At 47.0% G+C, this 71,779-nt stretch overlaps 2 protein-coding genes across 2 annotated transcripts; both read left to right on the top strand.

Annotated features, from left to right (window-relative positions):
• Positions 1-9,367: 9,367 nt before the first annotated feature.
• Positions 9,368-17,029, top strand: LOC144773534 (uncharacterized). The gene is made up of 4 exons (XM_078658617.1): positions 9,368-9,479; positions 15,119-15,252; positions 15,977-16,202; positions 16,728-17,029. Exons 1-3 carry the CDS (start codon positions 9,404-9,406, stop codon positions 16,160-16,162), a joined length of 396 nt encoding a protein of 131 aa, XP_078514743.1. The 5' UTR covers positions 9,368-9,403; the 3' UTR covers positions 16,163-16,202; positions 16,728-17,029.
• A 15,302-nt stretch (positions 17,030-32,331) lies between these two features.
• On the top strand, positions 32,332-36,935 carry RGS2 (regulator of G protein signaling 2). The gene is made up of 5 exons (XM_078687135.1): positions 32,332-32,502; positions 33,999-34,109; positions 34,283-34,344; positions 35,208-35,374; positions 36,096-36,935. Exons 1-5 carry the CDS (start codon positions 32,384-32,386, stop codon positions 36,288-36,290), a joined length of 654 nt encoding a protein of 217 aa, XP_078543261.1. The 5' UTR covers positions 32,332-32,383; the 3' UTR covers positions 36,291-36,935.
• Positions 36,936-71,779: the final 34,844 nt, after the last annotated feature.

The raw sequence follows: 71,779 nt of genomic DNA on the forward strand, positions 1-71,779 counted from the left end.
AACCTTGGCAAAACCTGAATCAATAACTCTGGCAATTCTTTACATTTCTCCCCAAGACCGGTACCTGGTACTCGTATTTTATCTTCAGCTTCTAGAGCTGTCCAATCTATCTTTTTCTCTCCCACCTCCCATTCTTTTTCCTTGAGTTTCTCGTATACCCCTGCGGGCAACAGGACCTTTAGCATTTTAATAATATCTGGATAAGTGTATTCTCCCATTCGGAGCATGTCTTTTAATTCTCGATGGAACCCTGCTGGATCTTTGTCGTGACAGGGAATTAATTTCTTCATCTCTAAGAGTTCCATCTTTGTGATAGGGGTGTAAACAAATACTCGTTGCATTTCACCATCCGGTGTCCTAACTGGGTGTACTTCTCGTAACGGATTCTGTCTATCTATGTAGAATGGTTTACTTTCTGGGGGTGAGACGTGAACAAAATGTGGATTCAGAAACGTTCTATATTTGTGGCGCTGTTCTAGAATGACACTAATTAAATCGGTACCTAAACCTTTCCATTTATACTGGAGTAACTCGTTCAGGACATCATGTAACGGACCTGGATCAACATGCTGACCCTCATACAGTGTAATGAGGTGCTGGATCATATACATACCCACCAGTCGCTGCTCGGCTGGGGGCAGTTTCAGAAACATTTGTGCCACTATTTTGTCTGGAAAAGTGGTAGAATCAGTAATCCATCGGACTGCTGATCGGGCTAGTTCTTGTTCATGCATGGTACTAAGTTCACTATAACCGATACGTGATTTCAGAATGTGATCGGTAGCTTGAAATACTTGTTCCAGAGAACCTTGTTCTGGTGCTGGAAGATGAAAGACTTTCTTGTGTTCTAGGCGTAAATGTCGGTCTGGAAATCTAGATTTACCTACATACGCTATTCTGGCGGTATTCTCGTCGTCTACCTCTTCAGTAGAAGAGTCGTTTTCCTTCTCGCTTACTTGTGCTGTTTTGCGTTGCACGTGTATCCTTATTATTTCCTTACGAATTTTCTTGTACATACTCTCTATACTACTGAGTGTCTTGTGTCTACCCTCGGCTATATTATCACTCCACCTTGTCAGGACTTTCATTTCGGTCGGATCTTTAGTCGGACAATCTTGTTCCCTTACTAAACAATTGATTAAAAACTTTAATAACATGAGCTGGGTCTCAGCTTTCCTTAGAGACATGATTTCGCCAATACTTTCTGGATCATCCCCTGTACGGATGAAACGATACATTCTGTCTAGATCTTCTTTCATATTCGGTAGGGTGTCCAAATACTCGGTCACCCGTCTTACACGCAATGAATATAAAACCATATTATCATCGCCTGGGACTGGATCATAACGGCATTCGGTAAGAGCTCGCCTGATATCTGCAACGGACTGATATTTGGGCGTACGCTGTAACGCACGTTCATATAACTCGACTAATGTTACACGTTTGTGTGGCGGCGGGGTACCAGGAGGACCTCCTCCCGCGGCCCCTAAACTGGAATCGTCGACTGATACTCTTCGTGCTGGCAGAGTGACCGATGTAGCGGGAACTTGTACTATGGGCTGGACCGGGGGTACCGTAACAGGTGCCCCGGTAGCTGGAAGAACAGGAATTACATTATTTACAGGAGCTGGCGGAACTGGATTCACATATTCTGGGACTGTGTCGTCCAAATAGGACGAGAGAAAAATATCAGCTGCGGTCGGTTTGTGACGTAGCTTAATCGGAACTAATGGCGGCGGAAAATTACATGGTGCTTCCGGGGTTGCTTTTGGCAAGCCCTCGGCAAGAAGAGGATACATACCCTTAATAAGGGCATTTCTCTGTCTGTCTGACGGTTCGGCTTTAACTCGTTCACCTACTTCGATCAATTCCCTTTCTTGGGCTCTTTCAGAGGATTCTCTACTTAATTCTGACTTTCTGATTTCTTTCTCTGTTCTTTTATGAGATTCTTTGCGCCATAACTCGATGGCATCTTTCTGGGACTGTCTGGCTTTCTTTTTCCATAACACTTCTTCTACTCGCATGATGCACTCGGCATCCCACGTACCTGATACGGGCCATCTATACTTTTCCTCTAATTGTTTGGTGTACTCCACCCATAAATCTAGATATAATATGGCACTTATGCCATGTTTTTGATACATAAAATGACCTGGACTGTCCCTAGGCGGGACAGGAACTGCTTCTTCGAGCAGACATTTTCTAGTTTTTAACTGACGTAACTTTGAAAACAAAGGCATAACTAGGCTGGAGTCTGGACACAATACAATACACAAGGAACACAATAATAACTCGAAAGAACAATTCATTCATACCACGACATTGAAAACACATGGAATAACATTTAAAATAACAGTTCGGACAAGATACTACCTGGAATACTGAGCACAGAACACATGAATTTCTCGAGAACAGAACTTACTGGAACAGAAACTTACTAGAATGACTAGATGTACTGCTAAAACAGTACGAAACTTACCGGTCTCATAAAGAGACACGTCAGGACCCGCATCCACCTAGGTGGACACTTCGTGTTGGATCTGTGTACCCAAACCCACGGACCAGAGACAAATTAATTGACCCTGTCTAGATACTACCCCAGCAACGGTACTCACCGGGCAGCAAGAACGGAAGGCCTCGGACTGGACTGGACTGCTACGACGACGGACGGACGAACTTCGGACTTCAGTTACAGGTGGGCCTCCGGATACCTCGGACCTTGGACTCTCGGCTTGGGCTCTGGTCGGGACTCGCCGCGTTCCTCCACCGCCTCGTCTGGATGCTGGACCGCAACCTCCGTCTCCTCCGTGGACCTGAGGGATACTTAAAGCAGAAATATCTGCCGGTGCACAGGATGGTTCCGTCACGGCTGCAGAGGATCAGGGGGCCTGCGTGGCTTCTCCGGCGCGTGGGGAAAGGGCAAGTTCCTGTTCGGGCGCCATTATGTGGTAAATAAATAATTAATTACCGGTACTATTTTTCAGGATACTCATACAAATAGATAGCTCAATAAATAAGAGTCAAGATACGAGGTAGCTAGAGTTGACAGGCTTTAATTAAGCATAAAGGACTGGAACAGGACAGCCTGTACGGGGATGGGATGGCAGCTGCCTGGGGCAGGGACAAAGGAGCGCGCTTTTAATAACAGTGCACAAGTATATATATAGTTAAAAAATGTTCATGGCATTCAATACAATAGGCGTAGCAGTAGGCGGAGTTTGTAGCAGTCGCGAAAGATAAGGGCAGAAATGATGTAACAAGAAGGCGTGGACAGGGCGTATACATAGACATGTGATGTAAACGTAACAGAATATGTCATAAAAAGGGGCGGAAACATGGAGGGGGCTACCTGAGCAGCTGGGACCTCTAACCTAGTGGTGCGCACAAACTGGCAATGACGTGTTACCAGGAGGACTGGGGCTATGACTTCTGTGCTAGAAGAGGAGACGAAAAGTCTGGAGTGTCAGGGCGACATGTACCTAAAGCCTATCTAGTATCTAGTGTTTAGGGAACATGTTGACAGAATCCAAAAGTTATCAGGGCAAAGGCTAACAGACATTAAGACTGGTGCATGCATAATCCTATATGTAGTGTGTGTGCGAGGAATATTCTATGAATATTAATACAGTATTTCTCTTACATGGAGACATAAAGGCTAGACCATGACGGAAACTATTGATGCGATTCAGTAGCTTAGGAATGCAGAGAAGGAGGGCTGGACTGATAACTAGAATCATAACATACTCTTGGCAGACTGAGAGGCAGAGCCAGGCCGAGCCGGGCACTGCGAGGCATGAAGTAAGCTAAGGGTCAGGGATACAGGTGGGGGCTATATTGCTCCTCGGAGAGGGTTCAGGAAACAGGAGCTGAATCTGAGTCCGGGCCCTTTTGAGGCCTAGAAACGGGGACTTTTCAGTGAATTAACGTGCACACTGTGAAACGTGGCAACGTAGCTTTACATAGGCCTGATATTCGTTGTATTCACGAAGACTGGAAACTGGCATACTAGAGATGGACACAACTGTAATTGCGTCTTTAATCGATCAGAAGGGGAATACATGCATATCGATCATGCACATATGACATAACAGGGGGAACACGTAGGCACATACAACATGGCAAAATTTACTTTTCCACATTAGAGCCACTCCTTACCATGATAAGGACCAACAAAAACATTACAGGCATACCGATAGGCGACGACACAGTCAAACTAGCGGCCTATGCAGATGACATCCTCATCACCACGGAAAACCCGGCCAGATCAATAACAGCACTTATGTCAACAATAGACCAATATGCAGCCGCCTCAGGCTACAAACTGAACAGAGATAAGTCAGAGTGCAAACCCCTGACTGTACATACAATGCAAGGGGTGCTGGGAGACTCGGGGCTCACATGGCAGAAAAAGTCACTGAAATACCTGGGTCTACTCTTTGAAAGGGATCTTAAGACAACGCTCGACCAAAACGAAAAGTCACTACTAAACAAGGTGAAAGCCAAAGTGGAAACATGGTCACCCAAGTTCCCCACCTGGTAGGGTAGAGTGGAGACTGTCAAAATGATGCTGACACCTATGGTGAACTACACGCTTGACATGCTTCCACTAGGCAACACAGAGGACTTCCACAAAAGGCTGGACAAGATAATAAATAATTTCCTATGGAGAGACAAGAAGCCCAGAATCAGCCTACAAAAACTCAGACTCAACAAAAGCCTGGGGGGACTAAACCTATCAAACTTCAAAAACGTCCACAAGGCTTGCATAGCTAAACAGGAACTGTACTGGCTAACACCAGAACAGGAATACATACCAGCCTGGCTAGCACTGGAGAAAAGATCCTAAAAGGACTAGACCCCATAGCCCTCTTGACTGCACCCAAGCACCCGGAGATCGCCAACAATCCCATACTCAAGAACACCAGAATTGCCCTCCTTAAGATTGATAAGAAGATGGACGTCAGCATCCAAAATACGGAATGGGAATCAATATGGTTCAACCCCAAGATCAAATACTGGGGGAAAACACTCAACATGCACACATGGTATAACCACGGCATCTCTACAACAAACCATATGACCACCCTAGATGCACAGCAGACTTTTGACACACTGAAGAACAAACACAAACTAGACAACATCGAACTAGGGCTCCCGGTTTTATGGTATCTATTTTTTTGCCATTTCCGTCTGTATTTATCCATATTTATTTTTTGGGCATTTTTTCTGTATTTATCCACATTTATTTTTGCCACAAGCAAAAGTCGAAGCTACGGCTAGTATTTTTCCACATTTATTTAAATTGACAATGCACACCTGCGCCCAGTTGTTATTGGTCAACACAATACATTAATTTGAAAACTTTGCCATTGTAGTACAAGCACATGTGCATTTCAAGAGACTTTGCAGACATTGAGGCTCTTTCTGGTTTGTTAATTAAATGAAGACCACTGAAAATCCGTTCAATATTTGCTGAGGATACTGGAATGGCCAAGAGATGCAAAACCTGACGGTGGCAGTAAGGTGTCTTCATACCGGGCAGGGAAAGAAGAAATAGAGTCAGGTGAGCCCCCAAATAAAGGGAAAAAGTTATGAGGGCGAGGCCGTAGCTGTGTTAAGGCAGGTGGGGGACAGAATCATGGCTCTCGAGTCAGTCTGACCTCTCCCATCCCGAGTTTGAGAGAGTAGGTACTGTTGATTCCCCAGGTCAAACAGGATTACTTTAGAAGCCATCCCAGAGTCATTGGATAATCATTCAACTACCTTAGAAGTCATTTACATGTCATCAGACATCATCAAGCTCTTGAAGTCATCAGCAAAGCTGGAGAAGCTCAGCCTGATGATTTGAGGATGACTTGAAAATGAGTATCTGATGACTTTAGTAGGTGTCATTATTCGTGATGATTTAAGGATGACTTGAAAAGGAGTACCTGATGACTTTAGTAGGTGTCATTATTCGTGATGATTTAAGGATGACTTGAAAATGAGTATCTGCTGACGTCAGAAGGTGTCATTATTCCTGATGATCTGAGGATGACTTGTAAATGACTCTCCGATAACTTTACAAGATGAAATTGTTCCTGATGACTTTGGGGTGATTTGAAAATAAGCTTCTGAATACTTCAAAGGTACTATTGTGTTTTCAATAGGATGTTTTTGCGTCTGGTGATTTTAACAGGAATTGCTTGTCTATTTAAAGAGCACATCCACCATTTTAGTTTGTTTTTCAGAAAAATTCAAACTGTTGGATGATTGCACAATGAATTGCAGATAAACGCAAAATGTCATATAGGTTTTCTATTATACACAACAGAGCATACAATGTGCTTTAGCAAACTGTGTATAAGTCAGCGGTTATTTTTTTAACACATTTATTTATTTTTTGTCACTTTCTTTTTGTACAAACCAGGTAAGATAAGCATCCACTGTAACTGAAATGGACTCCATGTACCTTAGGTACATCTCCAGTTGGATACTGGGTCACACTTATAAGCCCCTGTACTGTGTACTATAGGTACCCAGGGCATATGTGCACCCAAGGCCTACCAGGGGCTACAGCTTGTATTATGCCACCCCTGGCTGACCCTACTAAATTGACACAACTGGCTGATCACTCAGCTGGGGCAGAGTGGTGTAATCACCCTTTGCTTAGATATAGTATACCTATATCTAAACCTATATAGACACATATATACCTATAAGTCACTCCTATGGCAGGCCTTAACAATCCCGAAGGCAGAGAGTGCTTGGTATTATGGGCCATATGTATCATCAAACTATTTTGCATTTCCTAAATAGCGAATTTTAAGGAATCGCTATTTAGGAATTGCAAAATGGTATGTATGAAAAAAATCACTTTTTATTTGCGATTCCTTAAGCTTCCTTATTTGCGAATTCGCATTTTGCGAATTCGCAATTAAGGAATAATTTCCAATGCATTCCTATGGGCCAGGAGGCCCATAGGAATGAATGCAAAATAATTCTCAAATTGCGAATTCGCAATTTGCTAATCGCAATTTGAGAATTATTGCAAGGGTGCAGGGGGGTCTCAAAGACACCCTGCTGCACCCCTGAAAAGAACATGTGTGTGCATATGGCGCACATACATGCCCTATGGGCATGTGTGTGCATCACATGCCACCTTTAAAAATGCCAAATTGTGCATTTCTGGAAGAATTCGCAAGTTACCATCAACTAAAAGTTGGTGGTAATTTGCGAATTCTTAAACAAAATTCGCAAGCCAAAATTGCTACATACATAGCATTTAAGGAATCGCAAATTTGCGATTCCCTAAATGCTATGGAAAAATAAGGAATTTTGCAAGTTTGCAATTCCTTATTTTGGGAAAGTTTCATACATTCCAAAACATGCGAAACGGCCGTTTGCGATTCAAAAACGGCTTGATACATATGGCCCTATGTGAGATGGTGCTCTAGCATGAGCTGAGCCTGTCTGCAGCTTTCAGAACCATGGGCCATATGTATCAGAGTTCCGTTTTGCGAATTCCAAATAGCGAATTTTAAGGAATCGCTATTTGGAATTCGCAAAACGGTATGTATGTACAAAATCGCTTTTTAATAGCGATTCCTTACCATTCCTAATTTGCGATTAGCAAATTGCTAATCGCAAATTACCCATTCATTTCTATGGGCCAGGAGGCCCATAGGAATGAAGGGGCAATTTGCGATTAGCAATTTGCTAATCGCAAATTAGGAATTTTTCAAGGGGGCAGGGGTGTCTCAAGAACACCCTGCTGCACCCCTGAAAATGACATTTGGGGGCATATGGCGCACATACATGCCCTAAGGGCATGTATGGGCGTCATATGGCACCTTTGGTTTTTTGGAAAAAAGCTTTTTGAAAAGAATTCGCAATTTACCACCAACTAGAAGTTGGTGGTAATTTGCGAATCTTTAATGGCATTTTTTGAATAATTTTTGTTTGATACATTGCATTTAAGGAATCGCAAACTTTGCGATTCCTTACGTGCAATCGCAAAATAAGGAATAGCAAATTTTGCTATTCCTTATTTTGCATCAAACATGTTCGATACATACCATTTATCACATTAGCATTCGCAAAGGCCGAAATTCGCAGAATTTCGGCCTTTGCGAATGCTAATTAGCTTGATACATATGGCCCCATGTCCTTATAGCTGTTCTATGATATAGCCATACCATATACTTTTAAGTGTATTATAATCCTCGCGGTCATTGCTAACTTTGGTTTGGCTTTATCAAAACATGTTGTGTAAGGTGTCATACGCTTTGTAATACTACCCCCTCACCAAACCCAAACACACCCTAAACCCTAAAATTAACCATGGCACCCCAAAACCAAAACACACCCTGAACCCCCAAATTAACCCTTGCACCCCAAAACCCAAACACACCCTAAACCCTAAAATTAACCGTGGCACCCCAAAACCCAAACACACCCTGAACCCCCAAATTAACCCTTGCACGCCAAACCCAAACACACCCTAAACCCTAATATTAACCCTTGTACCCTAAAACCCAAACACACCCTAAACCCTAAAATTAACCATGGCACCCCAAAACCCAAACACACCCTGAACCACCAAATTAACCCTTGCACCCCAAAACCCAAACACACCCTGAACCCCAAAATTAACCCTTGCACACCAAACCCAAACACACCCTAAACCCTAATACTAACCCTTGTTCCCTAAAACCCAAACACACCCTAAAATTAACACTGGCACCCCAAAACCCAAAACACCCTGAACCCCCAAATTAACCCTTGCACGCCAAACACACCCTAAACCCTAATATTAACCTTTGTACCCTAAAACCCCAAAATACCCTAAACCCTAAAATTAACCCTGGCCCCCCAAAACCCAAACATGCTCTAAACCCTTAAATTACACCTGGCCCCCCAAAACACAAACCCACCCTCAACCCTAAAATGACCCTGTACACCCTAAAATCCAAAAGCCCTACAAACCCCCAAACTGTTTATGAATGCGGAATGCCGGGAGGCGCTGCTGTGATTGCAAATGATACTTTCTGTACCCCCAGGATGCACTTCCTTCATACTGCCTTCATAGAGTATTTCCATGGAATCCGATTGTTAGACTTATTAAACAACTGCGGACAGACCTGCTCATGGCCCTAAAGAGGAATGGACTTGCAAAGGAAAACAAGCTTTGTAGAAGTCCTTGGGACTGCCGAATTCACTCCATCACAATACTAAAATACATTTGTAAAAATCACAGTTGCCTCGAACACCATGCCAATGGAGCAGCTCTCTATCACTCTTGCATATCCTGAAGCCGGTGGATTCCTCTTGCAAAAGCCTACGCACATCCGGAAGCGCCGGATGTGACGTCATTGGTCTGCGGCAAGAAGGAATACCGTGAGTGCAATGGCCATAATGGACGATGGATCGGTCTTTTTATTTTTCCAACTCCACTTCCAAAGCATCACACGTTCATCGATTCCAGCGTGTATACTCCGGTAAGTGCTGCAGCTGCTAGGTAGATGTTAGTCCATCGGGGCAAGTTCCACGGATCTGCACGCGCCCATATCCTGGGTCGGCCCCCCGATTCTAGCGCAGCTGCCTTCCTTAAAAAAAGAGCAGCAGTCCTCCGCTCTCGGTCCCAGCTGCTCAGTTTCCGTCCCAGACGAGCTTCCTCATTTTTCGGAAAGCACAAGTTTTCATTAAGTGGGCCAGACGCAGGTTCTAGCAGATAAAGAAAACAAGACAATTTCTTTGGTTGATGTGGCACCCGATGCGTTGGCTGCACACTTTTTCAAGCCGAGCCGAGGGTGTACACCTGACCGGTGACCGGGCGGAATACTAAGGTGTGTGCTTCGTGTTAGTGTAATGAATGCCTGCGTTGCAAGGTGTGTGCGTGCGTGATTGCGTGTGTGTTTGATGTTTGTCTGTATCAGCATGCCTGCTTGTTTGTGCACCTTTTGTGTTTGAGCATGTGTATTTTGTGTATGTGTGGTAGTGCGTGCCTGTGTAAATTGTGGAAAATTGCAAAAAGCCTAAAAAATGTTATACAGCAAGTTCTTCGCCTTAAGGAACAATAAATTACTGCCCGTGTATTAGGTAGCTAAAGTTTTTGCCTAGTGTTAGTTCGGAAATTAACGCTGGGTACAATGTTGAGATGATTTCTTCTAAAGCATGTGACATTCTGCATTTCATCTGAAATGTATCCGTGTCACAAGCACTTGAGATTCTTCAAGAGAGATAGGGACACGAAGTACAGCATAAGGTCTTGTGATAATCTGGGACAGTTCCCTCTAAAACTGCAAAGGACAGACTCTGGCCAAAGCGGTATAAATAGAGATGTAGTAGAAACACGACTTGTGGTATTAGAGTGTGTGATAATATTGATAATAACACAAGTTAAAACAAATGAGCACCTTTTAGCAGGTGAAGTCGCGGTTCAAAAGTGAATATTTCCTAGGGTACAGCCACTGCGGTTGACAAAAGACTTTCCTCCTGCCAAAGATGCTAGTCAGTTCTCGGCACTAAATTCAGGAACTGCTGCCACGTACTTCCGTTATCTGGCTTTCGCCAAGTCTCTAGAATAAGGCCTATGTAAACGTGAAAATGTATGCCTTCTTAAAATTAGTTAAAATTATATGAAATTTAATGAAATCCACTTATGTTGGTATCTTGCATGAAAATTGAATGTGTGGGTGGGCATAGCTCACGTTCAAAAGTCACGAGATACACTCAAGCTGCACACAAGAAAATGTCTCCTACGATAAGTTTTCTGCTTCAGTCAGTATAAACTGCGAGATTTTGTAGCCACAAAAATTGATAGAATTTTGCAAATGTCATATAGCACGAAATTTCACGAGCATTATAAAAAGTTCTCATGTGCCTTCCAGCCAACAGAAGAGTACTGGAGCAGCTTAAAATTGGCTCTTCCCTCATTAATATTGACGAGGCCATATATGTATATCATGGTCTTATGCATTCATGAGATACAATGTAACCTGTAAGAGAAAAAAAGCCTTTGCCGCCATCTCTGTCGTAGGTTGTAACTAGCTACATGATTTGATGCAGTTTCCAGATTTCGAAAGACACTACACCAGTGGCATAACAAAGGCCTCTGGAGTACAGGGGGTCCCGAACTCCAGGGAGCCGCTCAGCACAGTAACGTGGCCTCAGAGCTCCTGAGAAAGTCTGGAGGGCAGCCTCTCTATGTGATCTGCAGGGATCTCACCAAGTTTCATTACGCTACTGCTCCACACTATATACAAACATTATTCCTTCATTTAAACTTCTTCGTGGCAGGAAAGGTAAGGGATGTCTCATGTTATATTTTAAATGACTCATTTATAGCACTGCAGATGTTTATATTAGGTGGAAGTCTGCGCTTGTAGGCAGAGAACAGTCATTATGTAACTTCACCTTAGTGTGTCATTTCAACTGTTAATTTTACACCCTCCTTGATCCAGGGCATTGCCATATCATGAATCCACATCCCAATAACAAAGCCGTGTGCATCAGAAGGAGAAAAGCACCCCTTGTGTCATTACAGCGCTGCTCACTGAGCAGCATGGTGCCAAGGCACAAATAAGTCTGCTTTTCCCTTTTTCCGATGCAGGCTTTTTCTCACAAGTTGATTTTTCACCCCTACTTGCCACAGTCACTCATTTATGCTTGCTGGATGACTTTCCATTTGATAACAAAGTGCAAAATGCCCCCAAAGATGACCACGTCTGCCCACTACCACACATAATTTACCCATCACATCAACATCTTTAATGCATCCTCTGTCACTTGAGGTTGTGCCTCGTTAATGTTCATCTCAATGGAAAAGGAAGTCCCTTAGCCTCTTATGGGTCCAGAAGTGCAGTGACTCTGGAAAATTGTGTGAATAGAAGCTTCCTCAAGCCCCAACACTCTTTACAACGAACCTATGTGAAAAACCCTTTTTGTGAAGAAGGGGTTTTAGGACATTACAAATATTCTCCAGTTCACTTTTTTTTCTTAGCTGAGCATCTTTCATGAAGTCAAAGAAGCCTACTGTGACAGAGAGAAAAGTTATTTTAAGTTAAGCAGGATGGAAGGTCTGCACTCATCCCCTGTGTCTATGACCACCACAACTTGCGGGGCAACCGCCAGGTCCTCTTCAAGTCAGCCGCTTCCCTGCGCTCTCTCCTTCCCTGCGCTCTCTCCTTCCCTCCCCTCTCTCCTTCCCTCCCCTCTCTCCTTCCCTCCCCTCTCTCCTTTGCCCCTCTCTCCTTCGCCCCCTCCTTCGCTCTCTCCTTCGCTCGCTCTCTCTCTCTCCTTCGCTCGCTCTCTCTCTCTCCTTCGCTCGCTCTCTCTCTCTCCTTCGCTCGCTCTCTCTCTCTCCTTCGCTCGCGCTCTCTCTCTCTCCTTCGCTCGCGCTCTCTCTCTCCTTCGCTCGCGCTCTCTCTCTCCTTCGCTCGCGCTCTCTCTCTCCTTCGCTCGCGCTCTCTCTCTCCTTCGCTCGCGTTCTCTCTCTCCTTCGCTCGCGCTCTCTCTCTCTCCTTCGCTCGCTCTCTCTCTCTCCTTCTCTCGCTCTCTCTCTCCGCTCGCTCTCTCTCTCTCCTTCGCTCGCTCTCTCTCCTTCGCTCTCTCCCTCTCTCTCTCTCTCCTTCGCTCGCTCTCTCTCTCCCTCTCTCCTTCGCTCTGTTTATTTAAAAAATGATCATTTTGTTTAGAGCTCAGGAAAAATCGCTTATTTTAGAAATCAGTTAAAGTTTAGCAAAGAACGGAATTCCAAATTCATTCTCTCCTAACATCCCTAACTAGCACCCTCATCTTATCCTTCAATCCTGCAAAGCAAACAAATAAATCATAAGAGTCTTACATCCAGGAATCGGTCATCAGTCGGGCAGCACTTCCAGTAGAAATTCTAAAAGCGACCCCTTCTAGACAAAACCAGGGGTTTTTATACCTTAATTCCCTAACTTAATCTATCCAAAAAGTAACTATCACTACTTATTCAAACTCTGATTAAACAAATTCAGGGTGGGTGAGCATCATCTCACCATTACAACATCATTTTCTCGTTGGTTCAGGAGAAAAATAAAGGGTCTTTGTTTTAGGACAGTCCATAGCTTAGCTATTTCTTTAAGTTGAAACATCGCCTCCCATTCCCACGATCACAACATTCAAGCGTGCATGTTTGGCACCCATCCTAGGTTCCGGGCCACAGCAGCCTTGAACCTCCTCGAGCACAGGCAGTTCATTCTGACTTGCAGGTTTTGGCGCGCCTGCGCTGTCCAGGTCTTGCTCACTGTTTACCTGAGCGTCCATTTTTTTTATCTAGGCCTCAGAAGCCACTTTTGGAACTATCATAGAAACAAACACAAATTCATGTTAATTATTGAATTTAAACCCATTCTGTTTACCTCCCACCATACTAAAGTTTCTCATTAGTTGTTACCTAGCAAATAAGCCACACATGCGTTTTATACTTACATAATCGGCCACTTCTTAGCACAAAAACGTGTACAATAAGCATATTTAGTCTGCATTTGTTTATATTTAAGCTGCTCATTAATTCGCAACACACTAACACATATTAATTATATGGCAACATGCAAGCAAAATTAGTACTCCCGTGTATAATAAAATGTGTGCATCTTATTCTATGGTTGATTAATTTCACAAAACACCTTTAGTAAATGTTATCGTTATGGGACATTGACTTCAAGAGGGGTGCACAAAATTTTGCGTTTGCCACCTCGCTCCATCAGTAGCAGGCATCTGACTCTCTATGCATCTGTGGGGATAGGTAACTTGATTTCCTGTCACAAACCCCAGTGTGAAAGTTTACTTATTGATAGTTCTTCTATTTCTCTCATAATGCCTCTACTTTGCTTTCCTGAGCAGCAAGACCTAAGCATACACTCTGGCTCTCCAAAAATAAAGTTGATTATTAGGTAATTTCCTCAATGGCCTTCAGTGCATGCCCTAACACTTCTTTGTAGTCCAAAATCTAGGCATATTAGATAGAAATTGCACCAGGTCAGTGTACTTTTTGAGGTGCTTTTCTCCAATTGTTATTATTTGTTATGTTATGTTATTATCATTTATTTTGCGCACAGATGCTCCAGCTAAGGAGCGTCCTGGCGCAAGTAAAAGGTGAACATAACACAACGCAAAAGGAAACAGAGAAGTACAAACTCCGTGTGAAGAAATTAAAACAAGTAAGTTTTCACGGCCCTACGGAATGCTAATCGATCCTCTAGCAGGCGGATTTCCAAAGGGAGGGAGTTCCAGAGAGCCGCAGCTCTCACACGAAAAGAACGACCGCCCATCCGGCTAAGCCTGAAACGCGGGATAACCGCAAGAGATTGCCCAAGAGATCTAAGAGAGCGAGTCGGGACATAGGCGGATAAAAGATTATTGAGGATCTCGGGTGCCGATCCTTTTAAGATTTTAAAAGCAAGGCTAAGGGCCTTAAAGTGGATTCGACTTTTAATCGGTAACCAGTGTAGGGACCGCAGGGTATTGGAAGTGGGACAGGACCTCGGCAGACCCACCACTGCTCTCGCAGCAGCATTCTGTACTCGCTGCAAGCGAACGATCTCAGATTGGTTAACTCCCAGCAGGAGCAAGCTGGCATAGTCCAGCCGGGAGATAATCGTCGCTTGGATAACCAGCTGTCTCGTCGGGGCATCAAAAAATTTGAAACCTGGGGGCATCCTGTTCGGCATCCCCACTGATCGTGACCGCTAGCTGCGTGTCGTCGGCATACGAGACCATGGTTAGGTCCCATTGCCTGGGGACATCAGCCAGCGGCCGCACGTACAAGTTGAAAAGCGTGGGACTCAGCGAGGAGCCCTGAAGGACCCCCAGGTCCAGCTGATGGAATTTGGACTGAAAAGGAGGGGTGGCAACGCAGAAGGAGCGATCGCTAAGGAAGGAACGGAACCACTGCAGAGCAGAGCCACAGATGCCAATGTCCTCCAGGCGGTGCAGAAGGATGCAATGGGACACAAATCTGTAAATCACTTTGATATGCTTTGTATTTTACCTCTGAAACTTAAACCACACAAACTAATTCCTGATTTTTATATCTAGCAGGACATAAGCATGGTTTCATTCATCGTCCTGTTTTTCATTTGCGATCATTCTGTGTGTGTTTGAAAAGATGGTGACTTCCTGCTTTTGGACAATCCTGTGGAAGTTCTTTGTAAATGGCTGGTCGAAAATCTAGATGAAGCTGGTCGGACAATCACCGAAGAGAGAGAGATTTTAAAGCTACGTTTCGGTCCCAATCATCTGGTAAGCACAATAAGTAAACCTTTATAATAAGTTTGCAACTGCAGGATAATGGTACAAATTACCAACCTGTTTCAGTAAAAACCTAGATTTGTGATGAATTAATCCAATAATGGACAGTAAAAATGAACATGCATATCCTCACATATGCCTTGGATTGCTCTCCAGAGACAAATGTAACACTTATGAAAAGGGCTGAAACGTTTAGCTCGTGGTACTACTATAAGGCAGCCATTTTTGGATAAACCATTTTATTAAGGCAACTTTTTTCAGGAGGTTCAAGTTCAGGCTTACAATGTATACTGTCTATTAAGGAAAACTTACTTTGTTATGGATAGATTGTACATTTGTCCTTTATTATCAATACCTCTTTATATATTATGGCTAGTGTGTGAAGATATATTGCAAGTGGTCAATGTGTTCTTATCTGTTTTGAAGTTTATATGTTAATATATATTTTTTCTCTTGCTTTTTTTAGTGAAGAAACAGTGTCTAATGATTCAGGATATTTTTCAAGAGATAATTGCAAGCTATTCTGGCACTTTGAAATCTTTCTGCATTCAATGTTTTTAAATATGGCTGCTTTATACTGTTGGAGGGAACCTAGCAAATATTACATTGTTAGCCATGTATAGATGCCAACTCAAAAAAACACTCTTCCTATATATATTTTTTAATATGTAACCTAACATGATGGCAAATAGTTAATAGTTGTGTTATTTTGCAGACTGATATGCAGCAGTTGGTGAAGGACTCAAATGATCCTTCACGGTTCAAAGATATTCTCGTTCCAAAGCGGAAATTGCACAGGCTCTTGGAGGAAGCCAAGGCAGCTCAGGACAGTGCAGGTTTTCTTCTCAATGGTATCAGCGAAATACTTTCTGCAAAAGGTTTAACGGAGGCTCGTGCTTGAACAGCTGTCCTTGATGAGGAGAAGGTCGATGCATTATTTGGTAAGATATTACAAATGTTCAAAGTAACATTCATTCAATCTTGGATTGCGAAAATTCATTACTATACATGGTGTTAAAGGTTTGCATGTGTGGTCTGGTATCATATAATGGTAAGATGACTCCATCATTACTCAACAGATGTCTGCAAAAGAGCAAGAAGAGCAATGGGGGCTTGTAATTATTAACAATTTGTGCTGAGTTTGTGCTTCAAATCTGGCACAAAGCCGTGAGTTGTGATTTTATTTCTAAATCTGTGGTCCAGGTGAGGGGCTCAAACTGGATGAATGAGTGATGGCAAACTGAACTTATAAAATACTGTGCTTGCAGCTTTTATTTAGCCACATGTGCCTCTTTGACCAAGTGCCCTTAATGTTAGACTTATGAACCCTTGTAACCCTAACAATATCTCATCTGGCACTCTATATGAAATAATGGAACAAACTTTTTAAAGGAAGCTCAGCCCTATTAAAATCTAAAAATAGTTGTGGTAACATGATACTGATGTATGTTATTTTATTTTTCCAGAGTTTATGAAGTCTGTGTGCAGTACCAACGGCTGGCCATCACTGGACTACAGAAGTATGAGAAGGAAGCTTGCGATAAAGATTTGCAATGCTTGGAGAGGATCAAAGAAAACTCAGAATCTAGCATCAAACGACTAAGTTGCTGGTTTCCGTTAAGCAATTTGTTCTGGTTGCAGTAGCCTGGCCTTTATTCCCTCCTTTTTTTCCTGGACTATTTTCTGGATTTTTCCTCTTGTTCGGTATCCTGGCCCCCATGGGGCTAAATATGTGCTTGCGATAAATAAAATTACTTGTTGACACATACCTTTTGAACATTTTTCATTTCATCACTGTTTGGTTTAGTCTTTTGCCACTGGTCACCATGTCAAACAGCTTCAGATAATGCTCTGTACCTCAAAATAAGGCAAGTCCCAGTGAGTCAGGAGTATGGGAGTAGCAGCACGCGTAAACAGTAGCGGCTCGTATAGGGCGTGCTGTGGGGAGGGGAAGGGTAGCAAACATGGACATACGCGGAACGGAGGAATGTAATTACTTTCCTTCATTCTGTTGTATGTCCGTGTTTGCTACCCTGCCCCTCTCCGCCCGTGCCACCGCCCTATGTAAGCCGCTATTGGTTGTAACTCTTATCTGAATGCAAAGTATAACATTCTTGCAGACCTCTACTTTTGTATGAAGGTGCTTGTGGTATTTCTGCAGCAGAAACCCAGCTAAAATTGCATTTTTCAGATTTATTTTAAACATGTATCTACCTCTCACTGTAGAATTAAAAAGTAATCTTTCCAAAGCAGGAGAAAATTATCTGTTAATTAGGACCAGGTTTAGAGAAGTTTTGTGTTTGGTTTGCTTGTTTTATAATGCAGACCTGAATCAAAATCCTTTTCAGGATTTACAAATCGAAGCAAATTGGTATTTGGAACAACACTCATCAAAAATGGGAAAGGTTCCACGTTTGTCTAGACATAGTATTTTTGGGGTACCAGAACGGTACCCTTCAGTACAAAACCCAGGCTAGACTCTCAGACAACATTGCATTCTAGTGCAGTGGTGTTAGAGAGAGGGATAGACATGCCACTTCCCTGCTCTCTCCCTGTTATGCAACACAGCCAATTAGGGTGCTGCACTGCGTTCAGTGACAGTTTTATAAATCCGTGCCTTACTTTATAACTTGTGGCATTTCAAACTATTCTTGGTATTGTGTAAAAAAGGCATATCACATCAAAGTGGCCTGTTTTTTTTTTTACAGGAAAGTACATCTAACAGGTGGTCTGCAAAATGTTTTCCTACCAGCAAATCCATAGTCCTAAACTAGCAGGGAATACTGGCAGTCGGGTAACATGGTCCTAACATGGAATTGTCAAGGTGTAACTCAACTGTAATGATTTATTAATGATTCTAAATTATTAATTAGATCTGGGAGTAATCCACTCTTAGCCTTCAGTTGGTTTAAAATATTCCAAGAGTATTTAAAGTAATCCATGCTCATTTTTGCGTTGGCATTAAATCATCCTAGCGTAATCAACACTGAAAATATAATGGGGCCATTCTGATGTAATCAATAGCCATCCTGAAGCTGTCATAGGATAATCCACACCCATCCAGAAATTGCCATGGGATCATTCCAGTGTAATCCACTTTCATCCTGGAGCGGTTATAGGATCATCCTGGAATAATTGACGGTCATCCTTAAATTGTCTAGAGCCCATCCTGGAGTCATTATCACTCATCCTGATGTTGTCAATTAGTATTCGTGGAGTTGTAAAAGGTAATCACTCCCTGCCAGTGGAAGTCATCAGAACACCATCCTAGCGTAGTTTTTGTGATTACAGTAAGAGTCATCCCATTTAAATAATCGGCCCTGTGGGCAGACTTCAGGATGGCTTGGGATGACGTCCCCAGGAATAGCTGGCTGAAGTCATCGAATGACGACAGAATCACTCCAGGATGATCTTCCTTTTTGACTAGGGTCCCTTCCTTAGCTCTTCCTTTCTTGTGGCATTGGCACTCTGGGCGGAGGGCAGGTCATTACAGGCGAGCGTGGGATCGCTTCAGCAGCCCCCAGTAAAAGAAAATTGTTTCAATGAGGCTCTATTAGGGGGCCGGTATGTGACATACTGCAGCATGAAAACTGCAATTACGTTCTAATCGCGCCATTCGAAGGGGGCCTATCTCCATCAATCAATTCACAGTGACAAACACAGTATGAATGCGAGACCTGCTGAAGGGTGAGGATTGAGCACATGTTCAAACACTTAACTATACAGTCGATTCACAAAAAAGCAATTGCATTGTACACACAAGAAGGCAAACATCGCCAGTGCTGCTGACGTCATCTTGTAAGAATGTTATGACCGAATTATCAGGCTAATAATTTCAGCTGCTCTTTCTGTCACCCCAGCTGTCTTTTTGTTGTGCGTGTGCTGAATTCCACAGGGTGCCTTACTTTATCGCGGTGGTGGAGGGACAGGGCCCGCGCCATTCCACGATTGATGGCCTACTTAGCATGAGGTTAATCCTAAATAGGCCATCAATCGTGGAATGGCGCCTCGGCGGGCCTTTCCCTCCACCACCGCGATAAATTAAGGCACCCTGTGGCATGTGCACACAAGAAGGCAAACATCGCCAGCGCTGCTAAGTTTCATTTATCCAAGGCCCCCACGCTATTGCAAGAATACAATTAGTGCACATCTATGATCTTGCCATCTTTCGGTTTGTACCTTTGCGGTGACTCGTGTGCTCAGTCCGAGTAAATATCGCGCATATGAAACTGCTTTGACAAAATCAAGTGAACACACACATGGATTGCTCTTTGTCGTCCCCCCCCCCCCCCAGCCCCAGACAATTGTGCGATCTGCATAGCCACAATGCTCCGTCTGTTGTGTGTGCTCATTGCCACAGGGTGCCTTAGTTTATCGCGGTGGTGGAGGGACAGGGCCCGCGCGCCATTCCACGATTGATGGCCAACTTAGCATGGTAATGCTAAGTAGGCCATCAATCGTGTAATGGCGCGCGGGTCCTGTCCCTCCACCACCGCGATAAACTAAGGCACCCTGTGGCATTCAGCACAAACAGGGATTTCAAAATAAATAAAAGTCCCCACCTCTCCCTCATGATAACGGAAGACGATCTCTGCTGATGCTGGGGCATGGGGGGGCAGGGGAAAGCCTCTTACCGAGGCCGTAGGTGTTGTCACGCCCACACACATAGGCTTTATTCCCACGAGGATTGGCTCAGGTGAACGGCTGCCCTTTAAAGACCCTGTGCCAATGTGCCGATTTGTCCACACGAGGGCGCCAAAAGACTGATTTGAAGGGATTTAAAAATGAATGCAGGCAGCGGCAGCGCGGCAACATTTGCCAGTGTTTTGCCGTTTATATATATAAATACAGACAAAGGAAATATAGATTTCCGTCTGTATTTATATGTATTTATCCGTAAAAACGGAAAACCGGGAGCCCTATATATAACTTCCTCAAGATCAAAGTGGCAATCACCAAGGCAGAACTTAACAAACTGACCCCGTCAATATTACAATATGCCGCCAATATAAACAAAGTAGGACACCAAACCTCTCACCTCTACAAGCTACTGAGCCCAGGAACGTCCAAAATAAATGATAAAGCAATAGAGTACTGGGAATCCCTCCTAGATAGGTGCCTAACGGAGAGGGAGAGATCCAACCTATGGACCTCAACAACACGTAAAAAAGTAACTACCACCCTAGCACAAACCAAATTCTGGCTCATACATAAAGCATACTGGACCCCTCACGACTGGCGGCAATAGGAGTAAGGGAAAGCGACACATGCTGGAACTGTAATAAACAGAAAGGAGACCTAGCCCACCTAATATTCCACTGCCCCCGAGTTAAGCTATTCTGGAACAGAATAAGTGACTTCATAAACAGGACTCTAGACATCCCCTTACAACTAGACTTCCACAGCCTAGCCACGGCCTTCATGACACCAACAATCCAGACTAGAGAAGACAGGGACCTCATAGACCTCCTACTCACTGCGGCGGTCAAGACGGTCCTGAACAACTGGAAAGACACAGGGAAAGCCTCTTTCAAAGCCTGGTTTAATTGGGTGACCTTCCTGCGAGGAGCTGACACGATAACGTCCAACCATTTGCCCAGAACGCACACAAAGAGCGAAATGTGGCTCAAGCTAGACAACTACCTGTCCTCACACAAACCACCCTAGAAGGGCAAGCACGAGGCCAACCACACCCTCCCGAGCAGCAGGCGGAAAAGACCTAGACCTGATCAACCGACCCGAAACTCATGCAAATAGTGTGACCGTCCCAGCACAAGACCCTCTTCTTCCTCCTTTCTATCTTTCCTTTCTCACCGTCGAGGGGGACACAGAAAGCAGCCGCCATGTTTACAGAAAAGGCCGCATGTAACCTAACCGGCCCACGAGTTCTTGTTGTAATTCGCTAGGCCAGACATCCCCCCCCGGGGGCTTTGATAACTGTACCCCTGTACGCTGTGCCTTGTACATATAAATTTCTTTCTTCAATAAAAAATTACTGAAATAAAAAAAAATTAAAAAAGAGACTGGGTGAAAGTCACAAGTTCAGTCCGATCATGATGGAGTGCAGGCCGGATACAGGGATGAGGTTAGTCCTGCTGAAAGACTTACCTTCAAAAGTCCAGCACGCATTGTTCCATTTGCTTTGGAAGGGGCTGCGATGGGTAGGGAGAGTATTATGGATGTTCACAAATGCAGCGCGAAGTGCCGGCCAGGCATTGTGGAAGGTCATTGCTGTATCACAAAGATACTGTCAGGTATCATGAACAGTTGTTACTGGAGATTCGCTTTGGCGGTCACCATAGGCTGTTGATGTTGTATTGCGAAGTGAAAATCTCACGTTGCAGGTTGTCATTGGCGGTCGCTTTGGTGCAAAGAGTCGGGTTCACTGTAACTTCACATTGGCAGACGGCAACATTTTGCCGTGAACTGCCTTTGTTTGCAGTCACACAAGTTCACAAAAATTCAAGCTTTCCCTTTTTCTTTGAGACGGAGCTCACTGATGCCACACCAAGGCACCAAGGAGCATATTATCAATAGACGGCGATAAATATCGCAAAGCGCGCTTAATGCTTTTTTATTTATCGATGTTTATCGCTGGAATTTATCACCCGGTTAGCACGTTATTAACAAAGTGTATCACAGAGGTGATAAAAATTCCAGCGATAGCGGGGATATCGCCGTTTTCTATGGAACAACACTGGTTTTCCAGCGATGTTCCATGGAAAACGGTGAAATGGTTGATGATAGGGCCCTGTGGTCTTAGCCCCACAATCCACCTCCCATGTTATGTATGCCTAAGTCAGGAATTTAACAGACGTTAAATTCCTGCGTTAAGGCCGAGTTAACACAAAATAGATTAGTGCAACACTGGACGGGGCCTCGTTGAAAATATCGCGAAGCCCCGTTAGCGATATTTTACACTGATGTTTTACAAGGCACGCCTACCTTGCATCTCATTAGCGATGCAAAGCGTGGCAGCGAGAAACCGGGCGCTAAGGCAAGGAAATGCACTAGCGTGTCCTTGTTAATAAAGCAGTAACATTATCGCCGCATTTTGCCCGAAAACGGACGCTAAAGCGGCGATAATGTTATCGCCAGCCCTTGATAATATGCCCCAAGGGTCCTAAAGATACCTTTTGGGGATCAGGAATTCACTCAGGCAGAGGCCAACAGGGCTCAGGCAGGTTCAGTTGCAGTTCCAATTGCAGGTCCAGGCATTAAATTAGCTGGGAAGATGCAGGGAGCCTCTGGAGCTTGTTATGTCCCTGTACCTCAGAACAGGAAGTCAGTTAGCCAACTCTTAGGGTAATTTCAGCCTGGGATGGAGGGTTCAGGTCCAGTCTTACTTTTCAGCAAGCAGGGCAGCAGGGTAGCAGAGCAGCAGGGTAGCAGTCCCTCTGGCAGCAAAGTAGCACATCAGTCCTTCTTCTGTAATATCCACAGGTCAAGATGCATACCGAAGAGTTGGGTCTGAGGGTCCAATGTTTATGCTTGGTGCCAGCTTTGAAGAAAAAGGAGGTTCTGGAGGTTTCCAACAACCACCCCCCCCCCCTGTCTAGAATTTCCTGCCTCCCTGTCCTGGCCCCAGCTTGTCTGGAACACACAAAAAAGTGTCACCTCCTTTGTGAGTCTACTCAGGCAGAGCCTTTGTAATGCGTAAGTGTGGTAGGTGAAAGCCCCAGCTTGTCTGGAACACACAAAAAAGTGTCACCTCCTTTGTGAGTCTACTCAGGCAGAGCCTTTGTGATGCGTAAGTGTGGTAGGTGAAAGCCCCCCCCATCAAGTCAGAGATGGCCCATTCTAGCAACGCTTTATCGCCTTTTGTCTCACTGTCTGGGAGCAATACACAAAAACCAACTGCCAGCTACACCTAGTCATGTGGCCCATGAAACAGACTGCAGGCCCCAAATGGTTAGAACAAGAAAATGCAAATTTCTAAAAGTTCCATTTTCAGAATTATGACTTAAAATCAGACCTCACTATTAAAAAGGGTTTTAAATTACAATTTTTAGACACCACCCTTGATATATCTACTTGCTCCCAATTGAAAGTTATCACTTATTAATTGTAATAAGGTAACCCAATGTTATCCTATGTGAGAGGTGGGCCTTGCAGGGGTGAAAAATGAATTTAAAAGTTTGTCACTACCAGGACATGTAAAAAGCTAAAAACACATGTCCCACTTTTTAAATACACTGCACCCTGTCCTATTGGCTTTTTAGGGCCTAACTGAGGAGGGGTGATGTTAAAAGGGAAGGCTTAGGCCTGGTGTAAAGAGGGATCCGTACACCAAAGAGGTGAGTTTAAGAAGATTTTATTTTGAATAAAGAGAGCCCACGTCCTGCATGCATCCAGTAAAGCTGAGTCTCCAACTGCCACAGACAATTGTTAAAACCCAACTCTACTGGGTGATCAGGAACATACAATCCCACACAAACCAAAACAGACTCAAGATGCAGCTCAAGGACACAACACAAAAAATTGATAAGCATAATTTAAACACTTAAGGTGCACCTGGCAAAAGGTTTATTTTGCCAGGTTAAAATGACAGCTAAAAAGGTACCATTTTACCAGGGATTCACAAGTAAATTAAATGTGGCAAAATTGGTGTAAGCCAATTTTACCATGTTTAAAGAGAAAGAACACACACTTTAGCGCAGGTTAAAAAAGTCAACAAAAACAGGTTCAGAAAACAGGAGAGCGAAAGTGAAAAAGATTGGAGATGGCTCTGAAGAAAGGGCCAAGTCCAACACAAACCATATCTCTATTAGTAGAGGACATCTTCTCTTCTAATTATTGAGTGGCTTGACATTCAGGTGATTTTAACACAATGGTCTCCTTCCGAACGTTACAATGCCTTTGTAGTGCTTGGTATATGTCCTGACTATTTAGATTGTTGCAAGTAATTAAAGCCAGCCAAAGTTCAACCATGTTATCCTGTTCCTTAGTTTTCTCAATGACTGTATTAGCATCTGGCTGTGAGTCTTCCCTTCATTTTATTCACTGCCTGTTCAAAGGGTATTACTTTGCTACAGATCCTCCTTGAACTAAGATATATCACACAAAAAATAGAAAGGGTGTAAAGTCAGACAGAAAGACATTTTGTTGTATAGCAGTGAATCATCTTGCATTTATATATCAGTTAAGACCCCTGACGAGGAGTTGAAGCTCTTGACCTGATTAAACCATTGCAATAGTGCCAAAGCTGCTCTTTTTACAGCATGTCTTTTGTATGGCCGGAGATATTATACATAGGCAGACCCCCCAGGACTTTGTGGCTTTGGGTGGCAAATTTTGCAGCAAAAAAAGCTACATTTGCGGCCAAAAAACAAAAAATGTGCAGTATTTTTGCAGTGGGCAAAAAATGTGCCCACCACAAAAATACTGAAGGCGTGTGCTCTGTCACTGCTGGAGACTGTGCTGTGTCACAGTCTGTAACGTTGCAGAGTCTCCAGCAGCACAGCGCCTGGAATCGGAAGTTGTCTGAAGTCAAAGAGAGTAGATTACAATGTGAAACCTGCTCTTTTTGTAATCAGAAATCCTATGAGTGCAGGGCAGCAGGGGGGGAGGCAGCGGGAGGTGCCCGGGCAGGTGGTGGCAGAAAAGGTTGAGGGTATGTAAAAACAAGCATTTGCAATGCAATAGGTTTCGCATTTACGTGAGTCTAAGCTATTGGCATTGTAAATGACAATGCCTTTTATTTATGTTTTAAAAACAAAAACAAAAATAAAAGGCATTGTCATTTGCAATGTCAATAGCTCAAACTTGCGTAAATGCGTGACCTATTGCATTGCAAATGCTTGTTTAGGTAAAAGTGCCTGCCTTTCACAACAACACAACCAAGTCTCACGTGACGTGCCTGGCTCTAGCCCCGGCTGTGCCCCTCATGCAGAAGAAAACTGTAAATTAATTAAATAACCAAGCACAATCGCTAAAGTGAGCGGACCGCGCTGCGAATTAATTAAATAAACAAGCGTAGCCGCAAAAGTGAAAGCGGCCTGTGCTGCAAATTAATTAAATAAACAAGAGTAGCCGCAAAAGTGAAAGCGGACCGTGCTACAAATAAAAAAAAAAATAAACAAAGTAGTGCTCTTAGCCTTGATAAAGCAGACCATGTAGCATGACCAGTAAAAGGTCCAGTCCTTATGGGCGGTAACAAATGGAGACAAGGCGATACCGAGGAGGGACAAAAAAGCCTATTTACCAATCTGAAGCCAGCATTTAAGAAGGACACTGGTACAAAGCCAATGACAAATATGGGCGGAGAGTGAACAAGGCTTCCACAGCATACCCTACTACAGCATGCCTCGCAGAGTGAGCAATGCATGCGCGCTGCTGCTAGGCTCGACCTAACAAACTAGGAGACTTGGGGGGGTTAACAGGAGACAATAGGAAGCAGAGGAAGATAAGTGCAGTGGATGGTGGGGGGACAGGAGAGCCTTTCAATGACCTGCAGCACACAAACCTGTGAGGTGGCCTGCAGGCTAATTATTCAGGAGGGGGTGAGGTGCATTTGAAAGGCAAGCTAAGAGAAATGTAACACCTCTGCTGCTTGCCTGTTGCTCACCCTCCCTTCACTGGCTCAGTGGAAGCAGAGAGCCAGTAAATCAGGGGTTTTGGAACTGGGACTCAAAAGCTTTATGCTGATAGCAGTGATTTGTTTTAAGCAGTGGGGGAAGATTAGCGGCAGTAAGCCACTCTGTAATGGACCATCCCTAGCTCTTTTGTCATTTATATCCTAGCTGGGGAAAATGTTAACACAATTTAACTGCAATGTTTAAATATGGGTCTTGTTTAAATAAGTCGTGTTTAAATAAGTCGAGACTTTTTTAAACATTGCTTGTTAAATAGAATAATTAAGAAAAATCTGAGGGGGGCCGATGCATTTTATTTCTTTACTGGGCGGGGGGCAGCATTCAAAAAGTAAATACCACTGCAGTAAATAGAGGGTGAACAGAAGTTTATTTTTGCACATATTTTGTGCACTTTTGTAAAAATCGCTGCATTCATACAAAAGTGCTGATTTCCCGATTTGTTTTGCAAATCGCAAAATCCTGGAGGGTCTGCCATAGGTTAAACACTGAAGATGGAGGTGTACCTTTTATTGAGGGGATCGAATATATTGTGTCTTTTAATGTGCATACGTTTTGAGGGAATGTAATTCAGTGCCCTATGTGTTGATCTGCTGTTATACTCTAATGCATCAACATCTTCAGCTTGTGTAATTTTGTACTTTAGGCAATGATCCACGTATATTGTAAAGCGCTCTAGCGCCTTTGGGTAATGTTCGCGCTATATAGAAATGGATGGATGGATGAATGAATAAATACATAAATAAATCGTGTGAAAGATTTTTGGTCTGGGTCTCCCCACGACAACACAGAGACAAGCGGCTGACCAAACCAGTTTTTCCTCTGCCTTACTGGAAGCGTGGCCTCTTTATGTGATAATTACGCTGGCAACCACGGCATAAATAAATAAGAAGAAAATCCCAGGAAGGCTCCTGCAACGAGCTAAATGGGAAAGAAAGCATCATAAGCATCAGGTGCTCTGGCAGCTGAGCGGAGTAGAGCTGAACTCTGAGAGAGGAAGCCGAGCGCCACTCTGAGGCATACCCGGGAAGTGCGACCGAGGCTCAGATCTCCCCAACTGTAAGATTCATTGGGCAGCTGCCAAACAGTGCACTCTGAGCCCGCGTTATTGTTTTTTCCACTGGAACTCTGTGATATACTCGAGCGCTTGGTAATGTATCAGTGGACACACAAATACATTGACAATCGGCAGAACACAATTTCTTGCACTTCCATCAGATTACTTTAATACGTACCGCAATGATGAAATAATTTACCACCGATGGTAACATATATATATGTGCCTGGCGCAGGCGCGCAACACCCATTGGGCTCACCGGGCTTCAGCCCCCGCCCCCCCCCCCACCCCCCCCCCCCCCCATCACGTCGTGTGCGTCAGCACGGGCTGACACAGTTTCGCGGCTGGCGACGCCTAATTGCAGCCGGATCCGAGTACTTCACAGGTCTTTAAAAGACCGTTTACTTATAAGTGATGCTTTTGTTATGTATTCACCCCTTCTTACAGCCACTCTGGTTACGGCTGGAAGAATTAGCCCCCCCAAAACTTTTTCAGCCCCCCCCCAAATTTGGCTCTAGTTGCCCGCCTGGCCTGGCGTAGCAAGTGAAACGTTCCGCAGCAGGATCAATGCCCTGTAGAAGAAAGAGCACTTACATCATGTCTTGAGTGTTATGCAACAGAACAGGCATTGTCCACGTTACGCGCTGTACGCATTCGTGTTTTTTTGTTTTTTTTTTATTATTATAGCGCGAACTCGATCTCAAGGTATTGGAGCGCTTTACCTGAGTACCAGTTACATGACACAGTCATATTTTTTCAAGGCAGGGTGAGAATAAATGATTTGCCCAGAATCACAGGGTGTTGAACCAACGGATCTCGACCTCGGTTCCCCAGTTCCGAAGTCAGCAGCTGTGGTGCTTCTCATTTTCTCGTGCCTCGGCAGCACTTTTCACACGATCGGCCCTGATTCTGCAAACCTGAGCTGAGATCGCACAGGAGCGCCAGAACAACAGCTCCTGTCACCTGGACACAGCAATCTTGTCGTGCTCTCTGCAACTCTTCCAGCAGCCTGGGGCGGCAGGGGGTGTGTTTACGCACTCGATCCTGCACAGTAGGAGTTGAGAGTCCACAATAAAACGAATGGGCAAGGGCGTGGGGCGCATTCTTCAGGGCAGTACAGCCCTGAAGAAAGCAAAACATGTGCAACCTGAGGCAAACATGGCATTCTTTAAATGACTGTAAATGTTAGTTCATCAGCAATTTAAATAAAGATTTTTACTTGGATATAAATCCCTGCCCTTGCTGCCAATTTTACGATTACCCTAAAACAAAAAAACACTTTAAAGGCAACACAATGTTTTTGGGTTTGATGCATTTAAGCCACTTGTTTTGTATGGAAAACTATGTTTAACCCATATGCGACTGGCAGCTCCATGGAATGCTTTAGGTTTTCAGACAGTTCTAGATTTTGCTTTTGCATGCTGGGACTCGTAGTTCTACTTTCTCATTATATGTAAGAGTTTCTAAAAATTCCAGCATGCAAAACTTTGGTTGCAAAATTCAGAGACATTTTTTAACACACCGTTATTATTATTCGGGCCTTAACCATAGGGCAGATACTTCCGATTGTTTTCCTTTGTACTTGGATGTCTTGCATACAAAGTTTGGAAAGGTTGAAAACCTGATTCCGCCCCTTGTACTGCCCCTAGTCCCGCCCCACACTCCACCCCCATTCCACCGCTCCTTTTGGTAAGTACCTGCAATTATTTTTTGCCATTTAAAGCACTGGCAGAAACACCCATGGCATTGTGGGTAAGGGTCTCCCCTGACCACCTCACGAGGTACTGCCCAGCAAAGTCTTCCGCAGACCCTCTTCGAAAGTGTTTCTTAAGGTCTTTGTTATTAAATAGACCCATAATAATACTAAGTGATTGTCTTCGAAATAGTATTTAACGGAAGGAACAAACAACAATTCTGTGTACACGGCAGGTATAAACATCTTCAAGTTGCAGAAAGGCTTTTTACCGAGAGCAACGGTTTTGTGCCGATTCATGGTTCCTGTTCCACTGTGTTAGGGTTAGACTACACTGCTTGTGAGCTTATGCAAGGAGGGTTGTGGTACACGGTACGCTGAGCATGAGTGGAGGTATGCAAAGGAGGCTGGGGTACACACTGCGGGTGAAGGGGTATGCAAGGAGGGTTGTGGTACATGTATCCAGGGGTTGTTCTAGGATTTGGGCCCCAGGTGAAGGGGAATGTGCAAGGACCCTCTAATTTACATAAGTGACACCTTCAGGGCTCAGGAAGCTGCTTTGTGCAGACTCCTCCTGGGCCACCGCTCCCCACTCTGCCACCTACAAGCACCTCTTTCAGAGCGCGCATAGCGGGCTGAAGGTGTGAGAATAGCTTGCGGGCTGAGAGTTTAAACCTGTGGGGCCGCTGAAGTGCTGACAATGGGTGTACCGCAGTGTCTCTGAATGGGCATTCGACCAGGAGGCCTAATTGCAGGACGGACCTGCACAATGTGCCTCTTTGCAACTGGCACAAGATGAAGTGTGCCCCTCCCCTAGGCCTTCCCATACCATCCCTGATAGGCCCAGGGAGGGGAGCCCCTCTGAAAGCCCAATTGCAAACAGACACCTTTCTTCAATGGGATCGGCTGGGGCACAAGAGGGTCGGTGGTGAGTTGCACCTATGGGGGGGCCCCCATGCTGATAGGCTGAGTGCGAGCCCCTGGGCAGCTGCCCACACTGCCCATGCCTAGCGCCGCCATGCACGTATTTTGTGCCTGAGTGGGCCGGGGGTATGAGAGGAGGGTGGTTGAGGTACTCTCCATGTGTGAGGTATGCAAGGATGGTTGGGGTACACTGCGTGTGTGGAGGATTATAAAGACGGTTGGGGTATATTGTGTGATGGGGTATGAGAGGAGGTTTGCGTACACTGTGCATAAATGGGGTTATTTGAGAAATGTTGGGGCACACTCCCTGTGTTGGGTATGAAAGGAGGGTTGAGGTACACTTCGTGTGAGGGGTAGGCAAGTATGATTGGGGTACACTTTGTGTGTGAGGGGTATGAGAGGAGGGTTGGGATATACACTGCGTGTGTGGGGGTATGAGCAGAGGGTTGGGGTACACTCCATGCCTGATGTATGCAGGGTGCGTTGGGGTGCGCTGCATGTGTGGGAGTGTGCAAGGATGGTTGGGTATCAAGTGTGGGGGGTATGCGAGGAGGGTAGGGGTACGCTCCCGGTCTAGGGTATGCTAGGTGGGTTGGGATACCCTGCGTGTGTGGGGGTATGAGAGGAGGTTTGGGGTGCACTCTGTGTGAGGGGGATGCAGGAGGGTTGGAGTACACTGCATGTGTAGAAGTGTGCAAGGATGGTTGGGTATCAAGTGTGGGGGGTATGCGAGGAGGGTAGGGGTACGCTCTGTTTCTGGGGTATGCTAGGTGGGTTGGGATACACTGTGTGTGGGGGTATGCAAGAAGGTTTGGGCTTCGCTAGATGTGGGGTGTATGCGACGATGTTTTTTGGGGTACACTGTGCATGTTAGGGTAGTAGTGGAAACGAGGACAGTTGAGGTAAAGCTGCAGGCTGGAGGTAAGGGTAGTGAGACCACATGCAGTGGGTTGAGGTTCTGTATGCTGGAGGGGAGCGATGGTGGGAGCAGAGGGTGGGGAAGAGCGGGTTCAATCACGCATGAATACACGTCACGCAAGGAGGCCATGATCTTCCTGAACCTTGGACATTCTCCAAGAGGGACTAGAAGACAAGTTGTAAGACTACCCTGCATTGGGCTCTAAAAAGACTCTAAAAGCTCTGAGATGCCGTTTGCACAGGATGTCTGTTTCTAAAATCCTTCCATGCTGTTGCTTTACTCTGCACAGCGGCATCTGTTTTATTTAAGTTCGCGAGGTGCGGTTTCTTTACACTGTGCACCGAGTGTCTGTATTTATTTATTTTTAATGCCCGCCATGACGCTCTGACGTTGAACGTCCACAATGCCCAGGCAGCGTCTCTTCTCTGTGTTTGGTGTCCCAGTACACAAAGACCCTGAGTTACAGTTTGGTTACACTGGTTGCTGGGTAGTTTTTTTTTTTAAAGACGTGAAATGCCATCTCTCTGCGACGTTGTTAGTATCCTGGTTCTCATGGACCCTGACCTGTATTTTGTTAGCAGTACTCTGTGTCCTCGGTGTCTGTTTTGAAGCTCCTGAGATGGGGTGTTTTATGGCAGTGTGCTTGGAGTCTGTATTTACAGTCCCGGATATGCCGTTACTTTAGACTTAATGTATTGTTAAATGTGCCTAAGGGCATAAACAGCGCCGCACTGCCTTTCGGCGGGTTTTGTGCTGTGAAATGGCCCATGAGGAGCATTGAAGCCTTATTAGCGCTACAGTCCAGGATGGGCATTGAGTACAGGCTTAGGAGACGAATTGCTGGTGTATGTGCACAGCGTTCCTCAGTGTGTGCACTGCGGTGTGCGGCTTCAGTGCAGTGCAGGCTGGGAAGCAGCACTGTGAAGTGCACAGGTTGTGCAGTTGCATGGCCTTTGCGCGGAGCGGAATTGCAGTTGCGGCGTACCTCAGCACAGACGTGTGGCTGGCACAGTGCGCTCTTCAGTGCGAATATATTCCCTTCGTTCAGTCAAAACACAACGAGGATGCATATAAATTCGTCTTATCTTTAAAAAACGACACCTATTTGCAGAGCACCCCAGCAGAAGCAAATGTTGAGATTTCTTAATGTAAGAATTAGGACGGAGTACGGGGTGTGTTCGGGGTTGTCGTTCTCTGCGGCACATACTGGTAGACCCAGGCCTGGGACTGCAGGAGCTGGTGGTGGGGTCAGTACCGGCCTGTCACAGCAGGCATGAGCTGCGGGGTGCCCCCCGGCCTGGCTGTCACAGCAGCAGAAGGGACAGATCGGGGGCAGGAGCTGCAGAGGGTCCGTGGGATGAGGCTGACTGGCCTCTTCCGCCCAGTGCCTGTTTTCAGCACAGTGGAAAGCCATGGCTGGAGCTGCAGGCAGGTCTGCAGCGCCGCAGTTTGCAGCACATGAAGACAGCAAGGGAGAAACTTCCATTTGTGCAGCAGGTGCAGTGGCACCGGACAGCCTTGATTATTGCTAGTTTTCTAATTTAACCAGCTGCCAGGCCCTTTCCTTCCTTGTACCAGGGATCACAACACACAGTGTCTACGCTACTAGTGGGAAAGCGGGGAAGGCGTTGCAGGGAGATCTGCAGGGCGCAGCACATGTGCAGACCAGTGTGCCACAGTTCCCGGAGCCCGGGCTGACGGGAGCCTCTAGACCCCGCAGCAGGTGAGCGGGCTGTGCCGAGAGCGGTGGGCGGGGCTCCCCTTGAGGGTTTGTGCCAGTCCTCCAACAGGCAGCGTGGGCGGGAGCCTGGCCCTGACTCTCAGCTGTAGGCCCCGCCCCCGCACGGGTGGATATAAGGCGGCGGCGCCAGTCTCTCCATCAGAGCTCACACAGCCTTGTATCTCTCGCTTCACTCATTGGATAACTTGGATACAGTATGCAAAGCGCCATGTTCCTCGCCCTGCAGCACAACCGCGGCAGCCCTCTGGAGAACACCCCCAACACCGGCCTGCAGCAGAAGGGGGACGAGAAGCGCGGCCGCATGAGGAAGACCATGTAAGTGCTCCCTGCACGCACCATCACTTTGGCGCTGACCCGGCTTCGTAGCTCTGCTTGTTGGGAGTGGTGGTCAGTTTGTCTGCAGCCTGTCTTGTTCGTCCTGTCCACAGTCACCTGCGTTGCCAAAATGTACAGATTTTCCTGATGTCCGTTGTTGCGAGGCAGTTCCATGGATAAGGACTTTCTACCCTATGTAGCGCCTATTTTACTAGTAGCGTGCCTTCGTAGCGCTGTCAGTTGTCATGCAAACCATGTCCTTTCGAGTTTTCAGTCGCGCTCAAGAGGCTGACAGTTTGTTCTAGTCCTGCACACTGGTGCAGGGCGAGGCTGTTCGTTGGATTAGCATATATAAGGGTCATAGGTGGTGGCTGGTTTGAAAGGGAACTTGCATCCCTTGTTTGCGGGTGTTTGGTGATAATGGGGTCAGCCGATATTTTTTGTTGATATAAGGGGGACGTTAATATGCCTTTTTCTGGTGGTTAGCGGTAGTCTGGTCCTGGTGGTGTTTTCTGGTTCGCAGAACTGCAGTTGAGAGTTGTTTTTAAGCCCCGTCTGTGCAGTGTTTATGTAAGTCATGTGTTCTGCGCGCTTTACTTCGCGTAGCCATTTGTTCCGACTCCAATCCTCCATGTAGCATCCTTGCTGGCTATGCTTGTTGACTGTATAACTAGATATTTTTGTGTAATTAAAACGATAATGTAATCTATTAGTCGTTGACTGCGAAAAGCAGACTTTGTATGATATGCAAAGTCCCCCTAAAGGACATTGTAACAGAAAGGTTTTTTTTTTTTTTTTTTTTTCTTTTTTTTTTCTCGCCAGTGCAATTAAATTGGTGTGAAATCCCCATTATTTATCTCAGCGGGTTAATGCCTCTGCTGCAGAAATATGCGAGTGCAGATCGATTTGAAGCCCCAGTGGGCTGACTAAGACGTTGGTTCGTCTGCACTTAGGAAGATTTCCTTTTTTCCTCTAAAGGGGGCGAGTATTTTTTTTTGCGACCGATACCCACTTCTGAGTACATTGCCTTCCTTCCCAAAATCCCATCAGTGCCCGATTTCATTGAATGAGCCGAACAAAGGGGTTAACATACACGTCTGTCAATGCGCGATGATACTTAGTGCAGGAAAGAGATTATCCGCTTTAGTTGAGACACCTTCACCGCACCTTGGTGTAAAGGTCACTTCCGGGGTTGTGATGGTTCTTCTTTCGAGCTTGTGCCCCGTACTTGGCTCTGGAATCGACTAGAAAAGCCCGGGGTGTCGGAAAGAGCGAGTGAGTGGGTGTGTGAAAATTGGATGAGCGAGTGAGTGGGTGTGTGAAAATTGGATGCACGCTGCTTCTAGCGCTATGCCCACGCCGTGTGATCTTGTGCATGCTCAGCGCCCACTGTGACCCCTGTCATTTGTGCATGCTTACTGTACTACGTTGTCACTTGTTTCACTTTTGCCAAGAGGAGCATGTTTTCAAAGTGCCTTTTTACTCTTCCTTTTTAGTTTGAAAGATTGGAAAGCCCGCCTGAACTACTTCCTGCAACATTCCCCCGCTTCCAACGACCCCCCGAAAACCGTCCAGGGCAAGAAGGGCAAAAAGTACGCCTATTGCAGGTAAGAGTGTGTAAATATTGCATCTCGGGGTGCTGCTGGCAATATCAAGGCTCCTTGTCCTTCCGATTCCTCGTGCCATCAGAATCTCGCGATGCGCTTCCTCTGACATTCTGATTAATGTATTTAGCTACGCTGTCTAATAAATTAACCCTGCCTTTTCTTGCCTCCCACAGACCTTCTCCCGAAGAAGCCCAAAAGTGGTCAGAAGCGTTCGATGAGCTGCTGGCGAGCACATGTAAGTCCAATGTTTGCGCCGAGTCTAACCTCGTCCCTTATTGTGGGAGTACTTTGAGGCTTGGTTACTTAGCGATACCCACGAGTGTAGCATAGTTTTGTATACTGAACCAGTTTTAACAGATTACCTCTACGTAAAGGCCGGTTAATCCAATCGCCCGTCACACTGGGTATTCGCCATGGGCTAACATGGTTCCTTTTTATCTGACCCAGTGGGGGTGGGTGGGTAGGGGGTAACCGGGGAAAAAATACGTTAAATGTTCCGGAAGTGGTTGGCTCTCTGCCTTGTGGCGATGCTGCTTCAGAATTTTAGAATCCCAAGTGAAGTCAGGCAACTTTAGTAGGCAGTAAAACCTAGTCCTTATAAATATTATAGGATTAATACTTTCATTGATAGGATTAATGCATTTATTGATAGTTTTCGATAGCCCAGAAACGCATTGAAAACTAAGAAACTAGGGGGCATATTATCAAGACAGGCGAAACAATTATCCCCGTTTTAGCGGCAGAAAACTGCCGCTAAAACGGCGATAATGGGCTTGATGATATGCTCTAACATGGGCTTCATTTGAAATTCCTTAGAGCATATTATCCAGTCCATTATCGCCGTTGTAGCGGCAATTTTCTGCCGCTAAAACTGCGATAATTGTATCGCCTGTCTTGATAATATGCCCCTAGCTCCACGCTAAGGCGACGTGTTATCTTGCACACGCTAATTAAGCCTTGAGTTTGCCAATACTAAGCCACTCGGGGTTTTAGGCAGTGCACTGGGTGACTGGGGCGAGTAGTGCCTTTTTTAGGGGTTTATCTCAACTGCGGCTCATTTCCAGCTGACTTACACCCATGCCCCTTCTTTTCCAACAGATGGCGTCACGGCTTTCAGGGCCTTCCTTAAGTCAGAGTTCAGCGAGGAGAACATCGAGTTCTGGCTGGCCTGCGACGAATTTAAGAAAACCAGGTCCCCTCACAAGCTGACTTCGAAAGCCAGGAAGATTTATGACGAGTTCGTGGAGAAGGAGGCTCCCAAGGAGGTGAGAGGCGCGGCTCGCTCAAAGCTGCCGGGGCTGTTTTAAACCAGACCTGGCAGATCCTCAGCAGTGCTCTGTGTGTGGATGACGTGTTCATGCGCATAAATTAAGCGTCCCTTCAAACGATGCCATCTTTCTAGTGAGCGCTGCTTTCTATTTATAACTAAATGCAAAGTAGCTCAAACCTCTACCCCCGGCGCAGCTGAATTCCCTTCCTTTCGTTCATTCACTATCGGGCATTTAATTTGTGTTGCCCTCTCCCCTGAGAACCCCCCCCCCCCCTCTTCCAACCTTCTGTTATCTCCAAATGCTGGTGCCGGGGGACCCAGAGAAAGCACCTTCAAATTATGTACAGCCCACGTTGTAGGGGAGGGGGGTCATGACGTATGACAAATCGGGGGGGGGGGTCCAATACATGTGTGTTCTGTAGATTGGCAACCGACAGAAGCAGGTCATGTCGCCCCTCCCATCATTTTCTTGACTACATCATGGAGATGGCCGAAGGTGGTTGTTCCCAATGTCCACCTCCTTTTTCAAGGCCCTGTGCTTCTGTTGTAAATGGATTGGTCCGTTTTTTCAGCAAGCCTGGTGCTGAGGCTGCTGTATAGTAAGGAAAAAAACCTTAGCAGCGTTCCTGGAATGTGTGTAATGATACACGATGAATGTTTAGTATTTGCCATATCTAAACTCTGTATTAAAAGTTATTTCCTCCTTTCCGTTTCAGATAAATATCGACTTTCAGACTAGGGAGATGATCACCAAAACCCTCGCAGAGCCCACACGCTCATGCTTCGAAGCTGCCGAGAAGCGCGTCTACAGCCTGATGGAGAACAACTCGTATCCTCGCTTCCTGCAGTCTGAGTTCTATCAGGAGCTATGCAAGAGGCCGCAGATCACCCAGGAGGCCCAGGGCACATGAGCGCTCTGCGTCCACTGATTAGCGCCAAGATTCCAGAAGGAGTCGTTGTCTGCTGGAGCTCGGAGGCCACCACGAATGGTGTCCACTGAAGGTGCCCATGGACTGCTGGACCGTCAGCAGCCCTGGGCTGGACTTGCCTGTCGGACAGAAGACAGGCTTGGACTTTGAGGTGTAGATGTTGGTGGTGATGGTGGCTGGAAGTAGCCGGAGATGTCCGTCCATACCTGGTTTCACACAGGTCTGCCTGTGGAGTTGGGGACATTCTGGTACCCTTGTGTAAATCTCCTTGGAAGGCATGAAGTGAGTCGGCCGCAGGCCTCTGATCCTTAGAGCTGCCCAGCCGCACACTGCTGGCCCACGTGGGCTTCTTTCAGTCAGTCGGTGCAGAGTAATATGTATTCTGTTGCAATGTCAATGTGTAGGTATTCATTCTTCATCCTGGTGGGTGGTACTAGCTGGTACAATTCCTCTATAGTGCAACGCGTGTCACTCGCCGTCATTTTGTGCTGGACATTGATTTGCGAACTTGTCTATTTTGTTTCATAAATGCTGAATCCCTGTCCTGGGGGCAGATGGCTCTACATTAATGTTATTACTGGTTGATGACTTGTGAATAAAATAAATAAATATATTTTTCTATGACAATTGTGTTGTGTGCTTTCATAGTTGCTTTACTAATTTCACCCTTTGAAGGAATAGGCAGACTGCTAGCTAGAGCCCTGTGAGATGGCGCTTACCCTTACTGGTGTTGCACTGTGTCCAGGATAACACTGAGCTTGGGTCCACCTAAACATTTATCTTCAGCGCGGTGGTCTTTGTAGCAGCTTGAGAGGTAAGAGGTAGAAAAGGATCACCATTGAATATCAATACAATACAGTGTAACCAATTTGGCCACCCAATCCACTCCACAATTAAATGTGAGATTAGTAAGATTTAATTATACATTTAGAAACATTATCATATAGAAATGCAGAAACAAATTGTCACCCTATATACCACAAAGCAGATACTACCCTACAATGATTACGCAAATAAACAGGAAAAATAATTGAGTATTACACATCAAATGATACTCAACGGTAGGCATGAGCACGCTATCCCTATGCTGCCCTAAGGAGACAACGCTAAACTAAGAAGCATTGAATAAAGGAGTAATTAGAAATGCCCTCCAACCATGGCTAACGTAGCATAAAGCCACACAAGCAGAAACATAGATCTGCTCCCCGTAAGCCCTACAATGGCTCTCCTGACCCTCACTAAGTTACAGCATAACATTAATTGCATTCAAGGCATTCCACATGACTTTATCCAGTACTTTTCCATGATTCCAGCACAAATTGGGTACTTGCACCAACTTTCCCACATCGATATGTTGCAACTTCAATTCGTCCTTGATGCTCTCCTACTCCGTACCGCATTTTTCCTTCCCAAACTATATCTTCTCATACTTTGCTTTCTAATGTAAACAAAACCCTTTGTATGCTAACTAATGAGGCTTTGTCCACACCTGCAGTGGAAACAAATACAAACAAATACATTGTATATTGAAGGTTAAAGATGAATTCCATGCTAGGCTTTAAATGTGAGCTTGAACTGAATGGTTCTTGAGGTCCAAACTCATGTCAAAATTAGAAGTGCACAAGTTACAAATATGTTGCGGGAAAATCTCGCCCCCATTTAAAGGGTTAATGCATTAATAAATTACAAAGATGTCATTTCAGATGCACCTATATGGATATAATTGCTTGTTACATGCATACCGTTTCAATCATTAGTCTACATATACTGTTTTACTAATGTCAGAATGAGACATCTTAAACGTTAACTTCTCCTGACCTACTTAGTATGTAAATATTACAAAGACTTTTATTAATCTCGTTCTATGGCCACAATTATAAGTCTCATTAACTTTCACGTGGAGTACTTTAAATATGCAATGCTTAATTTTCCTTCGTAACACTAATCACACAGAGCTTATTCGAGTGCTGACTTTGCATGTTTATGGTGCACTCCTACAGTATCTCAGGATCGGATCAAAATTACACTGCTCCAGTACCAATCTAACTACATTGAGGTATAACTTGAGATATGCTTTCAGGGTAAAGGAGCAGGCTTGAGTTTATGAATCCACTCCCAATGAGATGTTTTCACTCTGGGGAACGTTAATGATTGGGCTCAGATTAGGGTTAGTGTTAAAGTTTAGGTTTACGTTTATGGGTAGAGTGAGTTTAAGGGTAACTGGCATATTTGGGGTTAGGGTAGCGGTAGTCACGCTTAGAATATATATGCGCATGTGGGAAGTCTTGTAAGCATTAATAATCAGATAAGAGTTCAACGTGAGTGGCAAATTGTGCAGCATCAACCTATCCATGGGGGTTCGGGGTTGTAAATGAGTTTTCACACCACTTACTGATGTCCAATCACATATTAACCTTCAACTTTTAGCAACTGCACTAACTGGCAGTAAATTTAACGCACAGGTGGAAAGTGCACCATCTTTTCTTCGTTATTTTCATATTTTGCGTCTTTGTGGAAAGCTGTAGGTTTTCCAAGCCACCAGTCTCACATTCTCAGATGGCTGCCAATCTGGTTCCGGGTATCTTACCGCTCCTTTAACAGACGCCAATCTTCCAAGCTTACATATAGCTATGGCAAAGCCATAGTCTGTGTAGATCATGACATGTCTTGCATGAGTCATGAAATAATCTCCATGGCAGTGAATGTCCTCTGGTTCCAGGGGAATGATGCTATAACATCAGCAATAATTCATAAACCAACCCCCCCCCCCAAAAAAAACTATCCGCCCCATATCAATTTTAGCCGAAATGTCAAATTTAAGTATTTTACAAGATTGAACCAGGTGTGTCCTTCAAACAGCAGCTATGATTTTTTTTTTGGGTGGTCCTCATTGTAGCAATGGGATCCCGCCCATACTCTTCATTGCCCCTCTGCGATGTGTCAACCGTCTTGTATAAAGTTAGTGGGTCAGGATTGTGTCTTAGAAATTGGCTGTGAATGGGAGCATTGTAGCATTGTACTGCTGTGAGGTGGTATACTGCTGCGCTCCCCTGTTTTTTCTTCTAAAAAACATTGAAAATTGCTACATTTAAGAAACCTCTTACAAAGATCCAAGTGGGCCAATACTTTGCTGCTAAGGGCAGCCCATTCCTGTGCTTGTGGCCCTGATTTCCAGCAGTAACGTTATAGAAATGTTTTCCATCCTACAACTCTGCCCCTCCCACCCATCCTTTGTTCCAATTTGTGTTCCTATGATGCTGACACAATATTTTGATGTCTTCCGTCAAACATTTGTTGTTCACCTCTATTAGGCCTAGAATTGTCACAACGAATGGCACAGAAGTTGTACTCGGAGTGCGGTGTTCCTCTGTCCCGTAAGAGGCCCTGTGTCAGCGGTGCATTAGTTGGTACCCAAATCCACATCTTGTCCCTCATTTACTATAGCTTTGCCCAACACAAGATGGCAACAATTTCCTTGCCTTCACTGAGGCACACCAGTCCAATGCCAACCCGTCGACGGTGGACTCTGTTGCACTGCTGTTTTTTAGTATTGTTGCCTTAATTGTGTGGATAGGATTAAAGGGACTGGGGGTTGAGTATCACAAAGCGGTATGCACAAGGACCACGTCTTTCATCTACTATGCAACACAGGAGGGCTGGGGGCCGGGTGAGGGGTAGGTGGGGGTGGGGATAGTGAGGAGAAATTATTATGTACCCAATTTCACGCACTTGAAGCCTCGAGCCTTGGGATCATACTGTGCCAGTTTGATGACACTTCCACCCAGGGCTTTAAGTGGGAAAAAAACTGGTGGTGCTCTAAAAGAGGTGTGGCAAATTTCTTAAAGGGGTGTGGCCTCTCTGAGTAGGGGTGTGGTCTAAATCAAGATAACTAGCATTGTGTGCTTGAGAAAATCATGAAGTCTCATCCAGCAAAGGATAATAAAATAGGCAAAAAGGTATATTAAGTATAAGCCATAAAATACCAAACTGCCAAGCCATGTCTTCCATGGACCGGAAACAAGCATCCTGGGACCGGTTTCTGACTAATCAGCCGTCATCAGCCAGGCTAGCTTGAATCCAGTGGCAAAGTTAGCTAGGGACCCATGTCTGGGCATACCCTGCCAACTTAGGGCGAACAAAGCAAAACCAAAGGGGATGATGGACGGAGTGTTGAACATTGCAAGCACTCGCCCCCAGTCAACTGATCTGGGTTTAATCCATCATCATTCTTTAGCTCACTCCGCCACCCCAGTTCAGACATGGCCATATGCAAATCAGTCTGACCCAGTGTCTCATGGGAACAGTCCAGCCTGAACTGCCAAGCCATGTCTTCTCTGGACAATAGAACGCCTACTGGGACCGGTTTCTGGCTAATCAGCCATCATCAGCCAGGCTAGCTTGAATCCCCACATGTAAGCCCTTAAATACCCTAAGAAAAGGGTTGGAACGATTCAGGGGTACCTCCCTCCTCCTGGACAAGGGGGATGATAGTCCTTTGTCCAGTTTTGCACCAGAGCGGGAGCTAACGGCTCACTGAACTGGTTTGAACTGGACTATGCATGGAGGGCACCAAGTGTGCCCTGCACACAGACTTTGTGACGCTGGCAAGCATTCCCACCCTTTCCCGAATACACTAAACCCTGTCTGGGAGGTGGTCACACCTCCCTGTGGCAGGATACCTATTGTTCTGGCTTCCCCTTCCCGAGCTTGGGTAAGCAGCAGGAGGGAAGAAACGTGTCTCTGGCCGACAGCAGCCCTAGCTTGCTGGAAGACAGGTACACGGAGCACTGAGGGCCTCCCATAGGAGCTTTATGGTGCATGGAATCATACCTCCCATACCGTTTATGGTGTGGGGGTATGATTCCAACATGTTTGATGCCAAACATGATAGGATTCGTTACAGCCCGTTTCGAGATGGCCACCGCGAAATGACACGATGAACCTCTATATGTTATATGGCTGTCTCACTTACAACCCGGGAGAATGGACTCCGTTGGTTGTAGGGGTGTCCTGCTTGTTGGAGTAAAAATGTTTTAGTTACCTTTTCTTGCAAATTATTCAATGTAAGTTAGCATTTCCGGCACCATTTTAAGTTTGGCCGCCATTTTAAACCACAATCAAATTTGTCTGTCTCTCTGAAAACGGTTTCTGGTGATGTTCCTTTGCTCATGGCCTTGCTCTGCTAATCAATACACTGTTCTGCATAGCACATACCTTTCCCACTAGATAGAGGCCTTCTCCCACCAGTCTAGCGGCAGGCACGGACAGAGTGACCTTGGGTTAAAGATACTGTGTGCCCGGCCTCAGAGTCGAAACCCATCCTACTGTACTTCTTTGTTTAGCTTCATCTACTAGGAAAAATCCATTATGGGCTTGCCTTCCTTGGTTCTAAAATTTACACAATGTATCTCTATGTTTGCTGATGTCAGTCCCTCTGCAGCACTCCTAAGAGACTGGGCAGATCGGGCTTCGCTCTGAGTGTATCTGAATAAACATATATTGGTTTGTATTCTCTACTGTCTGACCGACTCTTCATTTGGCATGGAAGGCTGAAAGGTGGTCAAAAGTGACCCGGGTGACCCTTCATGCTCATGCAGGGGCACCCTCACACTTAGACCCGAGCACCCTGCCTTTAGGACTGTAAGGCCTGCCTCAGGGGGTGACTTATATGTTTTAAGTGCAGTGACCCTAGATATAGGTAAACCTATATCTTTTGTAAGCGGTGTTAGCGCAAACTTACACAGGCTACAATAGCAGGCCGGTAGTTACAAATTGAGTGGTCTCCCATGGGTGACATAATGCATGCTTCAGCCCATGGGGGCCCCTGGTGTACCTATGCCCTGGGTACCTAAGTACCATATACTAGAGCAGGTAAGTTTACACCAGTGTATTATCTAGGATGTACCTAAGTACTTACCAAACCAATTTAGGGGAGAAAGCACAGAGACTGGGGTCCTGATTAGCAGGATCCCAGTCAGACTAGTCCGCAACAGTATTACGTCAAGCAAAAAGTTGGGGGTAAGCATAAAAGCAGATCCTACTTTCCTACAGGCAGTATATTTGTTAAATGCCCTGAACCCGAATTATAAGCCAGAGCAGCAGGTGCGGTGATATAATGAAGGAGAAGGTCTTCAAAAACTTGTACAGCCAGAGACAGATGGACTATAAGGCTATTAGAACAGTTCATCAGCTGAAGACAGAATGTTCTAAATTAAAAAGGGAGTAACACTTAGACAAACATTGGAATGTTAGAGCAGAAGGCCAATACCAGCTTTTATGAGCTCTAAGCAACTTCTTTTTCTTCAATGGATCTTCCCGTAGGAGAGTAGGGTCTGCTTCCTATGGTCACCCCCACTTTTTGCTGTGATTCTCTGGTTTTTCGACTTTAGTGTGGCTGTGGGCCTGCTAATCAGACCCACAGCCCAGCTGTTCTCCCTCTAAATTGATACCATGTACTTTAGGTACATACCAGATTGGTAACTGGGCCACCCTTGTGAGCCCCTGTATAGTGTACCCTAGGTACCCAGGGCATAGGTGCACCCAAGGCCTACCAGGGGCTGCAGCATGTATTGTTCCACCCCTGGTATGCCTTCCAAACTGACACCACAGGTCTGTTCACACAGCCTGGGTAAGGTGGTGTAATCACCCCTTACTTAGATATAGTATACCTATATCTACCTTTATTTATAGACACATATACACCTATAAGCCACTCCTATGGTAGGCCTCGGCAATCCTGGAGGCAGAGTGCTTGGTTTTATGTGAGAGGATGCACTAGCATGAGCTGAGCCCCTTTGCAGCTTTCGGAACCATCTCCTTATAGCTCTTCTATGATATAGCCATACCATATACTCTTAAGTGCATTATAATCCTCACGGTTAATGCTAACTTTGGTTTGGCTTTATCAACACATATCGTGTAAGGTGTCAAACAATTTGGAATGATACCCCCCCCACCAACTCTGGTGGCGGGGGTAGCATTCCACCCTTCTAGATGGAAAAGACATGTAAGTTACTGCTTTACCCGGTTAAAGTTAAACAGAGCCTCAGCATCACAAAATGGATGCTGCTGCCACAGACACGGGTCTGACCTCCTGTTGCTGGGGGAAACTCCAGCAAGGGAGGCCTGGACAATAGGCTTCCTGTCCAGGGAGGTGCCAGCACCTCCCTAGACAGGGGTTTTGTGTATTGGGGAAGGGAGGGCTGCATTCAGTGAATGCATCTAGACACTGCCTGGGGCACACAAGGTGCTCCATGCATAGCCTGGTTCAAACCAGTTGCTGGGGCACTCCAGCCCCAGCTCTGGCACGAAACTGGACAAAGGGAAAGGGGTATAACCACCCCCTTCTCAGGTCCACCCATTGGAGGGACTTAGTCAGGTAATCCAGCCCCCATCCTTAGTATAAGTATAGGAGCTGTGTCCCCAGGACTTTAGATTATCCTGGACAAATCTTTGTAAGACATATCTTGGACCTTCAACATTCCATTCTGACTGGACAATGGAAGACATCTCCCTTGTGGTCAAGGAGTGACCACCCGTGCAAGCAGGCACCAACTGCAACTTCACCGGTCCGCAGTGTCAAGTCTCCCATCAGAATCCGAAGACTCTGCGACTGAAGAACTGGACTTCCAGACTTCTCTGACCCCGTTTCACATTCACAGCAAAGCTGAGACCCGTGGCAGACACGAGAGACGTGGAAGCGGACATCTTAGACATCCTGCATTTTGGTACCTGCACTCCTTTCCTGAAGCCTCAGTAAGTTGTGCATTGGGATGTGAGAAGCCCCAGCCCCGAGCACCACTTGAACCGAAGCTCAGGCCCCCACATTTTGTGAGTTTCCCGTGGGCCCTGCCTTTACATTTGTGCTCAGTGCGTCTTCCTGGTTCCTTGCCCGTTGGCTAGTGAGCCCCACTGAAGATGCCATCTTAAATTTAACTTGCGATCCTGGTTGCTCCAGGCTTGCTCCAGCTTCCCTAAAAAGGAGAAGTACCACAGACCATGCTGGTCTGCAACAGAGCCAATCTCAACATCCTGCATGGGTTGCGGTTGCCAAAGCTTGTTGGGTCCAATCCGGATACTGACATTGCAGTCATCCAGATCCATTGTGGGACAGCTTCAATCCAATTCCTGGTCATCGTCGATGCCTCCTGGACCTCGTGGCTGAAGAGACAAACTCACCTTCTTCACCTTAAAGCACCCGACATTGCATGGTTTCTTCCTGGTTCCTTCCTGGTCACTGGCTAGTGACCCAGACTCTGTCCCCTCTGCTTTCAGGTTCTTCACATCTCTGATCCACCCTTGGATCCACCCGGACACTTTTCCTCTGGTCGCCTGCAGCACTTCTTTGAAGGTCCCCATAGAAATCGATGACGAAACCCGACACGAAAAGACACCTATGCACCCGGCTTCCCTGGGTGAGGTAACACGAGTACTCCGGTGCTCCCATGGGTCTTGACTCTCGAAGTGTCCTAGTTTAAAAGGGTTCCATCCTAGTCCACCGGAAGTGTCCTTAAATTGTAACTTTGTAACTTTTACGAACTCCATAGAATTAAATGGAAAATCACGTCTGTGTTTAGACACTGCACGCAGCTCCCGTGGGTCTCCTACTTCCTAACCTTTGGTTGTTTGGTGTAGCCCCAACGATTCTACATGCCCTAGGCCTGCTTTCTAACTCTGATGTGGTACTTATATCACTTTCTTAGTATATGGTTTGTGAGGCCCCTAGGGCATAACGTATACTGTGCAACTTATCGTATATTAACTGTGTGACTTGTATTGTATTTTTATCTCTGACTTCATAAAGAGTGCAGAGGGGTTGTGTTTAGATTAAATACATATATATTTGATATATACCTTGTGTGGTGTCCTTTCATTTGGTATTCAAGGGATTATATATGGTAAAACAACTTGCTTAACTCGCCTACTGAAGTCTTAGCCTGAAGACTGCTGGTTCATGCTACCACTAGTATAGCTTTCTATCAGGTTGAATACAACCACCATCAATAAGGGTCGATTAGACTGGTACAAGGTGCCCACTAGAACTAGTGGACATCATATGCCAGGCTAACTTCTCACATTGGTGTGCAGCGGTTGGGATAAGAGCTTGAAATTTGTTTCACCAAATAATCTTGTAATATCATCTGAAAGATCATATCAAGGTACCTGTAGGTACATATAAATCAAGTCTTAGATATACATACGTTCTACTGAACTTAGTAGTTGTAGGTGGTAAGGGCTTAACACACCCTGACTACAACTCCTAGAGAGGTTCTAATAGGAAACCATTTAGTGTAGGTAGGTGCACACACCACACCTCACTAGAAAATGTCCTTGGAAGCAGGCCCTAGTGGACCTCTTCAAGAAGAAACCCAGAGGGTGCCTTCTAAGTATGACACATTTACTTTTCATGAACTGAGAAGTCTGTGTTCAGTCATAAGACTGAGACAAGGACAGAGTCCAACCTTTAACCACCTGGTAGAAATCTTAGTGGCCTATGATGTAGAGAATGCACCAGACACAGATAACCAAGGTAGTAGAGATGGGGCCATCCATCCACAGAAGAGAACAATACTGGGGAAGATCCAGCAGTCTCTGATGAGGAAGTGGATGCTGACCAGGAGGAGGTTGATGAACTTGACCTGGGCAACCTAGGACTATCTGGAAGTGGGGAGGGCCATGATAGGCCCCCTTCCACTCACCCCAGGAGGCCTAACCATAGAAACAAAAGGCACAGGTCACCGGCCAGTGGCTCTGAGCATTCTGATTCTTCAGTAGGGTTCAATGCCTCTGCTCTGAGGAGGATGTCTTCCCCTCAGAGAAGGGAGCATAGGGAAAGGCCTCATGACCATAGAAACCTGAACAAGATTGTCCCTCCCTATCAGATTAGGGATGACGTCCACAAATGGATAACTGCTTTGGAGAGGGCTTGCAAAGTACAGCAGGTACCCCAAAGTCAGTGGGCAACAATCTTGTGGCTCTCCTTTTCAGATAAAGGAAGAGATAAGCTCCTAATGGTTAATGAACAGGATGCTGACAATTACTATGTCCTGAAGAGTTCTCTGATAGATGGGTTTTGCCTAACCACTGAACAGTACAGATTGCTGTTCAGGGATACCCAAAAGACATAGACTCAGGACTGGACTGATTTTGTAGATTGTGCAACTAAGGCTCTGGAGGGCTGGTTACTGGGAAGTAAGGTCAATGACTATACAGGGTTGTATAATTTGATTATGAGAGAACAAAGTCTTAACAACTGTCAGAACCAGTTATTGCATCAGCACCTGGTTGACTCTGATCTGATCTCTCCCCAAGAATTGTGAAAGAAGGCGGAGAAATGGGTCAGAACCAGGGTGAGGCAGAAGGTACAGAACCAAGGTGGTGATCAGAAGAAGCAAGACCAAAATGGTGGGGAGAAAGCAAAAGACCATAAGTCTTCTCAAGGTCCCCAAAAAGCTTCTAATGGTGGGGGTTCCCAACAATCTAAGAAGAAAGAAGGCCCAAAGAAACCTTGGTGCAAGATTTGTAAAGTAAATACTCACTGGACCAGTGATTGTGCCACAAAGGAGACAGCTCCAGCCACCATTGCCCCTAAGGCAACTGTTCCCCCTAGTCCAGCTCCAAGTGGTGGTTCTCAACAGAAGGGTGTAGTAGGGTTAACCCTGGGAACTGAGATGGATTCTGGCCTAGTCAGAATACCAACTCAAGCTGTTTTGATCTGTGATGGGGACATAATTATGTCCTCTACTGTGAGTCCCAATATCTTGGGCAAGTACAGACAAACTCCTTTAATTAATGACAAAGTGGCTCAGGCCTACAGGGACACACGTGCTAGTGACACAATGGTGACGCCTGGCTTTGTGGACCCTGGACAGATCATACTAGGTGAAAATTACCTAGTGACCAATGCTAGCAATGTCACTACCACTCACAGTATGGCAATTGTTAATTTCTCCTGGGAAGGGGTAACTGGCCTCAAAAAGGTTGTGGTTAGCTCGGACCTCCCTGTAGAATGCTTGCTTGGAAATTACCTGGAGACTTCAGCTTGGGCTGAAGTGGAGTATAGGACCCATGCAGAAATGATAGGGATATCAGCACATGTCCTTGCTGTGACTAGGTCACAGGTCAGAAATAGCAACACTGAACTGGCACTTGATTCTGGAACAATGGACCAGTTGCCTACCAGGAGGAGAAGCAGTAGGGTTAAGGCAGTGCCTCCCCCTTGCCTCAGGAAGAGGGTCAGACTTCACAGGAAGCTGATATTGAGACCCAGGAGGAAACTGTCCTAGAAGAGCTTGAGCCTGATCAGGTTGAGTTTATTTGGGACAGGGGGACCCTCCAGGGCAGATCTGAGGCAGGCGCAGTTAGAATGCCCTTCTCTTGAACCCCTCAGACAGCAAGCTGCTGCTGAGGCTGCAGGGAATGCTAGTGGGACCCACAAAGTCTATTGGGATGATGGGCTCCTGTATTCAGAGGCTAGAGACCCCAAGCCTGGAGCTTCCAGGAGGTTGGTCATACCTTTGGCATTCAGGGGCTTCCTTCTCACACTAGCCCATGATATTCCCCTTGCAGGACATCTTGGCCAGAACAAGACTTGGGATATGCTTGTCCCTCACTTTCACTGGCCTCACATGTCAGAAGATACCAAGGAGTTTTGTTGCTCCTGTGTCACCTGCCAAACCAGTGGCAAATCAGGTGGCATCATAAAGCCCCCCCCCCCCTAATACCACTACCTGTTTTGGGGGTCCCCTTTGAACGTGTAGGGATTGACATTGTTGGACCAATGGATCCCAAAACAATATCTGGGCACAGGTTTATTCTGGTGGTAGTGGATCATGCCACCAGATACCCAGAAGCTATTCCCCTAAGGACCACAACAGCACCTGTTGTGGCAAGAGCCATCCTGGGAGTTTTCTCAAGAGTGGGTTTTCCAAAGGAGGTTGTCCTCAGACAGAGATGCAAACTTTATGTCTGGATATTTGACTGCTATGTGGAAAGAGTGTGGAGTGAACCACAAGTTCACCACACCCTAACATCCACAGTGCAATAGTCTAGTTGAGAGATTTAACAAGACCGTAAACTGCATGATTAAGGGTCTACCTGAAAAGCTTAGGTGAAGATAGGACATCCTACTGCCCTGCCTTTTGTTTGCTTACAGAGAGGTCCCACAGAAGGGGGTTGGCTACAGCCCTTTTGAACTTCTGTTTGGGATGCCTGTAAGAGGACCCCTGTGTCTGGTGAAGGAGGGATAGGAGTTACCTCTCAAACCTCCCAAACAGGACGTTGTGGATTATGTACCTGGTCTCCGCTCCAGGATGGCCGAGTACATGAAAAAGGCATCTAAAAACCTTGAGGCTAGTCAGGAATTGCAAAAGGCCTGGCATGACCAAAAGGCTGTGCTGACTGTTTACCAGCCAGGACAGAAAGTGTGGGTGTTAGAGCCTGTGGCCCCAGCAGCTCTCCAAGACAAGAAGAGTGGACCCCACACTATTGTTGAGCAGAAGGGAGAAGTCACCTATTTGGTTGACCTTGGAACTCCCAGGAGCCCCAACAGGGTGCTTCATGTCAACAGATTGAAGCCATAAATTGACAGGGCAGACATGGGCTTGCTCATGGCTACAGATGAGGGACAGGAGGAAGAGAGTGACCCTCTCCCAGACCTGCTTTCTCAGAACCCTGATGATGGTTCAGCTGATGGTGTAGCCGTGGCAGGCAGCCTCACTGACCAACAACAGCAGGACAGCAGACAAGTTCAATAGTCCTACAGACATATGTTTTCTCTGACTCCAAGTCAGACTACCTGGTGCACTCATGAAGTGGACACTGGGGACAGTCTGCCTGTTAAAAGTAAAATTTACAGGCAACCTGATCATGTCAGGGACTGTATCAGGACAGAGGTCCAAAAGATGTTGGATTGGGGAGTCATTGAGCCCTCAGAGAGCCCATGGGCCAGTCCAGTAGTCCTGGTGCCTAAACCTCACACCCAAGATGGTAAGAGAGAGATTAGGTTTTGCGTGGATTACAGAGGCCTCAATGCTGTCATTAGGACAGATGCCCATCCAATACCAAGGGCGGATGAACTCATTGACAGATTGGCATCTGCCAAGTTTTTGAGTACATTTGACTTGACAGCTGGCTACTGGCAGATCAGACTAGCTGATGATGCAAAGCCAAAGACAGCATTTTCAAACCCTGGTGGGCATTATCAATTTGTGGTCATGCCCTTTGGTTTGAGGAATGCACCTGCCACATTCCAAAGGTTGGTGAACCAAGTCCTCTCAGGTCTGGATGACTACTGTGCAGTTTATCTTGATGATATTGCTGTCTTTAGCTCCACTTGGGAAGATCACCTGATCCACCTAAAGAATGTTTTGGAGGCCCTGCAAAAGGCAGGCCTAACTATCAAGGCTACCAAGTGCCAGATAGGGCAGAGTCAGGTTGTATACCTGGGCCACCTTGTAGGTGGAGGCCAGGTTCAACCATTGCAGAGCAAAATCCAGACCATAATGGACCGGACTGCTCCAACCACCCAGACGCAGGTCAGAGCTTTCTTGGGCCTGACTGGGTATTACAGGAAATTTGTCAAGGGGTATGGTTCCATAGTGACACCCCTGAATGACTTAACTTCCAAGAAAATGCCAAAGATAGTTCAGTGGACTGTAAGCTGTCAAAAGGCATTTGATGACCTGAAGCAGGCCATGTGCACTGCTCCTATTCTGCAAAGTCCAGACTACTCCAAAGAATTCATTGCCCAAACAGATGGTTCTGAGTTGGGGGTAGGTGCTGTGCTTTCACAACTGAATAAAGATAGTCAAGACCAGCCAGTAGCTTTTATTAGCAGAAGGCTGACCTCTAGAGAGAAACGTTGGTCAGCTATTGAGAGGGAGGCCGTTGCTGTGGTTTTGGGCCCTGAAGAAGCTGAGGCCATACTTGTTTGGTACTCACTTCAAGATTCAGACAGACCATAAGCCCCTCTATTGGCTATACCAGATTTTTTTTTCCCAGAGTTTTTTATAGCGCGAACTAGACCCGAACCAAATCAGGTATCAGAGCGCTTTACACAGCACCAGTTACGTTACATGAGGACGGACACACATTCATTTTAGGCACTGGGAGATTAAGTGATTTGCCCAGAATTACAGGAGGTTTTTGGCGTCGTTACCGAGACTCGAACCCAGATCCCCAGGTCCGAGGTCCAGCGCCCTAGCCGTGACAATCCCAAACTGCTCAGGTGGTCCATTTCCCTACAGGGGATGGACTTTACAGTGAAACATAGACCTGGGACTGACCATGCCAATGCAGATGGACTCTCCAGATATTTCCATTTAGAACATGAAGACTCAACTGGTCAAGGTTAGTTTAATGTCCCTGCGTTCGGGGGGGGGGGGGGGGGTTGTGTAGGAGAGTAGGGTCTGCTTCCTTTGGTCACCCCCACTTTTTGCTGTGATTCTCTGGTTTTTTGACTTTATTGTGGCTGTGGGCCTGCTAATCAGACCCACAGCCCAGCTGTTCTCCCTCTACATTGATACCATGTACTTTAGGTACATACCAGATTGGTTACTGGGTCACCCTTGTGAGCCACTGTATAGTGTACCCTAGGTACCCAGGGCATAGGTGCACCCTAGGCCTAGCAGGGGCTGCAGCATGTATTGTGCTACCCCTGGTTTGCCTTCCAAACTGACACCACAGGTCTTTTCACACAGCCTGGGTAAGGTGGTGTAATCACCCCTTACTTAGATATAGTATACCTATATCTACCTTTATATATAGACACATATACACCTGTAAGCCACTCCTATGGTAGGCCTCGACAATCCTGGAGGCAGAGTGTCTTGGTTTTATGTCAGAGGGTGCCGTAGCATGAGCTGAGCCCCCCTGCAGCTTTCTGAACCATCTCCTTGTTGCTGTTCTATGATATAGCCATACCATATACTCTTAAGTGCATTATAATCCATGCGGTTAATGCTAACTTTGGTTTGGCTTTATCAAAACATGTCGTGTAAGGTGTCAAACACTTTGGAATACTACCCCCCCCCCCCTTCCCCCCACCAATTCTGGTGGCGGGGGAAGCATTCCACCCTTCTAGAGGGAAAAGACATGTAAGTTACTGCTTTACCCAGTTACAGTTAAACAGAGTCTCAGCATCACAAAATTGATGCTGCTGCCACAGACACGGGTCAGACCTCCTGTTGCTGGGGGAAACTCCAGCAAGGGCTGCCTGGACAATAGGTTTCCTGTCCAGGGAGGTACCAGCACCTCCCCAGACAGGGGTTTTGTGTATTGGGGCAGGGAGGACTGCATTCAGTGATTGCATCTAGATACTGCCTGGGGCACATAAGGTGCTCCATGCATAGCCCGGTTCAAAGCAGTTGCTGGGGCACTCAAGCCCCAGCTCTGGCGCGAAACTGGACAAAGGGAAAGAGGTGGTACCACCCCCTTCTCAGGTCCACCCACAGAAGGGACCTAGTCAGGTAATCCAGCCCCCATCCTTAGTATAAGTATAGGAGCTGTGTCCCCAAGACTTTAGATTGTCCTGGACAAATCTTTGTAAGACATATCTTGGACCTTCGAAATTACATTCTGACTGGAAGACATCTCCCTTGTGCTCAAGGAGTGACCACCCTGTGCAAGCAGGCACCAACAGCAACTTCGCCAGTCTGCATTTTTAAGGCTCCCGTCAGAACCCAAAGACTCTGTCACTCAAAAACTAGACTTCCAGACTTCTCTGACACCAATCCACATCCACAGCAAAGCTGAGACCCGTGGCGGACACGAGAGATGTGGGACCTGACATCTTGAACATTCTGCATTTTGCTACCTGCACTCCTTTTCTGAAGCCTCAGTAAGTTGTGCATTGGGGTACGAGAAGCCCCAGCCCCGAGGACTATTTGAACAGAAGCTCAGACCCCCACACTCTGCGAGTGTCCCATGGGCTCTGCCTTTACATTTGTGCTCAGCGCGTCTTCCCGGTTACTTGCCCATTGGCTAGTGAGCCCCCTGAAGATGCCATATTGGATCTAACTTGTGATCCTGGTTGCATAAGGCTTGCTCCAGCTTTCCTAAAAAGGAGAAGCGCCACAGACCTTGCTGGCCTGCAACAGAGCGAATCTTGTCATCCTGCATTGTTTTGTGATTGCCAAGGCTTGTTGGGTCCAAACCAGACACCGATGCTGCAGTCACCTAGATCAATTGTGGCACAGCTCAAATCCAGCTCTTGGTCATCGTCGATGCCTCCTGGACCTCGTGGCTGAAGAGACAAACTCACCTTCTTCACCTTAAGGCACCCAACATCGCCTGGTTCCTTCCTGGTCACTGGCTAGTGACCCAGACTCTGTCCCTTCTGCTTTCAGGTTCTTCACATCTCCGATCCACCCTTGGATCTACCCGGACACTTTTCCTCTGGTCGCCTGCAGCACTTCTTTGCAGCTCTCCATAGAAAACGAGGACGAAACCCGATACGAAAAGACACCTATGCACCCGGCTTCCCTGGGTGAGGTAACACGAGTACTCCGGTGCTCCCGTTGGTCTTGACTCTCAAAGTGTCCTAGTTTAAAAGGGTTCCATCCTAGTCCATCCGGAAGTGTCCTTAAATTGTAACTTTGTAACTTTTACGAGCTCCATAGAAAGTCAATGGGAACCCGCGCCTGTGTTTAGACACTGCACATGGCTCCTGTGGGTCTCCTACTTCCTAACCTTTGGTTGTTTAGTGTAGCCCCAGCGATTCCACAGGCCCTAGGCCTGCTTTCTAACTCTCACATGGTACGTATACCACTTTCTTAGTATATGGTTTGTGAGGCCCCGAGGGCATAACGTATACTGTGCAACTTATCGTATATTAACTGTGTGACTTGTATTGTGTTTTTACCTCTGACCTCATAAAGAGTGCAGAGGGGTTGTGTTTAAATTAAATACATATATATTTGATATATACCTTGTGTAGTGTCCTTTCATTTGGAATTCAAGGTATTATATATGGTAAAACAACTTGCTTAACTCGCCTACTGAAGTCTTAGCCTGAAGACTGCTGGTTCATGCTACCACTAGGATAGCTTTCTATAAAGTTGACTGTACAACCACCATCAATAAGGGTCGAATAGACTGGTACGAGGTGCCCACTAGAACTAGTCCACATCATATGCCAGGCTATCTTCTCACACTTCCCAAATTCTAGCATTCTAATAATAAAAAATATACTTCCCGGACTTAGAGTAGCCTGTTTACCCCCTCCTCTACCAGTCCTAGAACACATCTGAAATAATCCTATTTTAACTCTAGATATAACTCAAAGAACGGTTTTAGCAGTTCGACCTTTGATCTTTTGTGTTGTTAAACCTGGGGTGTTTACTGTGTGTCAATATTCGTAAAACATGTAGTAAATATCAAAACATGGCATGAATGTACATGTTGATCATACATAGAACTACACATCTTACAGAGGCAGAGGTCTTTTGTATTTTGGTAATTTGTGCAGTAACACTGCAGGGGACTACTTTGCTGTTTGCTGGGTGTTACACCATTTGCTCTCCTCCCTGTCAGGCGCATCTACAATTAACTCACATATACCCACATAAGCACCTTTCCAGATCTTCTCCTTAACGTCTGGATGCATGTGGCTGCCCAATTGATCAGGCTCTGAACGCACATCCCTCAGACCCATGCTTGGCAATAGCCGCAACATACTTGATGGCATAACTTCCTTGGGGCGAGGTCAGAGCCCGGCGGCTGCCAGTACTGTCTGCAGCTTACTACCCGTTTGTGTGGTGTCAGCTACTATTGATCCCTGCACTGCTGACACACCTGTTACTCTTGTCTGTCCTTAAATACCCATGCCATCCACATGCTCCACAAACCTTTTGGCCATTGCGACATGGTCGCCCTCTGCTACCCCTGCCAATGCACTTCCCAACCACGGTGCGGACTACACACCTGCCTTTGAAAGCCAAGGCAAAACACTGGCTAAGCTTGCCGCCAAGTATGGCTGCACTGCAGAGCTCCCTGGAGCTGCCACACTTGCAATAACACTATTCCCAGTCAGTACACTACTGCTTCTCTCTGGCAACACTGCAACTGTAGGAGAGCTGCCCTGCCCTTCAGTACCATTCCTTCTGCCCACCAGCACCACCTCTGCGGGACCCCTGCCCATTCCATTACCTTATACCACCCAGCGGCACAACCTTAGGGGTGGCCTTTGACCCCCTTCACCATTAGTCCTCTGCTCTCTGGGCAGGCTGGGGCGAACATGACCTGGTCGCGTGTTGGTCCCCAGCTCTCTGCAATATTGTCGGCTCTCCCGAGGAGGGGAGAGCCTCTGTTACAGTAAAGATGGTTTGATGTGTCTTGTTCAGACCCAGATCAAGAACAAGTATAGCTACCAAAACCGAAATCCAGCAGGTACCCACTCTTTTTAGGCAGCGGTTTAAACTCTGCTAAACCAAATTCTTACAAAGTTTGTGCTATCACTTTGGAAATCGCAAAAGTAAGAAACGACTGGATAAATAACATGTTACTTTTACTTCTGTCAAACTCGAGGTTAGGTTGTCCATGGGCGTCTGGGAGCCATGTTTACTTTCTATATTTTTCACTTTTGGCTTGACCTCTATCCCTTTAGCTGCTGAGTGGTTGAGGGTTGAGCAAGTGCTCAGTCATTCATTCAAAAATGTATTGTTTAGTTAATTAAAACCATAACAATAATTTGTCACAATAAAACATAAAACATGGTAAAACGGAATTCATTGTCAAGAGAAAGTTAACAATATTAAAACCATGTGTGGGAGTAGTCCATACTATATGTAATTGTTTAAGTGACTTGAAGCTGATAGTGGTTGAGGCTGCCAACTTCATTATCAACAATGCATAACAATTTAAACAGGAAATTAAGAGTTTCATCTTAGATTGGTTCTTTTTTTGAGTGTCTCTTTATCAGATCCTTGTGACGAAAAGAATGGTGTGTTTATTTGATTAGCCAGTCTAGTTGTCTATCCCTCCGAATAGCTCGCGCAAACAGAAATATTAAGGCTCAACTGTAGCGAAGTGCGATGCGTTTAAAATCTGTGCTCAGTTCTGTTCTCAGTGGTCAAAAATTGTTTGATCCCATGCAGTTAGACCTGGGAATTGAAGTCTATGATTTTAAAGTTGTAAGACAATTGTATTTCTATGTTCTTGTATGAATATCAATTACATTCTTAAACACAAAAGGTACTCTGTGTGGGTAATAAGTATATAAGGAGGAAACGCTCCACATTCCTCAGTTTGATTGGAAGTCGTAAAAGCCCCAGAACCCACACCGCGATATTCCCACCACAAGATGGCGGCCTCAGTGTCCAGAAATCATCAGGATTAAACATACTGGAGGAGGGCTAGTCAATCATCTCGCAAGAAGAACAATCCACACCGTATTATACTTAGCAAAAAAGGTCACTTTTATTAAGACAGTCAAAACAGATAATCCTTTACTTGAAATTGATAAGAGAGAAAGAAACACATTTTCAATATTTTCTCAAACATTTCCCCCAAATATATATCCAAAACATTCCCAACAATACTTATCCATAAAACCCCCAATACTGTACAACCCAACATTTTCTTTATCTCCTCATTATATTACCATAACCATTTTTCCTCCTACCCTCCCCCCACCCGCAGAGGGAAAGGATAAGCCCGCTCTAGACTATCCAGGCCCCCCCACAAAGCACCACCCAGGAAAACCAACAAGTTTTCCTGGACCCCACCCCAAATGGGAAAAATTAAAAACTATTTAAGATTGCTATCACACCACAAGTTTTCTCCCCAAAAACCCGCCAGCAAACCCCTCAACTCCATCAAGTAGTAGGCTTGCCCCATCTGGGAAAGATGTACCCCATCTTCTCGAAATAGATGCTGTTCGATACCTGTAATATTTTCATTAGACAAAACTCTAATACCCATAGCTGGCCAAAAAGTTTTCAACACTCTATTGAGTTTCCTGCAGGCTTTCTCCATAGCAGTGTGGTTGCGAGTCCCCCTCCAGTGATGACGATAAACGAATTCCGTCCAAACCACAGCTGTACTCGACCAGTTGTCCTTAATGACTGCCAAATCCAATTTCATTCGTTTTATAAGTGTTAAACCAGATAACTGAACAAGATCATTTTCTCCTAAATGGATAATCAACAAATCTGGAAAACCTCTCTCCCTTGACAACTTTGAAAGTAAAGGAAACAAATCCCCCATTTCATCCCCCCAACCCCCTTCCAAAATACTTCATGACCCTTGCTGTGCAAGCCTAACGCTCTGCCACAAATCTGCTGCTCTGCAAATGTAGCTGCCCATTTGACAAAAGAATGTCCAATAGTCCAGGTCCGCATTTTCCTTGGTAAAGAATTAACTCGACCTAAGGCAAGAAAAACAAAATTAGATGTACATACTTACCAACTTGGCAGTATGTATCATTGCCGGCGTCTGATTAGAAGACATCCATTGCAACCAAAGTTCTTGGTCCACCTCCCCCCAGGGTTAGTCGTTAAAAATGCTGACTCTGGCCCGAAATTCCTCATCATAATTGAGCTAGGCGTAACCACCAACTTGTAACTGTGCTCTACGAATAATATCCATATATTTAAACATGGCTACCGCCCTTTCCGGATGTCTCTCACATACACGCTAGCATAAATTAAAAAGGCAGCAGTCCAATTTTCAATATTCTTGGGTACCCTAGGGCATCTAGATAATTCCCATTCTTCCTCCTTGGAACCCTCTCTGGCTTGAATATCTCTATGCAGCAATTTGAACACATCAACAAATTCATGTTTACAAATCTTTTGTTTAGTTTTCTCAGAGAGATGCATACCTAGAGGCATGGCTAAACCCATATAAGGAAGTTTTGTTCGAACATTGCTAGGACCTGCAGCCTGACTAGCAACGTGAATGTTCTTACCAGATGTTTGACTATCATCAAACAAATTATGTACCCTTGTAGTGTTACGCAGAAGAGGTGTCAATTCGGTAACAGACTGTACGCTCGTTGGTTTCACCCAGCCCAAAGGTCGATTTGCGGCCCAAAATCCACTTCCCCCGAGACGACAGTACTGCCGCTCGCCAAAGGTCGTGACCAAGCAGCCCACCAATTAGGCTTACCTGACGTTAGCTGCGCAGCACGCTTCTGAAATTCCTGAGGATCATCGCGACCACGATGACCGCCGCGCCGATCTTGATCCGACGAGAAATCCGCTCTTGATCTCTGTAAAAAACTAGAAGAATTGATTGAACCCCGACCCCCATTATCCAAATCTTGAGTAGAAACCAAAAGAGTCACAATATTATCCGAACGTTCCATAAAGACCTCTTCATATGCATTATCATTCCCATTAACTGGATCACAATGACCCATGGATAAATTCAACACATCAGCACTTGTACTCGATATTTCACCATCCCCGACCCCACCATCATAATCTGTCCATGAGGTCACAGGTCTCCGCTGAGAGAGCCCGGCCGATGACTCAAAACCCGCACTGGATTCGCCTTGTGACGAAAGAGGCCTACCAAAAGCCGCACTGTGCTTCGCATACGCTGAACTGGAGCCACTAGAACGTGACCTAGGGGCAGGATCCGCTACCAACTTCTTACCGCTCTTGACAGAAGCCTTTGTGAACTTACCAAGACCATGATTCTGGAAGGAAACTGCAACATCCGCCACCGAAGTATCCGCATGCTCTACCCATATCCATTGGCCACATTGGGGCCCAAACGAAGAATCAAAGTCAACCTGAGGGTGATAGGGGGCTGGCGAGACACTGGAAAAATAGAAACATCGTCTGACACATCCTCACTAAGTTCTGCATGCACCGCGCCGAGGTCCCCCTGGGTCCCATTATCACTCAGATCACAGATGAATGGATGGAGAAAGTAAGAAGTACTCTGCTCAGAAGCAAGCTAGCGTGAAATATTATTCTTTGAAACCAGTGGTAATAAACCTGTGGTCTACGGACCCCGGTGGTCTGCAAAGCCCACTCAAGGGGTCCTCGACTGCTTAGAAAATAAAATATTATCACAGTTTAATAAAGTGTACATAAATTTAAAAAAAGCTCTGCGCTGCTCTAGACCCATACCCGAGGAGTGAGGAGCCGGCTGACAGCACACCAGCATTTTATCTCACAAAGGCTGGAGACCTAGTTCGGCCTGTATGGAAAATACACTTGAGCATCGAGTGTCTCTAGTGTTTATCTTAGCAGAAGCATTGTATGCTTTCCAGAGCTCGCAGACGTCACAGGGATGCAGTGTCAATTGTGAAAGCAGAAGTGGCTGAGCAGAGGGAAGTAAGAAAAAATGTGTACTTTGTTCTGTAAAGAATGGCTTAGTTAAAATGTCAACCGATGGCAAAGTCCTTTCAGCTGTGTTTGCAGAAACTGTGTAGGCCAAAGTGGTTAAGGGCGTGACGCCGAAGGTCTTAAGCAGAAGTGCTGGAATTAGAATTTTCTGCCACTGCATGCATTTTCCACATAATTAAAGACGTACAAACTTGCCACATCCATCATTAAGCTTAATAATCCTCAAATTTTAACGAGAACGCCTTTTTCGTTTGTAATAAAATGCACAGCTCCTAGTTCTGCATAGCGGCAGACTCTGAGGGTTAACTGGTCTCTTTTCAGTCAGAGATTGCTGCATTTAGGTGTTAACTGACACTAATGAGCTGGACTGTGAGAATTAATGTGTGTGGAAACGAAAAATAGCAAAATAATTCGGCCACAAAATGCTCTGCATTGTGTCACATATCCTTGTCATTTCTTGCCACACAATTTAGTTAAAACTGCTGCATAATTGTATGCTCCACTACAGTATAATTGCAGTGGCCCTGGTATTAGTTTATGCTGTTCTGCGAGCACATGACCTCCCTGATGAAGTGCTAAAGAGATTGCAGTACAGAGGTGGTCAAAAATACAATTATGAATAGTCCCCCTCCATGCATCTCAGTGTGGAGTTTCAAAAGTAGAAATATCAACTTACAATATGCAAATTACACTTTTTTTTATAATTAGACAGGTGACAGTTTCTTTCCAACTCATTCACTAATTCTTTATTCCTTTCCGGTCCCTCCAGTCCTCGTCCCATTCCTTGACAAAGTGAAGAATACCATCTCCACGACAGAAAAAAAGAACAGGAGATACCTAAACCCACCCCTCCCACGGGGAGTACATAAACTGTACCAACCCTCAGCCTGTTATTTTTTTCTGTCTTCTGACAGAATGGGTCATGGATTTTGCTGGTTCTTCCTGTGATGAAGTCTTCTTTGGATGTCCTTGTCGAGCTGCTGATCTGTTCTCAATGTCCTGCTGGTGGTCTCCTGGCCTTCGGGCTTGCCGGGAGCCAAGTTGCTTGGCGGCCGTCCCTTTCCAGCTGGGGCGCCATTCTGCCCAGTTTGTTCCACGTCGGAGGGCTGGTCTTCCTGTGGCTTTGCTGGTCTGGAGGACGTGCTGCTGCGGCTGCGGCTGCTGTGGAGTGTCCCGGGCCATTTTTGATGGTTCCTTGGGCTTCCTGGATAGCTGACGGGGTCCTGTTGGAGTCCTTTTCCTCCCTGGAAGTGCCTGCAGTTCTCGTTGTGGTGCGGGGGCAGGCTGGGTCTTTGCTTGCCTGGGAGTGCCGGATACTGCAGTCTCTCCCTTCGGCCGGGCGCTGGTTTGTTGGAGGGCGCCTGGAGGAGGCCAGTCGGTTTGTGGTGTCTCCCTACCCCGGTGTTGAGTACTGCATAGCTATGAGTTCCCCATCACGACATACGGTCATACTGCATCAATGCGCCTGCTCTCGTTTGATGTCAGAAGTTCGGCATGGTCAAGCCTGGTTAATCCCTGGGTTAGAGACTGTCTAGGAATACTATGTTGTAGGCTAATTCACATGGGCGATGTTCCTGTTTGCTCTGGTGTTGCCTTCCCTGGGTGGCCGCCTGGAGGTGCCTGTTGTTTATGGATGGCCTTCTTGCGCCCTTACCTCCCTGTTTGGGCCAGGTCTAGCTTGCTCAGTCGTTGAGAGGGGTTGGATCCGGTTGGTTCCTGGTTCCGCATGGGTGTTTCCTGGTGCTTGGTCGGTGTTTGGGTCTCTGCTGTCTCTCTCTCTCTCTCTCCCTCTCTCTCTCTCTCTCTCTTTCAGGGGGTGTTTCTGGTTGGCCTTCTTCCCCGTGTTGCACTGGTTGTCCCTTTCTGGGGTGGCTGGTGCGGGCAGGCAGTGTGTTGTGCTTTCTGTCTGCCATTGGGGTAAGTACTGCATTCCGGTTTGTCTCCTTTTCTGGATCTCTGGCCCCGCCCTTTGCAGTCCCTGACCTCTGGGTTACTGGAGTGTCTTTTTCTACCTGTTACCAGTCGCTGTATTTCTCCCTGGGGGTTCTGTTTAACCCTGGGCGTAGGAATACTCTACACTCACGGAGCGTGCATAGTTTGCGCTACTACGTGCTACGCGAACTGCACGTAGCACAGTGCAAAAACGCATAGCGTAGCGGGCATTTTTTGCTTGATCGCGGTCCTCAACATCAAGTTGGCAACCGCGAGTGAGCAAATTCAACATCCCGGAGAGACTTTTTCCTCGTTCGCGATCAACAACATCAAGTTGCCGATCACAAGCGTGGAAAATAAAACTCCCGGTGAGATTCTTAACGCGGTGAGGTCAGGTTTCTCATCGCGAGTGGTCGCGTATGCCCGCGACCGTTCGTGATGAGAAACTACCAGTCCGCGTTGAGAAAGCTGCCGCTCGAGTGCAAATCTACTTGAGCAGCAGAAAACGCACGCTTGCACTGTGCAAGATGCCGTTTGCAATGATTGCACAGTGCAGACAAGGATCTGGCACTGTGCAATCAGTGTAAACAGCATTTTTCCTACCTTACTATGCAATTCGCGTAGCTTGCGAAGTGCACTTCGCCTAGCTACGCGTAGCGATACTACGCAAACTACGCCCAGGGTTAATTCTGTTGCTTTTTTCTCACGTTCAGAGTTGGGTCCTTGGTCTCTCCTGGGGGGTTGGTGTTTTGCCCTCTCTCTGGCCTGGCTTGGTCCTTGGTGCTGGGGTTGGGTGGTACGCTGTGCTTCTGCTGCCTCTCGCTGGTATCCCGCAGCTGTCCCTGGTCAGCGGGTTGGTTCCGGGCAGGCACTTCGGGTGCCCCTGGTGTGCCTTGTTGTTGGTTGTTGTCTGTTGCCTGGCGCTGGGTTGTGGTTTGCGCCTGGGCTGCCAGGTTGGGGTTGGGGTTGGGTGCCTTGTTGTGGTTTCCTTTTCCCCTCAGGGTTCCTCTTCGGGGGCTTGGGCCACTTTTGAGGACCCTCTGTCTCCCTGTTGCCGGTTTCTTTGCTGCCGGTTGGGTCTGGGTGTTGTGGTTCTTCCTTCACTTCGGCCTCTGCGGCTCCATCGTTCTTCTCCTCTACCTTGGTCCTCTCCCCTCGGTGGGGTGTGCACCCTTGGGGTTCTGTTGCAGGGTCCCTCCTTGGGTTATAGCGTGCCCTCGGGTCTGTGGTAGGGGCTATGCCTTTGCCCTTGTCGGTCTTTGCCTTTCTGTCCCTGTGTTTAGCCCCTCCTTTGTCTCAGTGGGGTGGTGGTTTGTGGTGCCTTTCCTGCATGGTTATGTCTGGCTCTGGCAGTGGGGGCCTTGGTCCCTTGGGCGTCTCCTTTGTGTGTCTGCCTGTGACCTTGTTCACTTTTTCTTTCTCAGGTCGCTTTGGCCTTAGCCTGCCTCTCCTTTCCGGTGAGCCGGCTGGACCTGCCGGTGCCCGTGCGCCTGCCCCTGTCCCCCCTGTGTGCCCTCCCGCCCTGATGGGTGGGCTCTTTGCTCCCCGCGGGCTCCCGTGTGGTGCATTGGTATCGGTCAGGGGGACAGGCACGCGGCTCCCCACCCACCCTATCTGCAGGTGCAACGTTTTTTTGGGGTGAGGGTATTTTGGCCACTTGGTAGTCAGCGGTCCGGTGCCTGGTTTTGCTGGGGCTCAGGCTGGCCTTCTGTTCTTTTCATCTGGCTCTTCTCTGCGCCTCCCTGGTGCGGGCTGGGCCTTGGCGTTGGCTTGCAGGTGTAGGCTGCTTGGCTCCCTCCCTGTCTTCCTGTTCCTTTGTGAGCCCTGGGTGGCCTGCCTGTGACTGGGTCTTGTGCCTTTCCATGATGCCCCTGGTGGTTAGAGGTTTTGGGGTTGGGGCGGTTGTCACAGTTCCTCTCCCTGGGGGCGCCATGTTGGTGGCTTTCTGTGTTGCTGAAGTGTCTTTTGCTCAGTCTCCTGGCCTCTTGGATTTTGCTGGGGGCTTCAGCAGAGATGGGCTCTGGGCCTCCTTGTTTTTCTCCCCTGTGTTGCTCTATGGCGGATGCTCTTGCATCAGCTGTTGGTTCGGTTAGGGGGTCCCCCATCCCGGTTCTGGCTTCTGGTTCAGTGCCCGGTGGCTTCGTCTCCCCCGGCCCTGTGTTGCTCCCCTGGGGTTGGCCCTGGATTTTGGTTGGGGGTGTCGCCCTTGTGGGGGGTTGTTTGTGACATCTCCTTCCCGGTTGTCCTTGTTTGTTCTTCTAGTTCCTCTGGTCTCTGTAAAATTCTGTGTTTTGCCTTTATCCGTTCTTGGCGTTGTGCCCTGCTCTGGTTCCGGGCCAGCTGGGGTCCGTCCCTTGCTTCCCTTGGGCGGGGATCTGTTATGGCCTCATTTTTTGGGGGAGAGGGGGTTGCACTTTTGGCCTCCCCCGTGCCTTCTTTGGGCGTGGTGCTGGATTGAGACCCGGTGTCCCCTGCTTTTGGGGTGATTGCCTCTGGCCTGTCCCTGTGCCCCGGGTTCTTCCACAGGTTTGGGGGCCTTTCTGCTGCTGTTCGGTATCTCCGCTGGTTTTGGCTGCTGGATGTTCCTGCCCCGTGGCCTGGGCTGCCTCTGGGTGTTTCTGTAGCTGGTTCCTCTGGGCTCTCTGTTGCCAGTGCTCTCAGGTTGGGGGGTGGGGTACTTGCTCGTGCTCGCTGCCCCCTCTCTTCCTGGTTTGTTTGGTTTGGGTCTTGCCTTAGTTCGTCCTTTGGGTCGGTGCCTTGGTTCTTTTTCGGCCTCCATCCTCTTCTGTTTTTGCAGCTCTGCTGGGGGCTTCCCCTGGTGTGTTGGGGTGGTCTTGTGGTTGGTTGTGTCGTTCCTTTGTCTCCTGCTTTGGGTGGGGCCTGTTTGGTCTCTCCTTCCTTCCCCTCTGCTTTTTGGTGAAGTCGTTGTGAGAAGTTGGCCTGATGTATGATGTTCACTATTCTAGTGAGCACCTTGTATCAGTCCAAACAATCCCTTATTGTGGTGGTTGTAAGTCAACCTTATAGACAAGCTATCCTAGAGGTAGCATAGACCTAAGCAGTCTTAGGCTTAACTCAAGAGGGCATGTGAAGCCAGCTGTTTTACCGTATGCAGTCCTGTAATATCAAATGAAAGGACACCACACAAGTTATATATTATACAAATATATGTATTTATTACTAGAATAATCCTCTGTACTCTTTATGAGTGCAGAGGCACAAGCGTTTAAACAAAAGCACAGTTAAACATACAAAAGTTGCACAATTATGGATAGGCCCAGGGGCGTGGCTAGCCGGACTGCGAAATGGCCGCCATGTGAGCGAGCTCCGCCGGCCATGAATCTAATCCTTTCAAATAATCTTTCTAGTGGCGTCCTCGTGAGCTGTAAACCGGCGCTCCTTTACCCTCAGCCTGAGGATCATGACGGATGTTTTTTTGCCTCCTCGACTGCCCGGAATACTGACCATTTGGCGGAGGTGCGGACTGCTCCGGGACGAGGCCCACGCTGAAGCCCGGGGCGGGAGACTCCTCCTCCACGCATCGCTGAAAATACAGCCCGAGGCTTTCTGGGCCCTGGGCGGACCGAAAGGGGCTGCCTGGAGATGACTATTCTCGCTGCGGACCTCGTACGGACAGCAAAGGGGTGAGCCCCTACTACTGCGACATCGGAGGGGCACACGGGACGGACCGGAATCCGCGGAAGATGCGGTGAGTGCCGGGGCTCTCCTGCAAGCCCGCGAGGCGCCATCTTGCGAGTCCCGACATTGGACCTGGGCGGGACGGCGGAGCTATTTGTGCGCACACCCCACAGGACATGTATTGAGCGTATTGCACCGTGCTGCTGTGCCGACACGTTCAAAGAAGCTGGGGTCCGCAGCGCAATAACCCTCCTTGAGCGGCGGAGCATGATACCTGGACGCAAGCAGTCTTGCCGCCATTGCTGTCGCCGGCCCCGGAGCCAGGCACATAGCTCCTCGGCTTCTTAACTCCCGCGGGCGAGACTGCCGGCGTGCAGCTCACATCGCCCCCCTGCCTGATGCCATAGGGTGCGACCGCCGCTGTGGGAGGCGGACACCATAATAACCGACAGGGTCGGACCGCTGGCGGTAAAAGTCTCCTTGTACCTGCATGCCACCGGAGTGGGAGACAACCGATTGAAACGCAAGACACAATCGAAGGTTGGCGGCCTGTGGTTGGAAACGCTCTGATATTGTTTGATTGATTTTAGAGAGCTAGGTGCTGAACTGTGCTGACCTCACGTGGGCGTCAAAAGGGAGGACCATACTGTCGGTGCTGCGACGAGGGACATCAACGACTACTAGCTATGGGGAAAACCGACGCCAGACAGGCAAAAATATCCTTCGACAACACTAAACCCACAAAGGCCAAAACCGCGCCATCGGCGGAAACTGGTGCGACCGGGGGTGCGGAGCTTGAGACTGATCGTGAGGAGGATCTCCGCACTCTGATGCTGGATGTGCGCTCCAGCCTGAGAAACATTGATGCGAAGCTGGACATGCTGACCACACAGATGGACCAGGTTAAAACACAAGTGGCTACCCATGAAACACGACGTGATGGGCTGTAAAATTGGCACACGGAGTGTGTTGACTTCCAACGTGCCACGAAGGAACAGCTCCTACATATGGATAAGCTGTTAATGGTAATCAAGGCCAAGAATGACGATTTGGAGGCACGCTCTCGGAGAAACAACCTCCGCATCACAGGAATTCTGGAGACGACCAACACGGGGAAGATGGAGGTATATGTTACTGATCTGCTGCGTGAACTATTTGACTCTGACCTGTCCCCAATGTTTGCGGTGGAGCGCGCACATAGAGCACTAGGCCCAAAACCTGCAGTGGGCGGAACGCCGAGACCCATCCTCGCGAAGATCCTCAATTACCAAGACAGAGACTCGATTCTCAAGATGGCACGCGAGAGGGGCCAGATCACACATAAAGTGAACAACATCTCCTTCTACCCGGACTTCACGCCTACAGTGCAGGCGGCGAGGAAGGAATTCGTGCCTGCGAAACGACTGCTATTACAGGCTCAGGTGCCGTACGCGCTCCTATACCCTGCCAAATTGAAGGTCACATATGAGGGGTCGGCCCATTTCTTTGTAGATGCAAAGTCCGCCCTGAAATTTGCTAAGCACATCTGTGGCACGAGAAAGAAAACCCCGAGATCGCAGCAGGGCGCTGAGGAGACACAGCTAAGTGATAATGATTGACTTTAGTTCCTGTGCTCTGACTATGTCATGCTAGAGTTGGTTCCGGAGCTGAACGGGGAGGGTTGAGCACCTTAGTTAACGCAAAATGCATGCCTCAACCTCCTACTCCCACTCAGTGACTAAGTAATAACGTGTTCTTCATGATTGCTTATGACATGCTGGGGTGGGAATGAAACGATTCCACAAAATGTGGGGTGCCGGGGACTGACATGTTGGACGCCCACATGGTCTTCATGGCCACCCTGTGCAAACGGGGTAGTATGTCCGGGGAACTCGCCCTCCTGGGGTTTATCCCAATGTTCTATTACTTGCACGTTGTGCATGTTGATGGGGGGATATAACACAACCTGATTGGGGGGTTGGAGTGGGTGGGGGGTGGGGAGGAACAGTTGGGGGTTTGTTATTTTTGGTTAGGAACGGGTCGCTAAAATGTCAAGTCCTATTCCCATTGAACATGCATGTATCTGGCTGGTTGGGGGATTATGTACAGCTGCAGCTACTGAATGAGTCATGGGTACGCCTGGGACTGTAATTAACATTATCACATGCAATGTTAGGGGAGAAAATGATGGTAGAAAGGCGAGATTAATGCACTCCTACCTGCAGAGACATAAGGTGGATATATGCATACTGCAGGAAATTCACCTAAATTTACAACCGTCTGCAAGGCTGAAACACAGTAGATGGGGCACTGTTTATTCTGCTGTATACTCCAACTATGCGAGAGGGGTTGCAATCTTGATCAGGAGGGGGCTAGGACTGGAGGGAGACACACGTACACAAGGACCCGGGTGGGAGGTACATCATAGCTCAGGGACTGCTTTGTGGACGGCCGGTGGTGTTAGTCAACATATATGGCCCGAACACGGACACACCTGATTTTTTCGGAGGGATCTGGGCCCGGGTTGTGGCGGCGGGGTGCTCCACGGTCATATGGGGTGGGGACTTTAATGTGGTATTGAATGACTCACTTGACCGTAAGGGGACGTCTAAACAGCCACACCCACACGCAAACATTGCACTTCGAGACATCATGGTTGAGGGGGGCCTGATAGATGTCTGGAGAGTACGTAATCCTACCGCACAAGAAGGCACATGCATATCCACGCAACACACTGCATGGTCCCGAATAGACTTTTGGCTAGTTTAACCGGATGTGGCTGAGTGGACTACTAGAGTTGGTCACATGGCTAGATCCTTATCAGACCATTCCCCGTGCCTGTGGAGCTATCCCTCCCGGGCGCTGCCAGGCGGGCATTTAGCTGGCGACTCCCACAACATGCACTTATGGATGCTGCCTTTAAGGAGGAAATACGAAGTGACATTGTCAATTACTTTACTTTGAACTCAGGCTCGGTGTCCGCGGAGGCAACCCTGTGGGATGCATTTAAGATGGTGATCCGGGGGCAATGTATTGCGAGACAGGCTGGCGTACTGAGGGAGATAAGGGTCTCTTTAAGCAAGCTAGAGGAGCAAATTAGAGACCTTGAAAAGGGATTCTGTACTTCCCCTAACCCGGCGGCCGCAGCTGATCTGAAGGGTAAACTGTTGGAGTTTGACGAGGAGGCGCAACGCGAACTCAAATTCCTGGGTAAATATGTAGAGGCAAGGCGATATGGGGAGGGGGACAGACCGAGCCGTACACTTGCGGGTCTTCTTAACAAACAGAAAACCTCCCATTTCGTGCACATGGTCCGCACTCCAGATGGAGACATGGTGACTGGGCAAGAACAGGTGCTGCGCGAATTTAGAAATTTTTATGCTGGTCTCTATTCCGCGACGCAACCAGATGTTCCGGAACATTTGGAAGCTTTTCTTGACTCTATAGCTCTGGTGTGGTTCAACGATGCACACCGCCAATACATGGCACTACCGGTGACGGTGGAAGATATTAAAAAGACGATTAACAGTATGCCCTTGAACAAAGCACCTGGCCCGGACGGCCTGACGACGGCTTTTTACAAGGCCTACTCGGAGGAACTGGCCCCGAGGCTGCACGCGGTCTATGCGGAAGCCCTGGAAACGGGGATACTGCCGACATCTATGCGTGAGGCCCTGATCATCACGCTCCTCAAGCCGGATAAGGACGAACACTCTCTTGACTCCTATAGGCCGCTCTCGCTGATTAATGTTGACGCAAAAACCTACGCGAAAATAGCAGCGGACCGACTCCAACCCCTTCTTCCAATGGTGGCCCTCCCGGACCAATCGGGTTTTATACCCGGGCGCTCAACATCGCACAACCTACGCACACTGTTCTCGGTCTTGCACTACCTGTCACCGTCGGTGCATGCAGCAGCGGTCCTACTAGACGCCACAAAGGCGTTTGACTCCCTTGAATAGCCCTATTTATTCAGGATACTGGTGAGGATGGGCTTCAGTCCACTATTTATAGCCCAGATTAAGCTCCTCTACACAGGTCCGAGGGCGAGAGTATGCGTAAACAACATGGTCTCGGAGCCATTTAACGTGACTAGAGGCACCAGACAGGGCTGCCCTCTGTCACCTCTATTATTCGCCATAGCAATGGAACCTCTTGCGGCAAGAATCAGACAGCATCACACTGCTAGGGGGATAGGGTTTAGCTGCCGAAGTCTGCTAATTTCCATTTACGCAGATGATGTCACCCTCTATGTTCTGAACCCCTCAGCTAATCTGGACCCACTGCTGAGGGAATTTGTCAAATTTGGAGGCCTCTCTGGTGTATCAATTAATTGGTCTAAATCAGTGATATTCCCCCTCACGGACACCACTCCCGAGGTGCAGTCAGAGTTCCCTCTGCGCTGGAATGCAGATGAAGTCAAGTACTTGGGAATCTGGGTGAGCCGCAATCTCAAAGATATCTGGACGTTAAACTTTAGACGAGCAATTGACTGGCTCGAAATTAAGGTAGCAATATGGTCGAAACTGCCACTGTCTATAGCTAGTAGAGTGGCCTTGACCAAAATGGTAATCTTGCCCAAATTCCTTTATCTGTTCATCAATATTCCTATACCGCTCACTGCTCATTTTTTTAGATGTCTTCGATCCCACTTGCTTAATCTGGTGTGGGCAGGCGGCCAGGTCCAGGTGTTTTGGGCCTTACTGACCTTGCCGCTTAGACAGGGAGGGTTGGCGGCTCCAGATATGCACCTTTACGCCCTTTGTGCGCAAGCCCAATTTTTGTATTTTTGGACATACCTGTAGGAGAGTAGGGTCTGCAATCCTATGATCACCCAGATTTTTGCTTTTTGCTGCACTGGTTTACGACTTTCCCTGGCTGTGGGCCTGCTAATCAGACCCACAGCCTAGCTGTTCTCTCTATCCAAATTGTACTCAGGTACTGAATTGGCACTGGGCCCTCTCCAAGTCCCTGTACCCAGGGCTGAGGTGCACCCAGAAGTCTCCCAGGGGCTGAAGCATGTATTGTGCCACCCCTGGACTGACTAACTAAACTGACACAACTGGCTGCACGACAGCTGGGGCAAGGTGGTGTACTCACCCTTTGCTTTAGATATAGTATACCTATATCTAACCCTAAAATGGACACACAGATCTCCTATCAGTCACTCCTATGGCAGGCCTTAACAATCCTGAAGGCAGAGTGCTTGGAATCGTGTGAGATGGTGCTCTGGCATGAGCTGAGCCTGTCTGCGGCTTTCGGGATCTATCCCTTAGCCGTTTCCATGATATCGCATACCATATACTCTTAAGTGCATTATAATCCTCGCGGATATGTGCCAACTCTGGTATCGCTTTATCAAAACATGTCGAGTAAGGTGTCATACGAATTGGAATACTAACCCCTCGCCAATTCTGGCGACGGGGTTAGCATTCCACCCTTCTAGAGGGACACGACATGTATGTAACCTCTAACCCCGGTTAAAGTCAAACAGAGCCTCAGCTCCACAAAATGGATGCTGCCACCGAGACACAAGTCTGCCCTCCTGCTGCTGGGAGTCCTCCCAGAGCAGGAGATAAGGACAAAGGGTTTCCTGCCAGGGGCGGTGCCAGCACCGTCCCAGACAGGATTTTGTGTATCCTAGGTAGGCAGGGCTTCAGAGGAAGGTGACTGCAAGTGGCACCCCGGTGCTCACTATGCATAGGCCGGCTTGAACCAGTTCCAGGGACACTCCAGACCCTGAGCTGGGGAAAAGCCCGCCAAGGAAGTGGGTGTAACCACCCCCCTCCTGGTCCCACCCATAGGGCAGGACTTAGTCGCGTGCCAGCCCCCTTTTCCCAGATAAAGGTAGGAGCAGGCCCCCTTCCAAATTAGATCATCTTTGGAATCAAGACACGACTTTCTGCGAAAGGACTTCAAGATTTCCTTCTTCAAGATTCTCCCTTGTGACTAAGGAGTAGTCACCCTGCATCCGCAGGCACCAACGCAAGAACACTGCGGTCTGCTGTAAGTCCTTCCTCCGGAATCCGACTGCCCAGCTCGACAAGACCCGGCTTCCCTGGCACCTCCGACCTCTACTCACCTCTACAGCCAAGCTGAGAACCGTGAGTGCGACGAGACCTCAAGGGACCGACTATTGCCAAGACTGCACGACTTCTGCACAGCAAGCCCGCCGAGTAATCTCCTGGTGAGTGCTTTGGGGTCCGAGAAGCCCCAACCCTGAGCAGCTCCAGCACCGAAGAGCAGCCCCCCAGCATCTCCACGATCGGCGTGGGGCCCTTCTGCTTTTTGCTGCTCACCGCGTTGTTTGGCTACTAGCCCGCTGGCTTGTGGCCTTCTGAACGACGCCCGACGACATCACTGCTGCTGGTCTGGTTGCTCCAGACTGGCTCTTGCTCCCTTCCAGAAGAGGAGCACCCCGGACCCTCCTGGTCCACTCAAGACGCCATTTTGAGTCCACCGCGTGGGCTTGAATTAGCCAAGGCTTTGTTGCCCAATCCTGGGTTCTTCGACGCCGACAGCTTCATCCATCGTGGGACAGCTCGCCTCTCCATCCTGGTCACCGACAACGCCTCCTGGTCCGTGAGATCTGCAGAGCCCAGCGTCGCCCACTCACCTAGTCGAGGTGACTACCATCCGGTGCCCTCCTGGTGCCCACTGACTACTGGCTAGTAGTCACGAACTTGGTCCCCTCTGCTTTCAGGTGTCATCCATCTTCCAGATCCAGGCTTGGATCACTTCGAACTCTCTTCACTGGTCGCCTGCCAGCATCTTCCTTCCAGGCTCCTGGTCCGTCAACGAGGATTCCCGACGTCTTTTGAGACATATGCAGCTGCAGCCCCTGGGCTAGGTAACTTCGGCATTTCGGTGCCCCAGCATAGCCTCACTATCCAAGGGTCAGGATCCACTGTCGTTTTCTCCCTACCAGGTCGGGTTCGCCCGTGAACACTAACTTTAACTTTACTAGCTATCATAGACTTTGTCCCGCATCCCGCGTGAAAGTGCACACTCTGCACCCGAGTCCCCTGGGCCTCCTAGAAGTAATCTAACGATTCCCTAGTCAAGTCCTAGCGATTCCAAAGCCTATTAGTACTGTACTTACCTGCTAGTAATTTCGCATTCCACTTTTAGAGTATATGGTTTTTCGTGCCCCTCGGGCATTTGTATATACTGTGCTAACTTAAGTATTTTCGTAAGAGTTTTGTTGTGTGCCTAGCACCCTGTCCTCATAAAGAGTACAGGGTTGTTGTGATTCTAATAAATACACTGTTTATTTTCATAACACTTGTGTGGTGTCCTTTCACTGGGTGTTCAAGGGGTAATGTGATGGTAAAACAGCTGGCTTAACACGCCCTCTAGAGTCTTAGCCTTAGACTGCTCGTATCCATGCTACTAGGATAGCTGGTCTATAAGGTTGACTTACAACCAATCATCAATAAGGGTTGTTTGGACTGATATATAGTGATCACTAGAATAGTGAACACTGCACATCAGGCCAACTTCTCACATTGGTGAGCAGCGGTTGGGATTTGAGCTTGCTGTTGTTTTACCACACATATCCTAAGAATATCTTGTGAAAGATCACATAAGTACTAAAGGTACATATAACTTAGCTTAGAA

The sequence above is a fragment of the Lissotriton helveticus genome, chromosome 1_1 (assembly GCF_964261635.1).
Source record: "Lissotriton helveticus chromosome 1_1, aLisHel1.1, whole genome shotgun sequence".
Classification (NCBI taxonomy): Eukaryota; Metazoa; Chordata; class Amphibia; order Caudata; family Salamandridae; genus Lissotriton; species Lissotriton helveticus.

What these genes read in the sequence shown, in the direction of transcription:
- LOC144773534 (XM_078658617.1), top strand. Translation starts at nt 9,404, where the DNA reads ATGGATCGGTCTTTTTATTTTTCCAACTCCACTTCCAAAGCATCACAC. An exon ending in ATTCCAGCGTGTATACTCCG is followed by an intron (nt 9,480 to 15,118) that starts GTAAGTGCTGCA and finishes GTGTTTGAAAAG; the next exon opens with ATGGTGACTTCCTGCTTTTG. An exon ending in GTTTCGGTCCCAATCATCTG is followed by an intron (nt 15,253 to 15,976) that starts GTAAGCACAATA and finishes GTTATTTTGCAG; the next exon opens with ACTGATATGCAGCAGTTGGT.
- RGS2 (XM_078687135.1), top strand. Translation starts at nt 32,384, where the DNA reads ATGCAAAGCGCCATGTTCCTCGCCCTGCAGCACAACCGCGGCAGCCCT. An exon ending in AAAAAGTACGCCTATTGCAG is followed by an intron (nt 34,110 to 34,282) that starts GTAAGAGTGTGT and finishes TGCCTCCCACAG; the next exon opens with ACCTTCTCCCGAAGAAGCCC. An exon ending in AGAAGGAGGCTCCCAAGGAG is followed by an intron (nt 35,375 to 36,095) that starts GTGAGAGGCGCG and finishes TTTCCGTTTCAG; the next exon opens with ATAAATATCGACTTTCAGAC.